Here is a 72,089-nt window from a genome sequence, read left to right as displayed (position 1 = left end):
TTCCCTAAAAATGGTTACATATGAACCTCGCACAACCAAATACTAACTATTTTCCTAGATCTTTGGAAAAATAAACATGAATTTACATACAAAAATATTAGTTGATTATGGTAAATCTCTTTATGAACGTACGAATATAACTATTGTGGAAATGAATAATAATATTTATGCATAGAGCTATTAAATGTTATATTAACTTCATTTTGAAAAAAGAGTATGTATTTGTTTACATGAAAATAATAAACAATGTAAACATTGAAACGGGAACTCTAGCCAAAAAACCCCAAAAAAACATGAAAAACAGTGCTAAAAATGAAAAGTGTGTATATTGGAACAATGGTTTTTTTTTAGGGTCAATTTTCAACATTTTTGAAAAATGCCAATAAAACCAAATTTTTATGTGCAAAAAACCAAGTGTTTTTGAGGAAAAAAACACACTAATGTTTTTGCTAGAATAAAATTTTTCTTTCCTAAGTATAATTTCAAGAGGTTTTAGTAATGAAAATAAAGATAAAATAATGGGATCTGAAACACATTAAAATTCTATTAGTTTCCATCCATGTTGTTAAACGTATAATAACATGACACTAAAGATCACTGAAATTCTAATTGTTTTCAACCATAACATTAAAGATACATGAAAATTTGGAAAATTTTCAACAATTAAATTAAAAAACCATGACATTATGAACAAATTACATGACTAAATTAATCAAAATGTCATTATTTGTAGATTGAATGAAACATACATTATATCTCCAATTTATTGTTACATTGTAGATATTCTAAATAATAAAATTCATCATAATTAAAACATATAATCCAACAACATAAAAATGACTCATAACTTCTGATTTAACACCATGTGGAAATCAATTATTTCAAGATACGATGCAAACATCATTTATATAAACTATCGTAGACAATTGTTCAAAGCCACTCATGTTTTCTTGCACACCATCAAAATTCACATCCTGAGATGAATGACTGGATGCAGACAAAGATGTTCCATATTCTTCTCTTTCATCAACTAGTGCCCCATCTGAGTCCACAAGCATGCCCACCATTTTAGGTTTCAAAATTCTTTTGGATCTATGACTGGTTTTAGCAGACTCCCATCTTAACATTGTTCCTTCTAGTAACAACCTTTTCAGAATATCTATCGTCTTGAAGTGAAGAGTTCCTATCTTTGTTAAATTTAAATCATAAACAAGTATGCCAACATGCTCTAATTTTAAGAGGTCAGTGTGACGACGATTTATATTTGTACCCTTTCTTTTTCTCTTTTCGATAATTTTTTTATTAGCTACCATCTTTGGCTTATACACACCATTGAATGGGTGTGTATTTGTGGCATACCAATGTACTTCAAGATGGACAATTTGTTGGTGGACAAAGATCAGTGGATCGCGGTAGATCCAGGTACTAAACCAATAGGAGTATTTGATGAAGAATGGAAGAAGTTGGATCGGAAGGCAAAGTGAACAATATGATTGTGTGTCTCATATTCAGTATTTTTGAATGTATCTGGAGAGGCTATGGCAAAGGATTTGTCGGATAAGTTAGGGACTTTGTACCAATCTAAGTGACCAGTCAATAAATTGTTCCTACAAAAAAAGTTGTATAACCTGAGAATGAAATATGGAGACTTGGTAACAAAGAATTTGAATGCATTTAATACTGTGGTAAGTCAGTTATTATCTGTTGATACTAAAATTTCAGATGAATATAAGTGCGTCAGTTTTTTGTGTTCTCTACCAGATTCATTGGATAGTCTAGTTATTGCAATAGGTAGCAATGCAACTGCCTTGTAGTTTGATGAAATAGTCTCATCCTTGTTGACGGAGGATATGAGACAAAAAAATATGGAGGGCCAGAATGGTGATTCCTTGTCTGTACGAGGATGGTCCTAGAATAGAAACAAAAATTAATCATCGAGTGGTAGATCTAAATCTAGAGGGAGATCTAAATCTCCAGGAAAACTTGTAAAGGTGGTGTGCTGGAAATGTTTAAAGGAAGGGCACCACAAAAGGGACTGTAAATCTAAATCTCCCAAGAAAGGAAAGGGATTTGATGATGCTCCTTTTGCAAGGGCGAAAATGACCTCAGATGAAGGTGGGGATGTGTACTTGGCTTCTTCAAGTATGCATGTAGATCATGAGGCATGGTTGATTGACTCAGGTGCATCCTTTCACTTCACTCCTCATAGAGAGTGGTTCTGCAAGTATACTAAATATGATGGTGGTTATGTCTTCTTGGGGGCTGATAGGAAGGCTAGAATTGTTGGTCGCGGAAAAGTAAAGTTGAAATTACAAGGTGGAAGGGTTAGAACACTTCCAGGTGTTCTGCATATTCCTGCATTGGCCTGGAATTTGGTTTTTGTAAGCAAGTTAGTTGATGTAGGTGTAAAAACAGTGTTCGAGAAAGATACCAGCAAGATGGTTCGGGGAGCACTAGTATTCATGCGGGGAGTTCAGATTGGAACTCTGTAAAAGTTGCAAGGTGTCACTATTATTGATGGGTGAAACAGTTCTATGGTTCCTAAAAGTGGAGCAGAAAATCTAGTGGTCTCTGGAGAAAAGACCATGCTATGGCATCAAAGGCTCGAACATATTGGAGAGAAGGGCCTTCAAATATTTCATGGTAAAGGTATGGTAGAAGGTATAACTAATAGCTCTTTGGATTTTTATTTCTATGAAAATTGTGTATATGGGAAGCAGAATCGAGTGAGTTTCCCCTCTGGTGGTAAGATGGCGAAACAGATATTAGAGCTTGTGCACAGTGATGTGTTTGCACCTGTGAAGGTTCCATCACTGGGTAAGTCTATGTACTATTTATCCTTTATAGATGACTTCTCAAGGAACACATGGATATATTTCCTTAAGAAGAAATCTGAAGTCTTTGATAGGTTTAAAGAATTTAAGGCTTTGGTGGAAAACTAGATAGAGAAGTAGATAAAGTTGTTGAGGATAGATAATGGTGGAGAGTTTTCCAGTAAGGAATTTGAAGAATTTTGTAAGAAGTGTGGTATAGCATGGCAGAAGACTACTCCATACACACCTGAGAAAAATGTTGTTGTAGAAAGAATGAAAAGGACGTTGATGGAAAGGACAAGAAGTGTGCCTAGTGGTGTCGGGTTAGGACAGGAATTGTGGGTAGAGGCGGTGGAGATAACATGTTACCTGGTCAACAGATCACCTTCATCGGCATTGGAGGATAAGACTCCATAAGAGGTATGGACTGTTAAGAAACCCTCTCTTTCACATCTAAGGGTATTTGGATGTGATGCATATGTGCATGTTCCAAAGGAGAAAAGAACCAACTTGGATAGTAAATATGAAAAGTGCATCTTTATTGGGTATAAGGATCGTTTAAAGGGTTATAATCTCTGGAACCCAGTAACAAGGAAGGTTGTGTACAACCGAGATGTGGTGTTCAGAGAGATAAAAGATGTTATTAAACATGAAGTCCAACCAAGAGAACCTTAGAAGATAGAGTTTGAGATTAAGGAGGGAGAATCGGACTCTACAGTAGAGGAGGAATCAGAAGATGAAGAGACACAAACTTCTAGTGTGAGAAGTTCAATTCAAGAAAGAAGGTAGCCATAAAGGTATACTCCATCTTCTTTCTATTCAAATTTTGATTTATCTATTACTGAAGATGATCCCAGAACTGTGAAGAAAGCAGTAGATTCAAAGGATGGAAAACTCTGGAAAGAGGCCATGGTTGATGAAATGGCATCTTTGCACAAAAATGAGGCTTGGGATCTGGTGGAGTTGCCGGGTGGAAGAAAACCCATTGGCATCAAAGGGGTGTTCAAGAAGAAGACAAATTCAGAAGGAAAGGTGGAGAAATACAAAGCTCGGTTGGTAGAAAAAGGTTATTCCCAGGTGTCAGGAATTGATTTTGGTGATCTTTTTTCTCCTGTTGCCAAGCTAACTTCTATTAGATTAATTTTATCTATTGCTGCTACTTTTGATTTTGAGGTAGAATAGATGGATATGAAGACATCATTTATTCATAGCGATCTAGAAGAGGAGGTCTACATGAAGCAACCTTAAGGCTTTACGGTGAAGGGTAAGAAAGAACTGGTATGCAAGTTAAAGAAGTCTCTGTATGGGTTAAAACAGTCAACAACAATGTGGTAACATAAATTTGATACATTTATATGGGGACTTGGTTTCACCAGAAGCAAAGTAGATCACTGTATGTATTTTAAATTAATTGGTGACCGTGTTATTTATTTGGTATTGTATGTGAATGATATGTTGTTGGTTGGAAATGACAAAGAAATTATTCAGGATTTGAACACCCAATTGTCCTCCACATTTGACATGAAAGATATTGGTGATGCAAACTGTATTTTGGGCATGGAAACTAAAAGAGATCGAGAAAAGAGGGAGCTCTAGTTAAATTAGAGGAAGTATGTTGAGACAATACTGCAGAGGTTTAATATGCAGGATAGTAAATCGGCGAAGGTTCCTATTCCTGTAGGTGTGAAGTTATCCACTGAATAGTGTCCCAAGACACAAGAAGAGGAGGAGGACATGTCCCGTGTTCCATATGCAAGTGCAATGGGTAGCCTAATGTATGCAATGGTTTGTACTAGACTAGACATTCCACATACAGTGGGAGTATTGAGCAGGTTTATGTCAAAACCAAGGAAGGAGCACTAGACAATAGTGAAGCGGGTTTTTAGGTATTTGTGTGACACTAGTGATTATGGATTGTGTTACCAAGGAAGACCAGGATTGAACAAAGTGTTGGATATTCATGGTTTTGTGGATGCAGACTGAGCTGGAGATCTGGATAAGAGAAGATCTACAAGTGGGTATGTGTTTAACCTATTTGGAGGTGCAGTCAGGTGGATGAGTAAGAAACAATTTGTAGTGGAACTATTAACTACAGACGTAGAATATATGGCAACCACTCATGCAAGCAACAAAGAAGTTTGGTTGCAGAGATTGTGTTCAAGTATGGGGTTAGTTGACAGAGCTATAAGGATAGATTGTGACAGCCAAAGTGGAATTTTCTTGGCAAAGAACACAACTTACCATTCAAAGACAAAGCACATTGATGTTTAGTATCACTTTGTGAGGGATATGATACAAGAAAAAAAGGTGTTGGTGGTAAAGGTGGACACTTTGAAGAATACTACAGATGCATTGAAAAAATCTGTGAGCTCTGAGAAGTTCTCTTGGTTTAGAGAAACAATGGGCATTGGAGTGCTGGACAAATGACTAAGCTCACCTATGGCCCCCTATGGAAAGAAAACAACAAGTGGGAGAATGTTGGGTTGTGTTATATTCTTTCCACGACTAGCCGACGTAGTGAACTAGGGGTGTCGAGGGGGGGCGGAGCCCCCCCTTCGTTGAATCGATTGTGTAGCATGGGGTTTGAGGGGGGCTGGTAGCTACCCTCTATACAGTCCGGGGCAGTGCCCCAAAAAAAAAATAATTGGCCCTATGTTAAGTTGGAAGGACCTACCTATGGTTTTGTGGATGATTTTTACACATGGTTTTGGACGCGATGGTTTTTGGTCCATGGTATTGGATGCTTCAGCATGTATAAATATGTATTGTAACATTGAAAGGAACATAATGAATAATCAAGCTGGTAGTCCCAGTTTTGGGATCCAGGGGAAAATCTTTGTGTATATGTGTTTTATGTGTTATACTCTCTCATTTTTTATTTTCTTTGTTTTAGAATCCATATGCAGGTAATTTCTATACGGGGTTAAAACCTAGAATTAGGACTAAATGGACATTGTGACACTCCAAACTTTTGGAAATCTTCATCATGCTCTTCATCGCTTCTATTGGCATAGTCCATAGGATTAGGACTAAGTGGACACCGTGACACTCCATTCTTTCTAAATTCTTCATCATGCTCTTTGTCACTGCTACTCTCATAGTCCGTAGGATTATTACTAAGTGGACACTGTGGCACTTCGTTCTTTTGAAATTCGTCATCATGCTCTTTGTCACTGTTGTTCTCATAGTCCATAGGAGTAGGACTAAGTTGACATCGTGACACTCCATTCTTTTGAAATTCTTCATGATGCTCTTCATCAGTGCTACTCTCAAAGTCCTTAGGACTAGCACTAAGTGGAATAATTGACTCTCTATTCAAAGTGGAGTAATTTATTTTATATTCATCAATATGAATAGTGTTGTTACGTGACGAAGATGTTGATGCTTCAAAAAGTGAAACTTCACTATCAGAAGAATGCATGCCTTTCAAATAGAAGAGTTTGAATGATACAAATGTGGACTCTCCTAATCATAATATATAGCTTAAAAAATGAAAAATTCCCTTCAAAAATTTCATTTCATGTATTTCCCTCCATAATTTTCTTCTACCATTTATTGAAACATTTTAACTAAAAATTTATTATGAAATAAATCTTTTAAATTAAAATTGTAAACTAAATCTTTTACCTAAATTAATTTATTCCTTAAACTACATAATATTCAATAGATAGTTGATTTTTATTTTATTTTTATTATACTCTTTAAAACAAATTAATCCCACATTCACCGTGCTCTAAAACAATTCTATAATGTTCGCTTTATCATAGTTCCCTATTTTTCCATAACAAAATTTACATCTTAAAATTTATGAAAACAAATTAATCCCACATTAACCACACGGTAAAACAATTCCATAATTTCCGCCATATAATAAATCTCATTATGACTATTCTTCACATGACATCAAGTTTTTTTCAAGGTTCGTTAAAATACTTGGAGCAAATTTGTGGAGGAGCTACATTGCTATCAACAACATATTCAACGGAGGATTATCAAATTTGAAAGGTTAGTTTCTTTTTTTGTTGTGTGCAAATTTTAAAATTAAATAAGTTTAATATATTTTATTTTTTTTAGAAATTATAAATTTCAGTGATACAGAGTTACCCACTACGTCTGAAGTGGGTGTGGTGGGCCCGATTATTCTCTCGACAACCAAATGGGCCTATGGGGGAGGGGCAAGGGGGTGGCTGCCCAGCGCCCGCCACACCCCGACGGCCCAATGACCCGTTGGGACAGCGGGTTGTTCGGCCACTGAGGTGGGGTGGGGGGTTAGGCACCAACCCCCCCACCCCACACCAGTGGCCCAATGGCCCGCCAGGATGGCGGGTTAGTTCTCAGAATCGGCATGCCACCCCTCCGACCCAACCTACCACCAGGGTGGGGCTAGGGTGATGGGGATGCGGAGCGGGGGTGATCATTGTATCACCACGATGGGGTAGGGGGATTGGTGTCTGGCCCCTCGGACTACCCCGATAGGCTGATTTCCAGGGTGGGGCGGCAAGGGGCTGTATTTTTTAAATTTCTTATTTAGTTTTTTTTTTTAAATTGTTATGTTTTAAAAAATTAATTATCATTTATCGTTTGGTTTGTTAATTTAAGCTATTTTTTTTTGTAGTTTACTGATTTATATATGTGTGTTTTTTTGTAGGAAAATGGCATCAAAGAATATTTATTTGAATCTTTCTGGACCAAAGACATTTAAAGGTGGATCCTCAAAAAACATTGTTGAATGAACCAAACCTGAGCTGATAGCTATAAATATTTCAACTGCCTGAAACAATAAGAAGATGATTTCATACTAGAAGAAATCCAAAGAAGTGAAACTTTTAGAAAATGCATGGTATGTGAAATAAAGAGAAAGAAAAGATGTGCAGATATATCTATATGTTGATATACCTAATGATAGTAGAATTTATGAGGTGTTGGGAAAGATCATAGACATGTGTTTGGTACCGGACAGTGAAGTTGTTTATATAATTACAAAACCACCCAAGTCACATGAAAGAATCAAGTATCAGTTGTTATATTCATTGTATGACATGAGAGAGGTATATTAATTGTATGACACAAGAGATGACACAAAATACCATAAGTATTTTTATTTATATTTGTATTTTGTGTTATTGTAACTGTCTCATTATATTTTTATAACTTAGTTTTTATTGACATGTGATATTTTATTTGACAAGATTTTGTTGAGAGTGTTTCAATTATGTTGGGAGGCGTTCATTTCATAGAGCATGATGTTAGGAATGTTTTCAACAGTTTCTACTCAGTGTCAGAAGAAGATATGGCAAACAAGCAAAAGGTAGTAAATCATGATGCTACAAAACTACATCTAAGGGATCAGAAAAAAATGCCTCTAGTAGATAAATCTATCAAAGGTAGACGGGTTAATTTTGAAGATGATGAAGTTGAAACTGACACTAAAGAATATGTTGTCGTTACTGACGATGACATTGGAACTGATGTTAGAAAGGAGAATAGTCGTAAAAGACCAAAAGTAACAATCCCCAAGAATAAATGTGTTCTAGTTAATGATGAGAATGTTATGAGGAAGAAAAGTAAAGTTGAACATTCTCATGTAGTCATTACCAACTGTGAAGATCCTAGTGAAAATTCCAAAGAAATCAAATAAATCATTACACCAAAATCCGATTTAGCAGATGGCATTATTAAAACGAAACAAAATGCCATTCAACAGATCTTGACAAAGAACAACTTAATTGGGGGTAGTCGTACATTTCAGCCTAATCTGAGACAAATCTATAAGGCAATTGAAGGACAATGTAAATATCAAATCAGAAAGCCACACCACCTACATGTTCACAACTTGAAGTAATTGATGAGGTACAATCCATATGCTCATGTCTTTAATTATGTTCTTGTTATTGATCCAGCTCAAGTTTCCAACAAAGAATCATTTGATAAGTCAAAATGTTTTGAAAACAATTATTTTGTGATTGGGGGGAACCATTCTGTAGAAGCTCAAAGGCTATTGATGGAGGATTATCCCAATAACCCGTGTCTTGAAACAACGAAATGTATCATTTATGCTGGTTTATCAGACACAGAAGCAAAGTTAGTGGCATGGGATCATAATTCATATAATAAATATAAGATGTCTATGAATTTCATTGAAAAGGTTAGATTTATTCATAGTGATTTTGAAGAAAAATGTGGTGCGGATAAGATAAATGTTATTGTAGATTTCCAAAAGGAATGTTGTATGGAAATCGACTACCAAATTGGGGAGAAAATCAAATCAAAAGGTGACAGAGTAAATACTGATTTATTCAGAGGTATTGATAAGCTTTTCGAGTTGGCATTTAGAACTATAGAGATATGGGAATTGATCAATGAGAATTTTAGCATGTCGGAGAACATTGACATTAAAAACCAGAAGACCAAAAGATCTAAACCATTGATATGTAGCAGCAGTAAATTAGGTCCTGAAATGAAGCAACTTTCAAAAGATATGACTATCACACCTCAGAGAGCATTGCAAGGAGTGAAGGATGAAAAACTTGTCAAAGCAATATTATCTGGTGTGAGGTCAGGGGATTATCATTGGAGGATATGTCTAAGGAATTTCAAAAGTAAGCTTGTTGAATTATTTTTACTTATTTCTAGATTATAATTTTATTTTAAATATAAGATATTGTTCTTGGTAGTATTTGTTATACATATAATTATATTAACCTTTTTTACTTTATCTATGCAGTCAAAAAGTTTACATGAAAATACAAGAACAAATGGTTAAATGGTTGAATGAAGATAGTTGGGATGATGTTGTACGCAACTATCCAGATTCAAGTTCTACATCAACACTAAAAAAACTTATCTTACATTTAAAAAGGTATGTTGATTTATACATTCATTTTTATTCATATGTATACTATTTTTATTTTATAACTTATACATATATTTGTTTATTTTATTAAATATGAGGAAGGATGCAAATGGAGCACCAGATAGTTTCAGAACCTTTATTGAAAAAATTAAGATCAAAAGACTGAAGAAGCAATGCCTTAGGAATGTTGAACTTAATCCAACTTTTACACATTTCATTTGGAATGGGCTTGACACTACACAAAATCAAGTAATACAAGGCGACTGTGAAGACATTGTTAAACTCATACCTAAAAGGGATTATGCCCTAGCTATTGCAGATATTTCCCATGGTTTCAATATCCCAAACATTGACTATGATAGTGACCCTTATACTTATCAAGCTCTTAGTAAAGTGGTTACGAGATTTCTTGAAGTCACATCATCACCATTATGGAGATTTGTGACATTTTGTTCAAACACACAATTGGCAATGTTATTGTCAAGCTTCAAGGGGTAAACAAACTCAATGATGCAGCTTACATGGTAAGACATTGAAAATGTATATTTCATTAATGTTAAAAAATTCATTTATGTCAAGTTAATTGCACTTTTACAATTTAATGTTACAGGGAAAATTCAAATCTTCTTAACCGTGAAGATCAACCATTTATAAATGATTGTGAGTTCATCCATATTGATAGTTGGGCAAAACATGATAGCTATATGTCTATGATTTTTAATCAGGTAGATGGAAAGAGTCATAACCAAGTAGTGGCTTATGATGTTGTTGTGAAAAAGCTAACATACAAAGACAAATATGAAAAAGGAGAGATAGTTAACATTTATAAAGAACCACGGTTATTCGTTAACTACCTCATAGACATATTCTCAAATGAAGGAGACTGGGTTCTGGATTTATTTTATGGATCAGGTAAGTTTTATTATATGGAATTGAATTTCAATATATTCTTTGTTAATTTATATGTCATTGTACTAATTTACTTCATTATTTCTTTGTGCTCGATAAGTAGGTACAAAACTAGCATGTTGCCTTCAAAAAGGAAGAAATTCCATTGACATTGAAAATATCCAGTACTATGCAATTTTATTTAGCAAATAATTAATTCTCTTGAATTTCTTCCAAACGTAATGCAAGAAATTGGATTGAAGAAAGGGGACTTTAGTGAATCACGTGTGGCAAAAAAGGCAAAGGAACCTTAACCACAATTATATGGAATGATTGGAAAGGCATACATTGGGATATTCGCAGACATCAAAGATCCATTAAAAGAGGAAAATGAGCAAAATGAAGTAGAAAATATTGTGGAAGAAGACAATCATGAAACTTTAGAGGATGAAGTGTTTGGATTACATGATATTATTGATTAAATTTAAGTTATGCTTGCAAATCAAGATCATTTTTTGTAACTAGTAATTAGTTATACTTGTAAATTTTTGACTTTGACATTTTATGATAAGAATAAGCATTCAATTAATGTTGTTATGTGTTAAATATTTGTATTAGGTGATTTTCGCATTAATTTTTATGTTAATCATTATTTTTTGAAAAAAACAAGTATTATTATTATTCTTTTGACATGAAATTCATAAAAAAAACTATTATTTAACTATTTTTAGTTAAAATTTACCTATGAAAATTGTGATTTTGACATGTCATTTCTAATGGTTATTTTTATGTCAATTGTTAAAAATTATTGTTTTTTAGAGACAATTATTTCATTTGCATTGAAAAATTAATTAGTGATGTATAAATATGTAGAATATCAAAACTTCAAAATATCAACCTTCTTCTTTAAATATGAAAACCAATAAAAACCTCACTACAAAAAAAAAAAAATTAAAATAAAAACAAGAAAACGTGAAGAAGAAGACCACTTCAAAAATTGTTAAATTTAGAAAATAATTATTTACATTTCATACATTAGAAAATTAAAGTTAAAAAATAGGTCTTTAAAAAAAAGGCCTGATGCAGAATGACCACTTTTTGAAATCAGCATGCAAATCACTAGCATTCTAAATATAATGTACATAAAAAAAAATTAAAGTGTCAAAAACTATGCTCTAAAAAAAATATGTGTGTTATGCATTTCCCTTTTCCAAAATCGGGTCACTTTTTTCTGTCTTTATGAAACAGGTAATTGTATCAGTTTCCGTTTCAAAGTTTACATTGTTAATAGCCAATGATAGTAGAATTGTATAGAAAGAAATATGATGGAGGAGCATTTAGCTCAAGAAAATCATTGTATTTTAGTATACATAGGTGGGTCTTGTGTTTTGAGGAAGTTGGTTTCCTAAGTGTTGAATTAATGTAATTATTAAGGTTTTGAGTGATTTTAATGTGAGAAGCTAGAATACGGATTTAATTAAGTATTGAGAGGAATATTTGTAAATGTTCTCGAATGTGGGAGAACATGAGAGGTTTAGGATGGTTGAAAGATTTCAGAATTAATTGTAAAACTTAGATTAGGAGTTAGTTCATGATTTTGTGGATTAAAGAGGATCCTTAGAGATAAGGAAGAGATTTTAGGATTTTTTTGAGAAGGTTATGGATCTAAACCATGAATTGGTCATAAAATCATTTTCTATAAATGTAAGCCAAAAAGGAAGAGAAAGAGTTAGTCAAGTCAAGTAGTCAAGTTAGTAGTTAGAGGTGTGAGGTAGAGGTTTCATTGTAAGCCTACGAGCAAGTAGGAAAACAGAGGACACTGATATCTAAGATCAGGCCACAGAGAGAGAGAAAGAGAGAGTTTCTTATGTAAATACTTGTTGATTAATACAAATAACTCGATTTTGAGTTCATGTCTGTGTATTGAGTAATTGAGATATAGATCATGTGTGATCTTGAGTTATTCTGTGTAATAGAGGTTGCAGGTGCAGAATCAAGAGGTGAAATACAAAGAAGAGTAACAGAGAAGTGTTGCGGTCTTTACGCACATTGATAGTGCAGGAGGAACCCTTTTAAAGTTTTAGTGAAGGTGAAGGAAACATAAAGGCAGAGCGGAGTTAAGCTCAGGAGAAGTTGTGTGGAAGAACAATTAAAGAACTGAAACCCTGAAGAAACCCGAACCAGAGAAAAATCTTGAAGAAATGACATAAAAATGAAGTAAAGAGAAGAAACAAAAGAGAGTGTAGCGATGCATAGAAGTTGTTGGATCTTGGAGATCAATGGATGAAATTGTTGGTGATAAGTGGCTATGATTAAGTTGCACAACATAAAGTCAAAGAAATGAATGACGAAGATCAAAAATAAGAGTTAGCAGAAGAGGAAACCGGAGGAGTCGTCACAACCGTCGATGGTAGAAGATTTACGGTCATTGGGCACTAAAGAGCTCAAATGTTAATCAAAGAAGAAAGGTGGATTTAGGAGTGAAAGCTAGTTATTGGACGGAGAAAAGGTAGTAAGTGGTAATGGAGGGTAGTCACCTGATTCCATTAAGCAACTGACACGTAGCACATAAGAGGAGAGAGGAATCCACTTTATTGGGAGAGTAATCCTCGTGTAAGTTGTCTGGTCGATATCACTGTGGATTGACGGATTAAATTGGGTTTGATCTATGATGGAGGATCGGTGAGAAATTCTATTTATTGGGTGTAACATCAACCGTCAGACCGCAGGGTAAGATCTATGGCGTAGGTTGAAGTCGATAAGGCTTGAGGAAAAGTGGACCCGAAAGTTATCAATGTGAGTTTAAAGTTATTTGAGTTTCGGAGGGTGAACGAAAGACGACGCAACAGCCATTGATCTGATGGCATGAAATCAACAGTGGAGGATTGATCCGATAAAAATAAACGTCGGTAAATGTGCAAAGGCCGAGGAAAAGTAAAAAGGTAATTTTATGTGTGTTTGTGGTGTATTTCTATTATATAGGAATTATAATAGAAATAAAGCAGATAAAGGTATTTTTGGTTTAAGTCGGGTTTTAACCAATGTCGGAGACCATGATATGGGTTTGGTTATCATGGGTGGGATAAATGAATTAAAATGTTAAGACAAGTGGATTATAGATTAATCAATGTTTAAATGAAGGTGGAGTTATAAAGTCTTAATAGAAAGATTAATTAAAGTTTATACTTTGGGTTAGTCAATTAAAATGTTTTGGCATGAGATTAAGTGAATGGGCCTTAAACCTTAATCTATGAAGGTTTGACTAGGCAGGGTAATTGAAATTCCCGGGGCAAATGAGATTATGCATTTTATATCCATACTGTGGGTAAGGTCGGCTTAGTCTAGCATCATTTTAGTATCAGATATGAATTGTGGTTGAAACAATTGATATTAGAACAGAATTATGTTTTAGGATGTGTATGCAGGCAAGAGGAGATCAAATTTTAATATGACAAGCAGTAGGCACACAGGGATAATGTGTAGTAGAATTTGCAGATGCAAGAGACAAAGGACAATCCATTTAAAGTGCAGGTGAATGGTAGAACAAGATCATCCAGAGATATTGAAGGTGAGATGATATGTTTGATTTGAAGATTGGAGAATTTATGGTCTTGATATTGATGCACAGGTGGCGGCATAAGAAGCGGATAAGGTTGCAGCAATCTAGAACAAGGGGTGTTCAATTAGTTCCAGAGGAAAGAACCAGAGAATTGCTAACAGGCTGAGCTCAGAGGATAGAATCTTAGTGATGCATATGTAGCAAGAAGGAGACTTGTTACTGCAGAGGTATTGTTGCAGTTCACATAGGCAATTCCATAAAGGATGTGGGTAGAATTTCTAAGTAGTGGAAGAAGTTGGTAAGAGTTTCTAAGTGAAAGAAGAGGTGGTCAGAACCTAGTATTTCATTGTGATTGAAATACAGGAGGATAGTTGTGTTCTTAGAAGATGCAGATGAGTTGAAGCCTAGAAGGAGAAAAGAGAATTTCTCAAAGAGAGGTTCCAGAGATAGAGAACCAAGTGCTTTCCAAAAGACCAAGTACAAAGGAAATCATGGTGAGTTAAGTGGCAACACGGAGGACTTTCTGTTGCAGAGGCTTTAATGAAGCACATAGTATGTGAGTGAGGAGCTCAGGAAGATAGAGAAGGAGAAGATGACTACCGATAGTCATAGCAGTGGTTCTAAGGAAAACCACAACAAAATAAAAGTGAAAAAGGAGGATGCCAAGGAAAATGGAAAGAGAATGAGTCAAGACGAGCTTCATAAGGAAATTGCGGAGTTAAAATAATAACTCGATGCATTAAGGAGGATACTTAAGGAAAACCAAAGAGTAGGTTGGGTCTTGAAGAAGAAGCCAGTGAAGTGGTCTAAGTTACAGAGGAGGCTACAACAGAAGCAAGTAAAGTGGCTGACGGAGAAACTTAGGGAAGTTGAGTTGGAAATGGAGGTTTCTATTTGTGAACTAGAGAAGGGTGAAGTTTTGGGTGAAGATGAATGAATTATTGATGATTTTATAAACTGTTGGAAAAATGCAGACCAACAGGAGAATGCAAAACCTTATATTGTTGAATCTAATAATTTTGATGTGATTACAGGTTTTACAGAGGATGAGAAATCTTTTGAAGCTGTCAGAAGTATGGAGGAGTATCTTTTAGAAGATAAAAACTCTAAAGTAAAGAATAATGGGGAATGTCTCTTGAATTAGAAAACACGTGAATTATTGTAGTAGAAAGAATTTAGTAGTACATTGATGTATGAAGCTGTGACAACACAGGAAATGTTTCTTGTGAAAGGACATGAAATACAGTCAAAAGAAGTGATATGTGAAGCGATAGTTGAGACTGTTGAACCTTGTAATTTTCAAACTGATAATTTGTGTATAAATGGAGGAGTCATAAGTAATGATGAAGTACTTATGAACTGTCATAGAGAAATTGAATTGCAGGAGCATTTGATGGGAAATTCAGAGTATGAGAGTGTGATTGCAGAGGAAGAAGTTCATTACAGTGGACAAGAGAAGAAAGACATCATTAGAACAGATGATGTGGAAGGGAAACTAACTGATAGTATTAAGAGTACATTAGATAATTCGTTATAGAGGTTGAATCATCATACTGATGTGCTGGTGGAAGAGGAGAAATCAGAGTAGCATACTGAAGTGTTGCCAAAGGAAGAAGAAGCACTGAGGCCTTATGTTTTTTATTTTAGTAAGTGTTTTGTGAGTGCAAGTTTAGTTGCAGATGCTGAAGGAAATTTGGCACAGATGAGTAGTAAACTAAAGACAATAGAAGAGGATTATGTGTAAGAATTTAATCCATGGAACATAGATGTTCACTTGCTAGAGAGAATGTTGGAGAGTTAGGATTCAATGCAGAAAAAGATAATCATGAAAGAGGGTAAGGATGAAAGGGAGGTTGTAAGAATAAGCGAAGGAAAAGTAAGAGTAAGAGAAAGCATTCAATAGCTTCAAAGAGAAGAACAATAGTTTGAAGAGTTAGTGGACAACAACAACAACCTAAAACAAAGAGAAGGAGGTAACAGTAAGTGGCAGAGTATGGACCAATCCAAGGATGGGATAGAAATGGAGATTGAAGAATTATGGCTATTAATGATGAAACAATCCATATGGAGGAGAATGAAAGCAGGAAGGATGATCAATCAGAACTTCAACCTGATTGACAAGGAGAGGAAGATGAAACAAAAGACAATAGACATACATCAACAACAAAGGTGTAGAGCATTGAGACAGTTAAATACTAAATTTTGGGACCATGGAGGTTTTCTATCAACATATGAAGACACGTGATCAGGAGATCATGAATATTTTATACTTTGGGAGTCTGATGCAAGAGCATTTAGCTCAAGAAAATCATTGTATTTTAGTAGACATAGGGGGCTCTTGTGTTTTGAGGAATTTGGTTTCCTAAGTGTTGAATTAATGTTATTATTAAGGTTTTGAGTGATTTTAATGTGAGAAGCTAGAATAGGGATTTAATTAAGTATTGAGATGCATATTTGTAAATGTTCTAGAATGTGGGAGAACTTGAGAGATTTAGGATAGTTGAAAGATTTGAGAATTAATTGTAAAACTTAGATTAGGAGTTAGTTCATGATTTTGTGGATTAAAGAGGATCCTTAGAGGTAAGGAAGAGATTTTAGGATTTTGTTGAGAAGGTTATGGATTTAAACCAGGAACTGGTTATAGAATCCTTTGTATAAATGTAAGCTAAAAAGGCAAAGAAAGAGTTAGTCAAGTCAAGTAGTCAAGTTAGTAATTAGAGGTGTGAGGTAGAGGTTTCATTGTAAGGATATGGGAAGGTAGGAAAATAGAGGCCACTAATACAGAAGATCTGGCTAGAGAGAGAGAGAGAGAGATTCTTATGTAAATACTTGTTAATTAATACAAAAAACTTGATTTTGAGTTCATCTGTGTGTATTGAGTAATGGAGATATAGATCATGTGTGATATTAAGTTATTTTGCGTAACAGAGCTTGTAGGTGCAGAATCAGGATGTCAAATAGAGAGAAGAGTAATAGAGAAGTGTTACGGGCTTTGTACACATTGACAGTGCAGGAAGAAGCCTTTTAAAGCTTCAATGAAGGTGAACGAAACATAAAGGTAGAGCGGAGTTAAGCTCAGGAGAAGTTGTGTGGAAGAACAATTAAAGAACTTAAACCCTAAAGAAACCTGAACCACATAAAAAAACTGGAGAGATGGTGTAAAAACGAAGTAAAGAGAAGAAACAGAAGAGCGTGTAGCGATGCATAGAAGCCATTGGATCTTGGAGATCAATGGATGAGATTGTCGCGATAAGCGGCCAGGATTAAGTCACATAGCATAAAGTAAAACAAATGAATGGTGAAGATCAATTTAAGAGTTAGTGGAAGAGGAATCTGGAGGAGCTGTCGCGGCCGTTGATGGTAGAAGATCTACAGTTGTTGGGTGCTAATAAGCTCGGGTTTTAATCAAAGAAGAAAGGCAGAATTAGAAGCAAAATTGGGTTATCGGACAGAGAAAATGTGGTAAGTGGTAATTGACGAGATTCATCTAATTCCATTAAGCAACTGACACATAGCACATCAGAGGAGAGAGGAAACTGCTTTATCGGGTGGGTAATGCTTTATGGGGTTTTTATCTACGGTGGAGGATCGGTGAGCAATTCTATTGATCGGGTGTAACGTCAACCGTCGGATCATAGGGGAAGATCTACGGTGGAGGTTGAGGCCGACAAGGCTTGAGGAAAGGTGGATCCAAAAGTTATCAACATGAGTTTAAATTTATTTGAGTTTCGAAGGGTGAATGAAAGATGACATGACAGTTGTTGATTAGATGGCGTGAAACCAATGGTGGAGGATTGATCCAATAAAGGTAAACATCGGTAAATGTGCGAAGGCCAAGGAAAGGTAAAAAGGTAAGTTTATGTGTGTTTGTGGTGTATTTATATTATTTAGGAATTATAATAGAAATAAACCGGATAAAGGTATTTTGGGTTTAAGTCAGGTTTTAACTGATGTCGGAGACCATGGTATGGGTTTGGTTATCATGCATGGGATAAATGAAATAAAAGTTTAAGACAAGTAGATTATAGATTAATCAAAGTTTAAATGAAGGTGGAGTTTTGAAGTCTTGATGGAAAGGTTAATTAAGGTTTAGACTTTGGGTTAGTCAATTAAAATGTTTCCGCATGAGATTAAGTGAAGGGGTCTTAAACCTTAATTTATGAAGATTTGACTAGGCAAGGTAATTGAAATTCCTGGGGCAAATGAGATTATGCATTTTATATGCATATTGTGGGTAAGGTCGGCTTAGACTAGCATCAAAATATGTGTTGCGTACATTAAAGAAGGGTTATTATGGTAAGCTCTTTCATGCACAAAAAACAGTCATTGTGTTATAGATATATGCTCTTTACGTTGATAGAGTAACTATTGAGCTATATTTCTTTAGGAAAAATTATATGTGATTATTTTTATGCTATCATAACTATTAAGTTAGTTTATTTTGGAATAAGATCATGTATATGCATGCAATATTTATATTTGATTTTACATTTGCATCGGGGAAATGATAGCATGTGTTGTTAGCCTACATTAAAAAATATTCTTTGGGAAAGAAGATAAATTTACATGCAAAAGAACCATAGTAATGTGCAGGTTTCCTTGGAATATATATATTGGTAATGTTGGTATAATTTTTAGAAAATAAGACATGTATTTGTATGCTTTATTGCATTAGTTTTATGGAAAAGAAAACATGTTTTTCCATGCCCTATTGTGCCAGATTTTCTCAAAAAGGAAACATGTATTTGCATTCTCTATTGTGTTAGGCTTTATTTTGGGAAGATTCCTCTAGAGATTATATGAATTTTCATGCATAGGATAATCCACTGATAGGAATAACCAAACCCTCAAGACACAATGGTCAAGGGTTTGTGGGCAAATTATTTCATGATGATTGTAATATCTTACAATGAGTATGTCTTTTTTTAGATGATAGTCTTTGTAATATTTTATAATAGTGACGAAGGGATGGAATCCCTTATCTCCATTAAGTGATCGTCAAACACCCTCATGAGCGTTTAATAATAAAATTAATTACTTGTTGGTTTTCACCCTACGAAGTTTTGAGAGTATATCAGTGTCCAATGATGTGACTACATATGGTTCTATTTGTATGATGTTGATTCCTTACATGACATGACATTTGAATTATTAAGTATGTGATTAACTAATCTAATATAGTTAAATGAACCATGAAAATAATGCAAGGTTGCATCAAAAGTTTATGTTAATATGCTACAATAGTAGTTGTTAATGGTTATGTAACTTATTATTCCTTTAATAAATTTACTTTATGTAATGATGAAGATTATATTTAATTGTTAATGAGGAATTTGGAATAGTAATTTAGAAAGTTACATCTATGGTAATTCTACGAAAATTTTCTAACTACATGCATTTTCATGTGAGGTTACGGGGGAATGTTACACCCTAATTCAAATTTGATGTAGATAATTTCGTCTATATGATATAGACTCGCTAAAAATTATGGCACCTAACGGGTATCGACTTCCATGTAGTGAATACCTACCTAGTCCCAAAACTAGGTATCATCTAGCTTGAATGGAATACATTAATACGTCGAAGACAAAACTATCAAAGACGAATTTGTGCAACATATAAAATGATGGCTACTCATGCTTTTACAGTTTACCATGTAAATGTGGAGTATTTCTTATAAGAACAACTACATTATATTTCCGTTGGTTTTATTGGTTTTTTATCTATATTATATTATTTGTTTTATTTTATCTAGATTATATTCTTCGTGTTATATGTATGTATCATTAGCGCATATACATTTCAATTTGGAATTGAAATGGATTTATATTATTATTTGTGTATATGTCATGTATCAATTTTATTAAGTTGAAGGACACATACTCCAATGCATTATGAGGAGTCGAGGAGCACATTCTACAACCTATTATGACGATTATGTGCAATTCTATCCATGCCCAACATGGAGTTGATATATGTTCCTTTTAAAATAATGGAAATAAAATACTTTCTAATTAAACAAACAATGTATGCTATAACAAAAAGGTAAAAATGGATATACATATTTGCTTAGTATTAATTAAAAAAGTTACAAAACATCAATATTCACATTCTCACTCTCGTCATTCCATTTTTTATATTAAAACCAAGTTTAAAAGATATATGTGAAATAACATAATTTTATATTAATTTTTAATATATTAATTTTATGTGTGAAATTTTATATTTTTACTTTTAAAAATATTTCAATACAATATTTAGATAAATTATTTAAATATACATGTTAATTAAATTATTTGAATAGCCCCTGATGGGGCTGAGATCCTAGGACCATGTGGCTCCTCGTGTCCCATGTCAATAGTCATGAAATAAGTGGAAGGGAGATTGGCCCCTCATTTCACTCACTTCACTAAGTTATCAAAGGTGAGTAATGTCGAGCATGTGAAACAACCCAACACCTAGTCAACTGTGGGAGGAGATGTTCTAAGGTGATGAACTAGTAATTTGGATGACATTCATGTTGAGGTGATGGTTCATCTTCATGCATCTGAGTGGTTTTATGAACAACAACGAAGGCAGAGGAGTTTGGCCTTTTGGTTTTTAAGGAATTGGAAGTGTCTTCTCTCCAGGTTCAAGTGAGGTTGTCTAGTCCTGTGCATGTCCCTCGAAGGGTTCCCTGAGATTTTCTAGTCTGGCACAGTGCCCACCACCTCCTCTAGAAAGTGGGTCCTCTAGGAACAACCCTGGATAACCCAAATTCCATCACTTCTGATGAATAACATGATCGTAGGTGCCCTCTTCGTATTACTTGTGTTTTAGAGTCACTAGTCCTCTTGGGCTGGAAGTATGTCTCTAGCATATTTTTTGTATTTCTATCACCTCTTGCATATGTTGGCAAATAAACTTGGTCGAGGTGAGACCACCTGTTTTTTGAAACTTCACATATATATCTTTTATGTCAGTTGAATAGAATATTGATTTTAATATATATATATATATATATATATATATATATATATATATACAAACAATGTAAACAAATATTTTAATACCTAGAAAGTAAAAGGCGTAAAAATAATAGGAAACATATTTACAATTCATTGAATTCTTAATATAAAATTAATATTTGTCATTTAAATAATAATAATAATAATAAATAGAAATTCAATTGAATAGAATATTGATTTAAAAAAATAAAAATAAATTATATATATATAGACACACCCACACACAATAATCAAATATTTTAATACCGAGAAAGTAAAAAGCATAAAAATAATAGGAAACATATTTACAATATTCATTGAGTTCTTAATATAGAATTAATATTTGTCATTTAAAAAATGATAATAATAATATATAGAAATTCAACATGGATCATAAATAAAATATTTTAATATATAACTCTGAGTAATATTGAAATTTATTTAGAAATATTAATAAAAAAACATAAATGAAATATGACAACGTCAAGAGATTAAAAAACATAAAGTCCTATGGTTTAAACATTTAAAATAGTTAACCTAATTTATATTTTGGTCATGTTTTGTGTTTACAACACCAATATAGATAGTTATAAAGCTTTTTCATATTTTTCATTGAAAAAAGTTTCTACCTCAAGAGATCTAATCTCACTTATCCATGATTAAGATGGATCTATACTAGTATTAAATAAAAGTAAACACTAAGAGGAATCAAATCTCTCAAGATGCAAAGATCTTTTTGAATGCAAAACTTGAGATAATGTTTGCACCTCTAAATATTTCATTCCTCTCATTGCTTAGTACATCCTTAGTTAAAATTAATGTATGTTGATTCTTAATAATATTATTTATCTACTGTTATAATTATTTGGGAATTGGGATTTCAAAATTTTAGTTTAATTATCAATAATTACTAGGTGGATCATAAATGTTTGACCTAGTTTAAAATATTTCTATTAATGTTCACAAATCAAAAGTTGAAATTTATAAACAAAGTAATTATGTCATTTCTATCTTTTTAGTTAAATTGATTAATTAAAAAAATTGTCATATAAACAAGTGTCATATGAAGCCAACTGTGATTTTTTGGACCTATCGTTTGATAAATAATAGTATTATAATAAAGCCTACTATAGATTAAGAATCTTCATAGTAAAATAGAATATATATAACTCATATACTAATTTTTTTATAATTAATTATTAATAATAAGAATTTAAAATAAATGTATAGTTTTTATTTTTTAATATTAATAATTTAAAATTTATTATAAAATAAATATTTTGGTGATTATGATAAATTAAAATTTAGTGTATATAATTAAACTAAATTATTTTATACAAACATTAAAATATTTTTTAATATTTTTTTTAATACACAAATTAACTCAACATCTTCTTTTCGTATTAGGAGTTTTCTTATATTAATTAATATTTTTTAAAATTATATTTATGGCTTAAAATAACGGTTCGGGGAAACTTGAGTATTGAGTTTGTGCTTGAGCCTTGAAGGATCCCCATATCCCTTCCAGTAGTTTATAAGAATTTTTAACTTAAAATATTCATAAAATTAAGTATAATATATATAAAATACTAATTTTCTAAATAATTATATACAAATAAATAAATGAATGAATAAATGAATGGATGGCATTTTATTATTATTATAAATTAATAATAATAGGCATATAAATAATAATATATTATAATGGTTAACAATGAAAAGATATTTTAAAATGACACTTTTCCTTTATCATAATTATTAATATTAAATTAAAATTTTTATTTTTTTTCAAATAGTTTTTTTTAATTGATATTAAAATTGTATTTTTTAATGTTAATATTATATTTAATATTAAATAAAGAATAGTTCGAAATAAATAAAGTTAACGTTAATATTTTGTTTTGTTTTATTTGTAATTAATAAATTTTTTGGTATTATATTTTATTTATAATAGAAATTTAATAACAATATCATATTAATTTAAAATCTATAATTTAAGATTATAAAGTATATATATATATATATATAAATTTATTTTTTAATTTGTGGATGTTTCTCAATAAATTGTGGAATGATAATTAAATGATTATAGTTATATTTTTTTTTTTTTTTTATTTTTATTTTTTTTTTTTTTATTTTTTTTTTTACCGTGTGGTTCACGGGGCACCGGAGGTGGGCCGCTACGTCCACGTAGAGAAGCACGGCCATCAGGCCTAACCCCGAGGGCGTCGAGGAGATTTGACCCCGTGACCTCCCAATTCGGGAGAGTACTATCAACGGGAACTCGACCATTTGAGCTATCCCTCGGGGCTTGATTATAGTTATATTATGATTCTACCATTTTTAGTTTATTTAAAAGTATTAATATATAAAAATATGAATTGGATATTTACACTATCAAAATTTTCTCTTTCAGACTTAACATAAAATTTTAATGACTAAGTTAAAAAATGAATGAATTATTATTTATTAGTATGTAACTTTTTCTTAGATGGGGTGTTTTCAAGGTAAAAGGGTAGCCACTAACCCTCCTGTCCCAGTGGCGGGGGACATGGCAGCATTCCCTGACAAGGGAATAAATGTTCATCAAACCATTACTACTTTTCATGAAGTGAATAGTATATCAGATCCATGATCCAAAGACTATGCATCATAGATTCCTTATGGAGAAGTTTCTTTGTCAGGATGATCTCATCTTTGTGTGGGAAATGAACAAAATTTGTTTGATTATGAATCTTTCCCATCTTCTAGTGCAATCTTGCCTACAGTCTAACACCAAACAATTCACCTTGTGGTAAATTATCCGATGTTCTTCTATGATCTCTCTCTGTGGGTGGCTTTGCATGACTTACCTTACTGAAGCCATATTAGGCCTTGTCACAAATTACATCCTCATTCATGGTAGCTATAATTTTAGTCACTTTATTGGGCACTCTTGGCACAATAGGAACACTTTCCCGCTACCCATTTGGTTGGAAAGTCAAGGCCTATTGTTTTTGTTTCTGAATTGACTTTTCTGCATGCATGTTGTAATGCTAAGTTGGGTGTAGGTGATAGCAACAAGTTCGACTCTGACTTACATGGAAATAGAACTTCTACAATATTCCCTGGTCTTACAAATTCAAGTTTGCGCAAAATTTGTCTCTTAATTTTCTTCTTTCTGTTTAGTAATGCAACCCATTGATTCTTAGATAGCTTGTTATTCATCGTTTTTCTCATTGGAATCTCTTCTCTCTTCAATTTATATTACCCTTTCCACCTTCGCAAATGTTCTAGCATTACCCTTTGCTCCATAATTCATAGGAACTTTCTTCTTGGTGCCAGTCTCCCTTATTGGCTCATCGTTTGTTTGCATCCATATATGTGTCCATTCTACTTCCTCGCAGTTGGTTGGTGGCTTTTCTTTTACCCCCCTTGTAACCTACCCAATCATCTTGCTTACATAACTCCCCTTCCTTTCATGTCTCTCTCCTTTGAATTCAACGCCCTCCTCTTTCCTTTCCTTCATGTCCTCTTCTGTTTTAGGGTTCAATTCAAAATTATGCCTTGTCAACGAGCACATGTCCACTGAGGGGCCACCTATTATGATTGATGGGCCTATGATGGACACACATATGCACATCATAGGATTAAGTAATATGTCAACTGGTTTAAGGACCTCACCTTGGGACCCATCGAGGAGGAACTTGCTCAACTGGAAAGGGAAGGGGCTTCACATTGGTAGAAGCTTTTAAACGTAGAAATTTTGGTGGATCTGGTGATTTGAGTGCCTAATGGTAGGAACACCCATGGAAGGTTTAATAAATCTATGCATACCATTTATTTGTGTTAGCATTTGAAGTTCCTACTAGGAAAAATATTGTTAGATCCCTTCGAGTATAGGGATGACATCCTACACTCCATGGAGCTTATCTACTGGCATCTTTGGGACATCGACTAGAATAGGAGGTGGATTGAACATCATCTTTACATTCCCCTAGTAGCCAACAACACCCCCAATAACACAGAAGAATCAATTGAGGTGGTTCTTACAAATTCTAATTCATATACCTGGTTTTCTATCCTCACGAACATTTAATTTTATTAGGCTATTCTATCGTTTGGCATTTCTAACCAATTTTTTAATACATATAATTTTTTCCCATTTTTGTAAGTATGATCACACTTGCCTCTCTATGGTATGCACTTTTTCCTATGGTCTAGACTTCCTAATTAAACTTTAACTTACCATTATTAGAATATCCATATAGACCTCAATTTAAATGAAAATACAATATTTATTTTCAAATATATTTATATATGTGTGTATTTTTCCATAGATATAAAGTAAGTTTTTTAATAAAATGTTTAATTAAAAATCTTTGAAAGAAAAGATCATTAATTCAAAAAATTATAAATAAAAATCCAATCATAAATATAGATGGATATAACTAGAAAAAAAATAGAATCTTAAATAATATTTATAATTTAAGTACTCATAAATTATAGTTTATCAAACCAAACCACACCAATGAGGCTCATCCGAATAAAACTTGACTTTGGAATCAACCAAAATATCAATTTGTAATAATATCTGGAAATCCACTTATCAGCGTTTAAGTATCATAATGCCATCCTATCATTTTTCCTTTTATTTGTGAAAAAGTACCATAATGCCATCTTATCATTTTTCCTTTTATGTGTGAAATATTACAACTTACTGAAGGTGTGTGCTTAGACGAGAGGCTATTTCGAAAATGTAAACGTGTTCTTACAACTTACAGAAGGTGTGTGGTTAGACGAGAGCTATTCCGAAAATGTAAACATGCTTTTTAAATTTTACAATAATATAAGGCAATATTTTGTGCAATTTTATAAATATTAAAGTTAGAATGAAAATTAAAATTAAGGAAACAATAAAATGAAGTGGAAATAAAAAATTATGTTAGATATTTGAATCTCAATTTCGATAAGATAGGTTAAATATTAGACTAACCTCCACGGACCAATGCTAAAGAGCATATATATAGAGGCCATACAAGCATGTCATATCTCAAGTTTATAATATTTTGTGTCCAAAGTGAATCACTAAACGATAACTATATGCATAATTGAAATTTAAGAAAGTCAAGTTAGTTTAAATTGTCATAACAAAATAGATAAGGAAAGGTAGAGAATTTATTTATTTTTCCATGTGACAAATAATAACCTCACAGTGTTAATCAATTGAGAAAAATAGATATATGATCACACCTTATAACCATCACAGGTTGGTGTGGACTGGGGATCAATTTTAGTAGCTGCAAACCTTTCTCTTACCCACAGATCCCACTCCAACTCCTCAATTTGTACTCCTGCATACAACGACAGACAAACAAGGAACAGGTTTTCCATTGCAGAGGAAAATTTATATTGCACTACAAAACGTTATAGAAAATAAATTGTAGTCTCACACATGAAAAAGAGAAGGAAATAAATCTATAATTAATATAATAGAAAAGTACATAAGGAATTGCGTACTCACTAAATGCTCCCCTAGACCAGAAGGATGTATATGGACACCTAGGGCCAAGTTAAATTAGGAAGTTTCTACAATTATTGACCCTTAGCCAACACACAACAAGATAGGTTGAGCTAATATCCATGGTAAGGACCACTTATAGAATTTTCACATCCATTCCTCCTAGGAAGAATTTAAGTTGTATTTTAGGTGACATGATGTATACACTCAAGGAATGATGGGTATATAATATTCTAGTTTTGTGGGAGAGATGGGCTACTAACTAGGCTCAATCAATGAGGAAAAGTGCTACATCCATGCCAATAACTAAAGGAGGTTGACATGTTGTTTCTCCCACTAACATAGTGTGGAAAATAGTGCTATAACACATTGATGTGTAGTTTCTATTCCATTATTATGATCTCCCCCATTCCACTTCTTTTCCCCTCCTCAAAAGCTTCCGAGTGCTCTTTCTTCTTGCAACTAATTGGTTACCCTTTCTTGTGGCATATGTTTTCCAAGTACGATTGTACACATTATTTTCGATTATATTTTTCTTCATTCATAAACAAAACTTTATCCCACATAAGACTATTTTAACACCCCAAATACTTGAGGAGTTGATGATTATTAGGAGAGATACCTTGCATAATGAACATCTTTCTAAACTTCTTCATGTACTCTTGTACACTTTACCCCTACCTCTACCTAAAGTAGTACCACTAGATCCATTGGTCCTCGACATACAGAATAGGATAGAATTTGGTGTGAATGAGGCTTTTGATGTTCTCCCATATAGGTACTATGAATCGCCCTCTAGCTTAAGACTTTCTATGTGGATTTCCCACTAGGATAAATCATGGAATAATTTTGTCTTAAAACATGTGATGAATGTTGAAGTAAAATTATAATTACTACAACCAATCACTTAATTTTATTGTATTTACATCACCTTGGTATGCCTTATGTCTACTTTTGATTCCATCATGGACAGAGATTATGAAATGTTAGCGACACCGAAACTATGTTTCTCCTTCTCAACCACTTTCTATGAATCCTTTGATGGGACTTCGCGGTCACTCAACTTCCCATCCACTCTAATCTCTGAGTTAGAGTTTTAACATGCCTCAAAAATTCTTATCATCGACCTTATATTGTGATAAAAAAAATTTATGTGTATATAGATAAATAAAATTTTGATTACAGGAAGTATTTGTTATTTGTGGTCTTTCATAACTTTTCTCTTGTTTCATAGAATTTATACACTAAATATATAACAAAAAAATATTCTAATAAACATTTTCTAACGCCTCTTCCTGATGCTGCCAAATTTCTATTTATTTAGGTTAAATATTTTCATATATTCATGTGTATAAGTTCCGCTACAAAAGTGAAAGTTGTGAAAGAATATAAATTACAACGAAATGCACATATAAACATTTAATTTATGTATATATATAAGAAAAAGGAAGTTGGCATAATATAAGGTTAATCATAAGAAATTTTGGTGTATATTATATATAGTATTAAAGCGGTAGGTTGCAACACAATGACATATAATCCCAACCATAGCTAAAATCAAATATAGAGACTGTTTCTTACATGATGAGGAACAAAGAATTTTTTTTATGTTAAACAACAAAGGCATAGATAAGTAAAAGAGTTATGTACTATGATTAATTGATGTAATTTTATTATGTGAATTAAGTTTGTAAAAATACTAGTTGATTGTGGTTGAAATACATTTATCTATAGGAATATGTATGTTGGGTGCCTAGGAGTGCAAACAACTTTATGAAATTGAGTATTAATATGTGATAACTAATGAACTCTATTCCATGATTGTTTGAATATGAAGATGAAGAAAATCAAAATTTATGAAATAGATAGAGCACTTACATAACAAAGCCAAGAAATGCACATATCAGCATTTAATTTATGTATATACAATGAAAAAATTGCTTCAATCATAATATAAGGTTAATGATAAGAAATTTTGAGATATGTTAAAAGAGCCTCCATCTTATCTAAATGGTTCAATGTTTATTTCTAGAGATGACATGAGGAGGTTCATATTGTAATTGATGTTGGGGACTTATGCTTTCAGCATAACAAATCCCTTTTCCATAAAATCATCGGGGTTATTATAAGAACATCAATTAGCCCTTGAAACAATGATGTGAATTTCTTCTTAATCTGATTCCTCGACCCTACAACTGCCCACAAAACACCTTAAATAAATTTTCTCTAATACCAATATTGATTATAAATTACCATGGATATTACACTAGAATAATTCATCACAACATATATGATAAAATAACTGAAATCTATACTATGCAAGTCAATCTTCCTTTAGATCTTAGATTATGTAATAGTTTATTATCTTCTTGATTCAATGAAATATTTGAAATGTGGTAAATGGAGAACATCAATAAATAAACACACAATTCTTACCTTGGGAATCCCTTATGGGATAAAACTGATTTAGAAGGTGAAATTTCTTTAGTCTTTCTTTCTTTTATAGAAATATACATGTACAAATGAAGAGGTACTCTCTATGTAGTTACCCAAGACTTGCGGCATGCAAGATTGCTACAAAACCTTAACCCCCTCCGCTCCTCTCTCTAACTACTCACACCTATTTACTCTAATCAACTCGAAAATAAAATAAAATAACATAAAATCGAATCCTTACTCCTCCTAGTGGCCCCATATTTAACATTTCTCAATATCCAACTAGGGGTATATTTTCACTCCCTCAAACCTCAACTAAAGTTATTTTTTTGTATATTCTAAGGTATTCTTGAAAATACACACTTGGCTAGCCACATTTTCATGAGTAATATGGGTTGATGTGACATCCGCTCCTACCATGGTGATCAAGACAATATACAAATTTGTGGGAGACATAAATATTGCATATGAATTCTGATTGACATGATTCTTACACTATTGGAAATGTCTTTGAGTATAGATTAATGTCCTAGGTTTGTATGCTAAACAAAAAATTCCACCATTAAAAAACAATATGGTGCCTCAAAATGATTATGGAAGGTTTTAGACCCAATTTCTTTAAATTGGGACACCATTTCTTCAAATTGGGACCCCATTAATATCACAGTGCAAGTTCGATTATCTGATTTTTTTTTCTAAAAATATATGACAGATAATATAATCATCCAATCTAAATTTTGTAATCCTAAACTTTACATCTATATGAGATCATAAGACTAGAAAAGATCCTTCTCTTTTTTTAATGCTAAAATGAGCTTTATTTTTTTAACATTATAGCTTCAATTTAACTTGTCATAAAAATAAATTCGAAATTACTATAAAATATAAAATTCTTATAAATTATGAGTATTATTTTCATTTCAAAATACTTATCTTTATTTTATCTTCTTTATTTTATATTTGTTACTCTTTTATTTTTGTTTATAACACCTTTTAAATTCCTTTAATTAAATAATTTAGTTTTTCATAAATAAAAGAATTTTTATTTCTTACTCACATAATAACTAGCCCAATTATATAAATGAAATGGCTAGTTGTGTCAAGCATCCTAATATGGAAGAGATGTTGTGCCTTGTCCTATTATGATATGCAAACATTTTTACTTGGTCAAATTACATAAAAATGAAAATCAAATCAAATTAAAAAGATAAAATAAAATACAAAAATAAATAACCAAAATAAAATTAAGGTGAAAGAGTGACGTTTAACTATAAAACCTACCTATGTCCATCTCAACTCCAATCTACAAAGCACCTAAAGGGATCAAATCTCTTCAGGTGAAAACCCTTTTAAGAGTAAAAATAGTTTAGATCTCTATCTATGATAAATGTTGAGAGGCATCAATCTAGGATAAACATCAAAACAAACACTTATGATACACCTCACATTAATAAAATTAAAAAGAAAATCATAAAAAATGACTATGTTCTAAATTTATCATTATTAATATTATTTTATTATTATTAATTATAAAAAGAATTATTATATAATCTAAACATGTATACATTTAAAAAAACGTTTAATAAAATTCATAACCATAGAGATTCACCTCCACTTTACTACATTTATAAATAGGCTGTGTGACAATACTATGGACCAATATTGTGTCTTATAAATACCACATGTCCAAAAGAGGCAATACCTCATTTCATAAGACACTTGTTTATATGTCAATTTCTCTAATTAGTTAATTAATTAAAAAACTAAAAATGGCATAACTACCGTGGAGATAAATATAAATATTTGATTTGTGCACACTACTAAGAATATTCTCAAATATTTTATGGAGGTTAAATTCATACGATGCATCTAATAATAATTGATAATTAAATTAAAATTCTAAAATCTATTTTCCAAAACAAAAACATTTATAAACATAATTAATTTATTACACATAAGCACACATACACAATAAAATATCATTGGGTAGGATATAATATATATAATTATATTAAAATATCATTACCACATGCCCAAGAAAAGCAGTAACTCATTTAAAATTAAACTTATTTATATCACATTTTCCTAAATTAATCAATTTAATTAAAATGATAAAACTGACATAAGTATTTTGTAGATAAATATCAAGCTTTAATTTGTCAATACTATTAAGATTATTCTAAAATATAATGTGGAAGTTAAATATCCACCATTTATCTAATAATTATTGATAATTAAATTAAAATTATAAAAATGCTATTCTGAAATAAGAGTTGCATGCAACAAATGTCCCTCGGATTTACATCATAAATATATATAAAAAAGAAATAAGTTTTCATTTTGTATGATGATTTGGACAGTGCTATGAGTATTCATTTTTCTAGAAAAACCCACATTAATATAGCTCAAATATTAGTGAATCTAGTAGTGAGTTTTTACACAGATTGTTTGGGAAGAAATTTAATTTCTAAAACTTGGCAAGTTCACAACGTTTGCACAAAGTTGGTTTGATCTATCATCTGTCTGTATCATTGTTTTGGCCTATAGGTAGTGTCTAGCTTCTAGTATCAATTTTGTTGTATATAGCTTGCTGTACATTTAGTTTGTGCTATAATTGGAAAAATCCTTCCAATCTAGTCTCACCAAACATGTAATGTTGTATGTAACAATTTGCATGTTGATATCTAGTTGTTAAGAATAATTTGAATTAAAGGGACATGTAATTCCATCCATGCGAGGGCATTCCAACGACTGGGTTGAATTCTTATCCCGAGAATTTTTCAACATGGTTTCAAAACTAAATGTTCAGGTTGATTTGTAGTGGTTAATTATAGTGGCTGGGAAACCTGAGTGAAAATGTAGTTTGACAATGGGTGTTTGAAGTAGTAATCAAGTGGATAATTGCAATGGCTAGGAAGCTTGAGTCAAAGTGTAGATTGAGAATGGGTTTTTGAAATATTTATCAAGATATCAATATCAAACAAGTAAGATCCCCTATATTGAAAAATGTAAAACCTGTCTCAAAGATGTCGAGACAACATTTTTTGAAATAAAATTATATCAATCAACCATACATTTAGGATAGAATCCAAGCCTCTCTTTAACTATTTCCATACTAAGAAATAACATAAACAATTAATATACAATAAATTCTTTGTCCACACAAGATAAAAATAATGAGAAAAACCATAGATTGTACAACAAAAAAATATTATATTGAAAACCACAAAGAATTGAATTAAAAACCAAGTTTTGTACATCATTCAAGAATTTTTTACTAAGCTATCTCTATTAAAAACAAGTGGATATATTCAAACCTATGATGTCGTACCCATGATATGTAATAGGTATTTTTATTAATATATTTCCCTTCTTCTTCATAGAGTTGAAAGTAGTGTAGTCTATTATGACTGACACATGTTAATTGCTTCATTCAAACCTAACAAGACATATGTCATTTTAAACTTCCCAACATACAATAAATTACATTTGGAAAGCCAAAGTTCATAGACACTCTAAAATTTTCATTTCAATAGGTTGCAAGAAAATTTAATATAAGAATTGAATTCTTGTTTGATTATAGTGGAAATATGCAAATCTGCAACTCAGTTGATGATTCAAGTCAAGCTCATTTCAGTAGCTAGTCATATTGTTGTGGCTCGGGATTGATTGTAGTTCTGGAGCACAGTAGTGAGAGCAATGAAAAGAAAGTTGATACAAATATGGATAAAGAATGGAAGTCAAAGTAACATAGACAAGATGGGGAAGACATGCCTGGAGAGAATTGTTTCATTTTCAGTGATGAAGAAGAACTAGTAATAGGGAAGAAATATGCATCCTTGGTCTATCTATATCTTTTTTCATGATGATGAATCACATACCACATTCAAGCATTTTTGTTTTTAAATAGTGAATCCTGAACAACAAACAACTCTATAATTAACTGACATGGAAACCTCAAATCCATTTAAATACTCTTAAAAATATTCAAGAGAATATAATAAAATAAGAAAATAAATTTTGAATTGTTAAAATGTTGTGTGCACATTAAAAAATTGCTAATAATATAACATGTGAACGGAAATGAAGTACATCATAGTACTTTGTAGAGACTATACCCTGGAGATTAATGCTTATGTTGTGGGTTAACTCGAGATTCACCAGCATCAACTTGGCATTGTATTCAAAGTATAATGTACATCAAGGTAAAAGGACATTTGAATTGTGCTTAAAGTTCTAAACAAGTGTGTTGATACAACTAGCATAGTGGGCTTTACTCTCTTTAAACAAAATCTCTAACAAGTGAAATCCTACCCATTTCCTTTAGTGAGGCTCTTGTACTCAAAAGATGTCACATCACTAGGTCATATCCATTTTTTTTTTACCTTCTATTATTTTTCCATCTTCGTAACATCTGCATACATGGATTATAATCCTATTCTGCATGACCCAGACCAGGTGACTAGATATCGTAGTAAAAGGCATGATATTATGAAGAGAAACCATTATTCACTGAAGAATGGAGAAACAAAGCACAAGCGAAAAACAAAAGATACAAATGGTTTAAATAACAAAGAAGTTAGTTCTTCTCTCAACTACATTTTTAAAAGGTTTATAGACATTAGAAATGCTTATGTACATGGAGAAAATAAAAATATGAGTTAAAGAGATAACTTGAAGCTCGGTCGACCGTCTAGTTTTTTAATGTTCAAATAACATACTACAAGAATCAATATTTAAATACACCTATGAAAAAGTGGCAACCCCGCAAAGAAGGAAAACTGAAGCTGCAAAATTATGGCATATACTACTTGACAAAACTTTCCAACCAAAAAAGGCTTCCAGACGGGAAACTTCCCGATAATAATTTCCTATGAAAGAAAACAATATTTCTAAGAGTTTGAACACATTATGTATTTGAATCTTGGACAAGCTAGTGGGATAACACATCTTTAATGTACTAGTCGAGACAGAGCAACAACAATTTCTAAGACCAAGACTTCCAAAGATCTTAATAGGTTGTATATAAAACTCACTTGTCCATGAAATGAAATAACATATTCAAGAATTACATGCTACATTACTCCTTAGCCACAATGAAAAAGAACATATAACCTAAAGTAATAAAAAGTTTGTGCTACTATTTTTCGAATGATTTAAATCTATAGCAGAGATGATACTATTCTTTTTTTCTTAAAAAGGAATTGTTCACAAGAAATTATTTTATAAGATACCATCTGGGTCCAACAAAAGCAAGTTAAATGCATGATTAGAAAACTAATTATTTAATCCCACTAAGGCTCCCAAATCTAATACTTATATGATATTCAAAGCTAGTTTCTCAATACTCTAACCTTTTTGTCTAACGTAAAATACCGAGAAAGATTAAGTGGAGAGTTCACCCTTGTAACACCATCAACAACAGACAATTCCTCATTATCACTAGTGGAAATATACTCAATAATTTTTCACTGGGATGTCATTCTCTCTGGGCACTCTGGTTCGTTGGAGCTCTTGCCTCTATTTAATGGTTTGATATGGAGAGAAACAAATAATATTAATAGTTTTATTGGGATTAATGTGTGTAATTTAGCTTTGGAAATCATGTCATATAGATAGAAGAAAGGAGTGTCGATAACTTCATTGAGTTTGATGTGTGTGATTTGAGTTGTCTCAGCTACAAATGTAACTCCATGATTATTGGGCATTTGTGTTCTCACTGTGATCCTGCATATCAAATTTGATATGCATTGTTGCAAACTATTCTTTTAGACATTGTACATGTGTTGGCAACTTATTAAGCAAAAGTCACCGCATAGTGTTAATAAATAAATTGAGTATTTGATAGTTTGTGTTTTAGATTCTACTATGGTTGGTCATCATGCAATTTAGAATGTGCATTTCACATCATATTTATATCTATAACAAGGGAAGCTGCGAGGCAGCGAGTCCCTGCATGAAGTTAATATTTAAGGTCTAAGCCAGTTCGTGCTTGTTTGTACTCTGAAGGATTCTAGTTAGCATTCAAGCAAGGAGCACTAGGAACATAGGCCATATATATATGCTTCGATTGCAGTTGCAAATATCCCTTATCATGCAGATCATCTAGTTTACCGAGATCCAGCAATAACAGTTACGGAAGGCAGAGGAATTACGAAAGGCAGAGGAATTAGTTGGGTCGAGTGCTCCGAGGGTCGACCTGGGCAACTCACATACTATGGTGAATTTCTATAGAATCTCTTGCAGGACAGACATAACGTACATTGCGCACCAGTTTCAGTAATACATAAATCACACAATTGCAATAGAAATAGTCACATGAGCAAGTTTCAGTAATACATAAATCACAATTCAAGATACACCAGTTTATGTTGCTAGCCCAAAATCACACAACTGCAATAGAAATAGTGACATGAGCACTATATACAATCATCATCAATTCAAGACACGAGTAACACGAGTAACATGAAAACCGCCGTGAAGCTTACATTTGACCTTGAAAATAAGCATTTCTTATGACAGACTGTAACATGTGAAGAATACAAGACAAGCACGAATGCTAACAATTAGGACATTAGTGCCGCAGTCGAGCAGAGACGATAGAAGCAGTCTGGCAGAGACGATAGAAGCATAAAAAATGCGAGTTGCAACACCATGGCGGACCCAAATGCATATTTGAAGCATTCGTCGTACACCTGTAACAGAGAAGGAAGCGGGGAAATAAGACAATCGCCGTGAAGCTTACATTTGACCTTGAAAATAAGCATTTCTTATGACAGACTGTAACATGTGAAGAATACAAGACAAGCACGAATGCTAACAATTAGGACATTAGTGCCGCAGTCGAGCAGAGACGATAGAAGCATAAAAAATGCGAGTTGCAGCACCATGGCGGACCCAAATGCATATTTGAAGCATTCGTCGTACACCTGTAACAGAGAAGGAAGCGGGGAAATAAGACAATGCGTAAGATAATGCAAAAGAGATGTTATTGTTTTTTTGGTTTCTTTTTTCTTTGTCTTTCGAATTTTACGATGTCAATAATCAGAAGAGTCATGAGAATAAGTGCTAAGAGAAACAATGTTGCGAGTTCAGTAAGTTGGCTTATGCTAATGGATTCCATGTTATGTGAAGTGGGGAGGTGTGAGTTCAGTAAGTTGGCTTATGCTAATGGATTCCATGTTATGTGAAGCGGGGAGGTGTATGTGAATATCCAGGTGCAGAAGAGGCCAATTTATACAAAAGTTCAACGTGTTTGTAAGGTGGTTTTAAGTGTGAATGGAGCTAAAATACTTGAGGCTCGGATGGAGCAGGGCAGAATTTTATGCAATTAAGTGGTCGATATGACATGGGGAGCAAATGGCATATGGAATGATGTATGTGGCGGCAGAAGTAAATGCGAAATTAGGTTATGTATCTGACATCGGGCAATCTTCGTGGTAGATTGGGTCTGATAGGAGATCAATGTCAATATCTAGGTGCAGAAATCTTGAAGATCAGATTGGAGCAGGCCAGTATTTAATGATGGGCATAAAACGAAGACCTTACGTTAAGTGAGCGATCGGTGCAATTAGGTGATCGATCTGACATGGGGAGCAAATGGCATATGGAATGATGGATGTGGCGGCAGTAGTAAATGTGAAATTAGGTGCCCCTTTGAGTCTGTGGCGGTAGATTAAATATGCTACTGTTTTTCTAAATTGTGGTGCAATGGCTTGGAATAATGAAGTTGAATCAATTAAGCAAGTAAGCTTAACCTTGTTGAAACTTATGACTAGAGATTGGTGTATTCAATGGGTTTAGTTCAATATGCTTATACCTAGTATACTCATTAAGCAACAGGTTTCATGTCCTTGTTGCTTACTCTATACTGGAAGCTATTACTCTGGGAAAGAAAAGTAAAATTATTGATCAAATACCTCCAAGTGCTGTCGTACATCTCCACCACCATTATAGGTGTAAGTATGCACTATGTGCTTTGAATAGGCAACCCTTGTTGACATCAAGGGATAATAAAAGTAACACAAATCAATTTAACTGCATGTGCAAAAACAATGTAAAGCTGGAAAAGACACAATGCTTGTGCAACAGCTTTCAACATGTAACTTCTTACCAAACAAATTGCCATCTGGACTCCACACAACACGGTTGACAGATACACCCGGTTCCTTAACAAGTGCTGCCTGCAGCCCCAGTGCAAAAGATTAAACTGATTGCATCACACATACAGTGCAAGTTAAACAAAAAATCCAAACTAAAACTCTCATATGGACAGCACAAATTATGTTTATAGCTGTATCTTCCTAATAAATACATGATATGAGTTCTATTCGCATTCAGTAAGCTTGATACAGATAGATAAGCATGACACAGAAGCTTAACCCTACTACAGCTAGTTACATGTCACTATGAATGCCATTGATTAACTTATACGACATACAGGATAAGGTCACAGTAGTGTAAATGAATATGATAGCTTAACCAAGTGACTTGATTCACGTAATTAGATATGGTTACATGAGAAGAGATGATACAGGAGCTATATCCATTGATTTAATTAGACAATAATCGTGACAAGATAGGATAGCACTGGTTATAAGCTCATATTGGACATTCATTACTTATGATGCATTATGATTATGGATTCCTTATAGGTGATAGGTAGAAACATGCAGCAAGCAGCACATACCTTCTTGGAATAATGAAGTTGAATCAATTAGGCAAGTAAGCTTAACCTTGTTGAGGAAGCTATTACTCTGGGAAAGAAAAGTAAAATTATTGATCAAATACCTCCAAGTGCTGTCGTACATCTTCACCACCATTATAGGTGTAAGTATGCACTATGTGCTTTGAATAGGCAACCCTTGTTGACATCAAGGGATAATAAAAGTAACACAAATCAATTTAACTGCATGTGCAAAAACAATGTAAAGCTGGAAAAGACACAATGCTTGTGCAACAGCTTTCAACATGTAACTTCTTACCAAACAAATTGCCATCTGGACTCCACACAACACGGTTGACAGATACACCCGGTTCCTTAACAAGTGCTGCCTGCAGCCCCAGTGCAAAAGATTAAACTGATTGCATCACACATACAGTGCAAGTTGAACAAAAAATCCAAACTAAAACTCTCATATGGACAGCACAAATTATGTTTATAGCTGTATCTTCCTAATAAATACATGATATGAGTTCTATTCGCATTCAGTAAGCTTGATACGGATAGATAAGCATGATACAGAAGCTTAACCCTACTACAGCTAGTTACATGTCACTATGAATGCCATTGATTAACTTATACGACATACAGGATAAGGTCACAGTAATGTAAATGAATATGATAGCTTAACCAAGTGACTTGATTCACGTAATTAGATATGGTTACATGAGAAGAGATGATACAGGAGCTATATCCATTGATTTAATTAGACAATAATCGTGACAAGATAGGATAGCACTGGTTATAAGCTCATATTGGACATTCATTACTTATGATGCATTATGATTATGGATTCCTTATAGGTGATAGGTAGAAACAGGCAGCAAGCAGCACATACCTTAATGACACATAGCTATATAGCTATGAACAGGGAGGTATAACAAGAGATTTTCTAGCTTACCTCACCTCCGTGGGCTATGGCTGGTTCAAGATACTAGTATGTTTCAACCAAACTCATTGCTCATATAAAACACGTATTCTCCATATAGAGATGATATCATGACATAACAGCTACTATTCCACCTTTCTCTGGCTCCAACCTAGACAAGTAAGCCAGTTGAGCATCTGCTTCATAAGGTGCAACAACAAACTCAACTCCTTCTGTCTTAAGGATCTGAATCAGGGAAGAGTTCAAAATGTCAATCAGCACAAAGCTTTTAAGAGAAAAAAAATCAAAAATACAAATGATAGATAAAGTATCAGAAAATAACAAATAATGGACTAAATAAGTTAAGGATTTATTTTGAGCTGAGGTTAAGGCATGATAGCCTGAAGCTTTGAACAGAAAATTAATAACATACTAAAAAACAAAGAAAGTTTAACAACTTCATGGCAATAGCCAACAAATTTTGTAGTCGGCCTCAGAATATCCAGATGGAAAGCATTTGTGGTAATAATTTGATAGTTGAATAGAATAAAAGACAACATATATTTGATGCAATAATACCACACCTAAGAGTACAGTGGGCTGCAGAGGGTGAAAATCCATGCTCATTATGGAAGAAGATGATTTGTCCCATGATAGATAACCTGCAACAAGTTTATTAATAAATTAACTACGAATGTTGAAAACAATACAGCCAAGCACTCATATTTGCGTCAAAGATACCAATCAGTTTAAATTAACTCTTCTGAGTGCAAAAATTGACAAATTAAACATGGGACAACAAAAGCTAAACTCTCAATTTGAAGAATGAGACAAAGTTCAAACAAAAATAATACTATTCAAATATCTCCTCGCCTGGCTGACCAACTGGCCTTGATGTTTTCAAGAGATGTTCAGAATCTGCAGACTGGTAATCTACTGGTGGGGTGTTGACTGGAGGGGTCCTCGGACGCTTCACCATAGCAGCTAAAAAATGATTTTTACAAGAGTTTTACTAAGGTTCTATGGTCAAGAATGAAATATGTCTACAGACTATTTAATCACTACATATCAAAGTATTTGCAAAACTCTGAGGAAAAAGACTAAAAAACATATATCACTATCTATACAAACATGCCATTGCTATAAAATCGAAGAAATGAGATTGCATCCCAGCCAGAGGCAGAGACAACTTACCTGGACTTGTTGCCGAACTAAGCAGACTGAGGTGGGATGACGCCTGTATTGGGTCATACACAGTACTTCTCTGGAGATGTAGTTTTCACCTGTCATAATAGAATGCAGCAATAACCTCTGGTCATCTTGTTAAAACAAGTCTCTGAAAAGTGGTCCCACCCATCAGGCAGAAAATCTAGAGTTGTATCACAAGGCATAGAATAAATAGAAAATACGGCAATCTCAAGTGACTTCACCCTAGACATCGATGCCTTTCATGTGTGCAGAACTGTAATACCTCCATGGAAATTGAAATTAGAGAAATGAGCAGAATATCTACAAAAGAAAAACAAAAGGAAATATGGCTACCTTAAATGCAACATCGAAGTCCATGTTGTTGACTAGCTGAAGAGAGCATGAACTTTGCTTCTTCAATTCAACTGATCACCATTGATACAAAATCAGATATCCATTAGACTACCAAAATGTTGGCAATAAAACATAACTATCAAATGCTGAATATAATTTTGTTTAATATCCTTCCTTGTACAATAAGGCAAACATTTTTGTTTAATACCCTTCCTTGTACAATAAGGCAAACATAAAAATCATACATAAGATGCTCATACAATGGTGCACTATAAATAGTATATACTATTGTCAAACGAAAATCACTTTGTATTTATGCATTCTACAGTTCTATCAAAACCAAATTATGAAAATGAAACACAAAAAAAAAGGAGTGTTATATATTAACTACAAAGGACACCAATTAAAAAGTTTCAAAACCTTCTTGCGTCCGCAAATTGACTAACTTTGTGGTGAGCAAAGTGTAGGAATTTACAGGGTAAGTTCCTCAGAAAGAATACCAAGAGGACACCGCTCACAACCAGATCTCAAATCAATACACCAGTATTTTTGACGTGGTTAAAACCCTCAGAGTGCAAGGAGGGAAACAGTCCACGGCCTGTCCCAACGTGGGTACAGACAATTTATTAATCAAAGAATGAAAATTTACATAAGCTTCTCTCATGCACGGATTTCCCGAACAATGACCCTCCATGCGCTTTAAATAGAACTCATGGACCAATCGGGTGTCAAGCCACGGATCAAGTGTCGGTAATACCGAGGTGAGAGTGAACCGTCGGATCACTACATATCGTGACCGTCGGATTGTAAGTTACAAAATGTACAACGGTAAAGAAACACACTTTACCTAACTCTAACCTAACTCTATACTAGACCAAGTTGAACTTAACTATATCCTATGTGTCGGAATATCCTAACATCCCCCCTTAAGAACAACTTGGGATAGGATTGAAGGATTTACAAATATGACACAATAGGAGAAGGAAGGAGGCACTAGAGCCTATCCCCCCTTAGTGACAACTTCCTGAACTCCAAGCATATATCGAAGTTTAGTGAACTTCGCCTCTGTGAGAGCCTTTGTGAAGATGTCTGCAACCTGATCATCTGTTGGACAATATTGCACTTCAAGAACATGGTCATGAATGAGCTTTCTGATGAAGTGCATGTGTAGTTCAATGTGTTTGCTGCGCTGATGCTGGACTGGATCTTTGCATAGCTGAATGGCACTTTGATTATCACACCAAAGTGTGGTTGGATGCTGCTGCTCAAAGCCAAACTCTGATAGGATCTGACGAAGCCACAAGGCTTCCTTACTAGCTTCCACGGCACCACGATACTCTGCTTCTGCTGATGAAAGAGAAATGGCAGCCTGTTTCTTACAAGCCCATGTAATAGGTCCTGAACCAAGAGTGAAGACATAACCGGCAGTAGACTTCCGATCATCAAGGTCACCAGCCCAATCAGAATCAGTGAAACCAACTAACAGAGGAGCTGCTTTGGCACTGTAATGAATCCCAAACTGTATTGTACCTCGAACATAACGAAGTATTCTTTTAGCTGCTTTCCAATGACTTTCACGGGGGTTTTGCATAAAACGAGCAACAAGGCCAACAGCAAAGGAAAGATCAGGACGAGTATGGGTTAAATACAAGAGTTTTCCGACAAGTTGACGGTATAAGGTAGCATCAACTTCAGGAGAAGTACAAGAGACTGAAAGTTTGACTCCAGACTGAAAGGGAGAAGTGGCTGGCTTACAGTCTTCCATGTGAAAATGACGAAGAATATCACAAGCATACTTGGACTGGGAAAGAAAATACCCTCTTGGGATTGCAAGACTTGAAGACCGAGAAAATAGTGTAAGTGTCCTAAGTCTGTCATTTCAAATTTCTTTTTAAGGCTGGACTTCACATGGTTTATAAGGTTGGGATCACTACCAGTAAGAATAAGATCATCAACATAAAGAACAAGGATGATGAGAGAGTTGCCCACTTTCTTGGTGTAGACAGTATTGTCAGAATGACACCTAGAAAAGCCAGATTCTAAAAGAAAGCTATCCATTTTGGCATACCAAGCTCGAGGAGCTTGCTTGAGGCCATAAAGGGATTTCTTAAGTCGACAAACGAGGCTGGAGTCTGTTTGTATGAAGCCAATGGGTTGTTCCATATAGATTTCTTCCTGCAAGTCCCCATGCAAGAAGGCAGATTTAACATCCATTTGATGGACTTCCCATTTTAAAGAGGCAGCAAGGGAAAGAACAAGGCGGATAGAGTTCATTTTGGCAACTGGAGAGAAGGTTTCAGTGTAGTCAATGCCTTCAACCTGTGAAAAGCCCTTAGCAACTAGACGAGCTTTATGTTTATCAACTTTCCCATCTGGTCCATACTTGGTTCTGTAAACCCATTTGCATCTAACAAGTTTGCGTCCCTTTGGTAGAGGAACAAGATCCCATGTATCATTTGTCATCAATGAATGATATTCTTCATTCATAGCTGTTTCCCAATGTGGATGGCCTGAAGCTTCTGCAAAAGTGTCAGGATCATGATTTACTGGAGCTTGAGCCAGTAAAGAAGAGGCTCTTTCAAACTGAGAACGTGTACGTCGCTGATCTGTAGGATCACCGGCAAGATCACCTGCTGCATCCCGAGTAGCACGGACCCATCTTGGAAGTTGAGGATCCTGAGAAGGTGGGGAAGGATTATCATCCTCGCTTTCATCATCAGAAGAAGAAATGTTTTCAAAGATAGAAGAGATAGGAAGAGGTGGCACATCCGCCGGACTAGGCTCGCAGGCCGATTTATTTTCATCAAATTTTACATCTCTTCTAATGATAACATTTTTGGACTTAAATGGAATAAGTCTATAGCCTTTTACATCTTCAGAATATCCAACAAAAGTACATTTCTCACTCTTAGGTTCTAAGGCTTTATGCTTTTCATCTGGAATATGGGCCCATGCTTCACTTCCAAACACACGAAAGTGACTTACATCTGGTTTAATGGAACTCCAAGCTTCTTCTGGAGTGATATTCTCTAGAACCTTAGTAGGAGTGCGATTGATTATATAATTTGCACAATTAATTGCTTCGGCCCAAAAACTAAGACTGAGTCCTTTAGATTGCAGCATACAATTAGCCATTTCCTTTAAGGTGCGATTTTTCCTTTCAGCTACACCATTTTGTTGTGGAGTGTATGGAACAGTATGTTGCATTTGAATTCCATTTTCGGTGCAAAAGTTGATGAATGCATTTTTAACATATTCTCCACCATTATCAGTTCTTAGCTTAAGAATTTGATGTCCAGATTGTTTTTCAACGAATGCTTTGAAGGCCAAAAAGGTGGTAAATACTTCGCTCTTGAGTTTTAAGAAGTATACCCAAGTGCGTCTGGAGAAATCATCAATGAAAGTTAAGAAGTACTTGCAGCCAGAGAATGAAGCAACAGGAAGAGGACCACATAAATCACTGTGCACAAGCTGTAAAGGGGCTGAGGCGTGCCAAGAGGCACGTTTGTCAAAACTGTCCCGATGATGTTTTCCGAGTACACATCCGGAACAAACACCATCTTTGCAAGATACCATAGGAAGACCTGTCACCATGTTTTCTTTACATAGATGCTGAAGGGAGCGATAGTTTAAGTGACCATACCGCTCATGCCAAAGTTTGCTCACTTCATCATTATGAGCAACAAATACTGAGGGAAGATGGGATGACCCAAAGTTGTGAAACTTATACAACCTTTTGGAATCATCAGCAAGACCAGTAGCTAGAATCTGTTTAGGATCTTTTAGATCCTTGATTACAACATCATGAGGTGAAAATTCAACAATTTTACCTTCACCTGAATGAGTTATCTGATAGACAGATAGAAGGTTGCAGGATAAGTTTGGAACACATAATACATCATTGAACTGACCATTGTCTAGATGAACAGTTCCAGTCCCTACAACATTAAGAGATCTATCATCACCAACATATATATTTTTGGTGTTACAATCATTTAAAGAAGAAAACATGGCTTGGTTTTTGGCCATGTGACAAGAGGCTCCAGAATCAATGAGCCACTCATGAGAATGAGAAGAAGAAGAAGATACATTTAATGCATAACCAGACTGAGATGATTGACGATGACATGCAGAAAATGCCGTTCCGGAAGTTGAAGTTGAAGTAGGCTCCAGATGGATGTTATGTTTCTTCATTGCGGCTTCCAAGGCTTCCATCTTCTTAAAGCATTTAGATTCTAAGTGGCCATCTCGATTACAAAAGTTACAATGTCTGTCAGTCTTCTTCCATTTGTTTTTATTGGTCTTGTCATATTGCTGAAATGATCTTTCATCTTGAGGCTGAGTTGGTTTAGGACCATTCCTTTGAGGATAAGACTTCTTAGGATTCTTTGAATTTGGTTGCTGCTGGGCGGCTAACGCTTTCGAGGAAGAGTTTCCAAGATTAAGAAGACCAAGGTGTAAGAGTTTTTCTTGTTCTCTTATTAAGGAATCACAAAAGGAGTCAAAGGAAGGGGGCTTGTAGTCTTTGCCTTGACAAATGAAAGCTTCCCTGGTAGAATGGAAAGTGGAAACAAATACAGAGTAGGCTGGTCCCAACTTAGTAAGGATGGAATAAATAAGGTTACCATCTTCTTTCTTAACTTTAACACCTTCCAAGAGATATCTAAGGGTCTTGAATTTGGACAAGAAATCTTCAATGCAAGAAAAATTATTAGGATCCAAAGTAAGCAACTCATTCTCAAGTTGATGGGCTCTAATTTCATTTTTAATCCCAAAAACTTTAGCAAGTTTTTCTAATGCTTCATGAGGAGTTTCAATTTCTGCAATGTGGAATCTAAGATCAGGAGAAACAGACATTCCTATCAAACCACGTGCTTGATCTTGTCGATTTTCCCATTTTTCGGCCTTGTCTTCATCTTTGGGTTTCTTCTCTTGGTCTGTGGCTATTCTGAAGAGACCTTTACTTCTAAGTAAATCTCCCATGTAGGCTACCCATTGGAAGTAGTTAGTGCTGTCAAGAATGACTTGGCATGGACTTTCCATTTTTTGAAAAACAACTGAAGCTGAAGATGCTGAAAGTAAGTGGTCCAATGGATAGATCTCGAAAAAATAGGCGGTTTTAAAAAAAACGGCTCTGAAAAAGGCTTCCGGATGAAGAAGTTATGGCTTTTTGAAAAAAAATTGTTGACGTTGCCGGCAAAGTGCGCGAATGTGCGGGAATGAAAAAATCCGCCCCCACAAAATGGAGACTTGAACCCAAGACCTCTACTCTCTTAAAAGGTCTTTGAACCAATTGATCTATACAAAATATTTGAGAGAGAGAGAGAGAGAGAGAGAGAGAGAGAGAGAGAGAGGGGGGGGGGGGGGGGGGGCTCGATTTGCGTGCTTGCCTTGGGAAGACTCTTTTCCCCTACAAAACACAAAACACAAAACCCAACACGAATATCCAAAGAAAAACGAACCTTACGGCTCGAAGTTAGCTTTAGCCAAAAAACTAGAAATTTAAAAAAAATCTCAAAGTTAGCTTTTAGCCGAAAAACTAAATATTTTTCTCAATGTTTCTGATTTTCCGAGATCACACTAAGGTGCAGGGAAAAGAGCATACGCATGAGAAAAATCCTTTCTTTCTGTTTCTGATTTGCCCAGATCGCACAGAGTCGCAGGGCAAAGAGCATACGCAGAAATGAAAGGTATAGATCCGGAAAAAAAAAGGCTAAATAAACCGAAACCGAAATAAGCAGAGAGAAAATGACAGTAAACTGCAAAAAAAAACACTGTATACCTCCCGATCTGAAAAATGACGCAGCTAGGGCTACCGGAAACCTTTTCGCGTGAAACGAAAGGGGTTCCTCACTGAAACAGATGCTCCGAACGCAACAGAGCAGTCCTCTCGGCCCGAAAGCAGTCAGAAACAGCAGATCTAGGAAACGACAGCCGCATGCAGTTCTACCGGCTTCAGATTTGGATCACCAACGGACGCGGCCCTCAAATAGCTCTGATACCATGTAGGAATTTACAGGGTAAGTTCCTCAGAAAGAATACCAAGAGGACACCGCTCACAACCAGATCTCAAATCAATACACCAGTATTTTTGACGTGGTTAAAACCCTCAGAGTGCAAGGAGGGAAACAGTCCACGGCCTGTCCCAACGTGGGTACAGACAATTTATTAATCAAAGAATGAAAATTTACATAAGCTTCTCTCATGCACGGATTTCCCGAACAATGACCCTCCATGCGCTTTAAATAGAACTCATGGACCAATCGGGTGTCAAGCCACGGATCAAGTGTCGGTAATACCGAGGTGAGAGTGAACCGTCGGATCACTACATATCGTGACCGTCGGATTGTAAGTTACAAAATGTACAACGGTAAAGAAACACACTTTACCTAACTCTAACCTAACTCTATACTAGACCAAGTTGAACTTAACTATATCCTATGTGTCGGAATATCCTAACACAAAGTCCCCAAGATTTTTTGGGCATTTGTCACTACCCTGGACAGCAGATGAAAAAACAAAAAATGCAAAACATGCATAGACTGACATTCGAACTAAAAATTGCAACAGCTTCCCATGCCAAACGCATTTGTTGTAGATCATATTTCCTGTGCTTTTTATGATGTCTATGATATTATTTAATTCAATAACTCCGTTCTCAAAGAACATCTTTTTTCTTGGAATGGACAAGAAAATCTATGTACACAACACAATTATAGTTAATTTCAGACAAATAAGCAGAGAAAATTGAAGCCTATATCATAATATTATGACAAATGAACCAAAGCACATTAAAAGGAATTAGTATTATGAAGCTATTCACTTACAGAGAAACGTAAGTTCTCCCGACTGAATTGTGACAATTTCGTTAGTCATGACTAGTTTTATGCCAGGTAACCTGTATCCTTGAAGTTGGCCACTGACAATATAAATAATATCGAGTTCACAGAATGATCAATTCACACACCTACAATCCAAGCCACAAGAAACAATCAGTTATAATCTAGCTCACAAAAGCCTGAGTTTGCACAGAATTCATTGTGTGCTATTAAGAGACAGATCAATGATGGTGCACTATAAATAGTATATACTATTGTCAAACGAAAATCACTTTGTATTTATGCATTCTACAGTTCTATCAAAACCAAATTATGAAAATGAAACACAAAAAAAAAAAGAGTGTTATATATTAACTACAAAGGACACCAATTAAAAAGTTTCAAAACCTTCTTGCGTCCGCAAATTGACTAACTTTGTGGTGAGCAAAGTCCCCAAGATTTTTTGGGCATTTGTCACTACCCTGGACAGCAGATGAAAAAACACAAAATGCAAAACATGCATAGACTGACATTCGAACTAAAAATTGCAACAACTTCCCATGCCAAACGCATTTGTTGTAGATCATATTCCCTGTGCCTTTTATGATGTCTATGATATTATTTAATTCAATAACTCCGTTCTCAAAGATCATCTTTTTTCTTGGAATGGACAAGAAAATCTATGTACACAACACAATTATAGTTAATTTCAGACAAATAGGCAAAGAAAATTGAAGCCTATATCATAATATTATGACAAATGAACCAAAGCACATTAAAAGGAATTAGTATTATGAAGCTATTCACTTACAGAGAAACGTAAGTTCTCCCGGCTGAATTGTGACAATTTCGTTAGTCATGACTAGTTTTATGCCAGGTAACCTGTATCCTTGAAGTTGGCCACTGACAATATAAATAATATCGAGCTCACAGAATGATCAATTCACACACCTACAATCCAAGCCACAAGAAACAATCAGTTATAAAGAAAAATAATCTAGCTCACAAAAGCCTGAGTTTGCACAGAATTCATTGTGTGCTATTAAGAGATAGATCAATGATCTCATGTGCTAAAAGTGAATTCCTCCCCGGTGATCCGACAATATTTGGACAATCCATCCAAACACGGTAATTGCATGCATTCAAAAGAAAGATTTTACCCTTGACCAAGGAGGAGGGAGATTCTGCCAATAACCAAAGTTTAATCAACGATCCAAATAAAGCCTGGAAGCAAAATCAAGAACTGACCGACAGTATACTCCTTCGCCTGCCCAAAGAAGAAAATAAAAGATTCACATCAATGCCAAAAATTTCAACACAGAAATCGAAAATACATAAATTCATCTGCAAAAACCCTGCTAATTTCAGAGGGCGAGGCAATAAACTATGTGAATTTGCAGTTCTATTATCTTCAAACAAATTTAGCAATTTCAGAACAAACACGGAAATCAGACAAATACCTATATCTGTGGGGGTAGGAAAACGCAGATTTTTCGGAAAAACTGAGTGTAAATGCTTTGAATTTGCAGCTCGGAAAGAAAATATACTTACATGTATCTCAATATTATGGCCGGATCCTCCTCCGCTTGTCCGCCCCTTCACAGATTTATAACATGCCAACAAAAGTAAGATCTCAACTGTACCAGCTCTCAACTAAGAAACGACAATGCAACATGAAATTTCAAATTTAAATAAAAATAAGAAAATCAACCGATGGACCCTACATGATGGCCATGTGCCTAACACCTATCTCCCTAGCATAACACATGCAAGCTCTACAGCAGGCCACCTAAGGTCGCATCAGGTTAACAGCTGTGATCAGGGAGATTGAAACCTGAAACCCGAGCAACAAGATTGAAACTAGTCTAACATCTGTAATCAGGCTAACATCTGTGATCAGGGATAAATAGCATTACTCAATAGCCGGGTGGTGATTTCATGTATATAGCCTAAGGATACGTCTCATCTTCGTCTACGAATGGTATTTTCAAATGGGAAAGAATGGTTTAGTAAACTAACTAGTATGCTCCGCGATGAGCCGCCTCACTAACCTCGAATACGGCTGAACACCCATGTAGCAGCAGATTCTGCTTTCGGTTCTTACAGCAGCTTTATAAGATATATATTAGTATACCCTGTAGAGTCAGAAACAAGGGTAGTGAGAGCAGATCCTACAAAGGCAAAGCAAGAAGCTAAGGCAGACAAGCCAGCAACATCCCTTTCAACTTCTTTACCAGCACTAGTTGCAGTACCAGCAGAGTAAGCATATGAGCCAGTTCCGGGTCCTATTGAAGCAACACCACCAGCCACTATATTCGGCCCCCCACTCAATTAGGTAACTGAACGATCGGAGGTTGAAAGCTCCGTGAAATTATTCCTGTTAATCGGAATTAGTCCATCCGGTGATTGCATTAGTGCCATCCATTTCAGGTATTCCATTCGCAGGTATTAGTGAGTCAGTCCATCCGTCGCAGCTATGAGTCTTTTAGTAATCCCTGCTCTTCCCAGCTCTACCTACGTCTTCCTGGCGAAAGTATTCCCCTGAACCCTTCTTCAGAAAATAGGGCTCGCATGTGCAACCCCCCGCTGCCACCAATCCTCCTATCTCAGGTCATATTCCTGTTTATCAGTAGCAGGACTCGGACGAGTAGAACTAGAAGTTGCTGCATCAGACAGCTCCGAAACCCCCTTTGCAATTCATACCCGACAGAGAAGCAATACCCCTGAGCAAACAAGCTCAAGAAGCCCGCCCGCACTGTCAATCCAGCACCAAAAGCCCGAGGCGGCAAGAACATAGGCGATAGGCGGTGGTTCATGACACCTCCCGCCATGCACGGACACCTGCACACCTGCAGGTATTCCATTCGCAGGTATTAGTGAGTCAGTCCATCCGTCGCAGCTATGAGTCGTTTAGTAATCCCTGCTCTTCCCAGCTCTACCTACGTCTTCCTGGCGAAAGTATTCCCCTGAATAAGGGTTTGTAAAAGGATCCCCCCACCCTTCTTCAGAAAATAGCGCTCGCATGTGCAACCCCCCGCTGCCACCAATCCTCCTATCTCGGGTCATATTCCTGTTTATCAGTAGCAGGACCGGGATGAGCAGAACCAGAAGTTGTTGCATCAGACAGCTCCGAAACCCCCTTTGCAATTCATACCGGACAGAGAAGCCATACCCCTGAGCAAACAAGCTCAAGAAGCCCGTCCGCACTGTCGATCCAGCACCAAAAGCCCGAGGCGGCAAGAAGATAGGCGGTAGGCGGTGGTTCATGACACCTCCCGCCGTGCACGGACACCTGCACACCTGCAGCACCAACACCCGTTAACATCAAACCTTAGCATACCCTGCAAACAAAACACCCGTTAGCATACCCTACAAACAAATTAATGTTAACATTAACATGGGCGGAAGTAATGCTAACATTAAAACCAGACACCCGTGACGGTTAGCGAAAATGCACCGCGCTTATAGCTTTTAAGCTATTGTCGAGCCTCTTCCGCCTCGGGAAGAGGCCAAATAAGATGGCCAAGCTAGGGTGCGAATGAAACTTAGGCATATCCCCGCTCTAACCGCCGTATAACAGAGAAGGAAAGCGCTGAACTAATGCTAAGTCGGGACATAACGATTACTATAGTCCCTGTCGGATGCCAGATGGCAGGGACTAATAAGAATTCACATCAAGCCTAGCATGAATATTGTAAATCACATCAGCGATTTTGGTCATCATTTGCAATCAATATCCAAGATTAATGCCATCAGTCGTGATGAATATTATGACCAATCTATCGAAATATGTAGATAAATTCAACTATATCACTTCAGACTAGGAAAACCAAGAAGGGTTTATCTTTTACTAAAAAAAGATGCCATATGTTTGTAGATTGGATTATTATATGCGTTATCTCACTTAGGGGACTTGTTCTGATGTATAATTGTTTCAAAATTTTAAATGATATCATCCATCAATAATTCAATTCAATTCAACCCTGTAGAAAATTATTTTTTTAGTTCTCACTACCTATGCTAAAAAATAGTTTTCTATTTTTAATTCATCACAATTAATATCATTGAAGATAGAGGCATAAATTCGAAAATATAAAACAATAAATTGATATTTGTAGCAGTGCGAGTGATTATGAGAAGTACAAAAACCAAAAGAATTTTTCTCCTCTCTGCAGTTAGAGTGAAGAATATTATCCTTATATTTTCCTATCTCGTTCTTATGCTTCTCAGGTTTGGTCTTTAGCTTTGGGTCCTTTGTATCATTTCTTGCAGTTTCATTCAAAACTCTTCGTTTTTATTTCCAATTGCTACAAAGGGTATGGGGGCTCCTTCTTCAGGTTGCCCATTCTTAAATGGATTTGGAACTCCTTCCTAAAGTACATTTGTTGGAATATTTGGCTATCTTGCAACAATTCTATATTCAATAGTGTTTCTATTCCTCCTCGAGTCACTTCCCTCAAAGCTCTTTCCTTTTGTGCAGAGTAAAATAGAACAAAATCAGGAGATCGTGATACACTCCTAGACCATGAAGAAAAATAGTCGATAGATTCTCTGATTAATCCGTTTCTAATATCCCTTCATTATTGTATTATCGTTTTTGGTTAGACTTAGTTACGTTATTTCTAACGGCAGAAAATCCAAGAAGAATATTGGAATAATTATGTAATTGAATATTTATTAATAAATAAATAAATGGAATAAATGTTCTTAGGAATGAGATATTTAGAAATGATATTCTTTCCAAACAAAGAAAAACATAAATAAAATCTCATTAGTAAATGAGATTAGATAATTATTTAATGATAAGAATTCTTGATGAAGTTCTAGATAAGCTTAATTCATGGGAGAGAAAAATCCATTGAGTTCCTTAGTTGAGAAAAGCTTCTAAGCTTGTATAAGCATAAAGAATCGTGGGAGAAGAAGCGAGATTTTAAGGAAAAGGCTAGGCAATTGGTTGTGGAAGAACACAAAAGTGGGACGCCACCAAGGGAAACATATATCATGAAAGAAAGGTATGAAATACCTAGGAAGGGACTGAATATAGGTTGTTGATGCTGGAGAAAGTACTCTCAGCTGGGGTGAAATGGAGGAAATCAGTTCTAGATTCGATGGAGAAAGTGTAAGATTCCTCAAGTTTGCTTGTTTAGAATGACTATTCCAATTTATTTATCTAATGCATAAAATTATACGTGAGTATTGTAATTTTATGGTTTCCTAGGGGTTGGGTATTATGGATTTGGTGTAAAAATTATTACTAAAATAGTGTAAATAGATACACGTAACCAATTAATAATGGTTATGCATGCAAAGATTGAAAGGAAATTCAGGGACACATATAATACCCGCTTTCATAATTGAATGTTAATTATTCTATACAGGTAATCTTGTGTGGGTAAATACCACCAATTATGTAGCTTAATCTTGTAATTTAAACTATACATAGATTCGTGTCTTCAATCATATGGTTGTAGGTTATAACGGAATGGTAACCATTACTAGATTGATCTTACTCATAACAAACATGGGCTTTGGATTAATATATCTAATAAATATTAAATGGCGTTCACAGTAAAGATATGGGTATGGTATAGTCTGAAATAAGACTTCCACTTGAAAGTAGAGTTCATGTCTTATTTAAATGCATTTGTACCACCCTGGTAGTTATTGATAAGTAAACTGGAAACTGAGGATATAACGCATATAGATTGTTAGGGATAATTATGGTTACTTTAATACTAATTAGAATGTAAAAGGTGAAGTTTAGAGGATAGGGTAACAAACATAAACTCCAATCGGAGAGCAAAAATAAAATTCGTCGATTCAATCATAAATAAGTATTGAAATCAAAGATACACATATAATTTATAGATCGAGTAGTTTTACTTTATTTTTCGAAGAGAAATAATTTCTGTAACTTATAGTTAGCGAGACACTATATGTGTTAAAAATTCAAGCGCAAAGAGCAAAGTGGAATTAACAAAAGATATTGTTGAAGAATACAGTAACAATCACATTAAAATGTTCCAGTAAATATAATCTAAAGTTATGTATGGTTATATTTCCAGTAGGAATAAGAAGGCATCGGTAGGGAAGTTATTAAATCATTATTATACTCGAACACCAAACAAGAATTAATATAGCATATGATTTTAAATGTATAGAAAGGACTAGTTGAATTACAACAATGATACGTTGAAATAAAGTAAGAGAAAAGACAAAACATAGTTGTAAAAATTCTGCCATTGAAACAAATAAGATTATGGATCATGTATAGAATAGAATCCTATTACATTGAGCAGGATATGCACCTGAAAATAGTAGTTAATTAAATAAAAGTCCCATAACACAAAGGAAGAAATACTCAAAGGTGAATATGGAAGTGATTTACATCACACGGATGATGAGAATCAAGTTTAGTTAAACAAATATTTGTGAGTCTCCATGGTATGGATAATTTTCCACTCAAATACCATTGAACATTAAAAAAGAAATTTCACTTATAGTGGGCCGAATTGCCAAGCTGTCCCTAGACAAAAATTTGGAAGAACAAAATAGAGAGACAACATATTTGCTCCTTCTAAGGCTCTCAGCTATATGGAACCAGTTATTTACACAGAGATAGTGCAATAACAAGGAGAAACTGTCATGCTCCAATCTTGGAAAACAACAATAAATGAAAATTGTAACTGGCATAAACTAAGCCACTACAGAATTTACACAACAATGTAGACATAGAAGTACTCTAAGAATAAAATAACATCATTGTTTAGAAACTGTATAAAGATTCCAAAAGATTCAAACCCTCATCCAAAAAATTGAACTAACCTAGAAATTAGAAAGAGGGCATATCAAGGTTGACTGTTAATAGTTGATTTATTGTCAATGAAACTTCAGTGAAGGGTTATGTACACCTGCAAATAGGAGATAAACCCTTAGCCATGTATTCACTACATAATTTTATTGCAAACACTTATAGAAAGTTAAGAAACAAAACTAATTAAAGACCTTATCTTTGAATGGAGGGTCGACCCCTGTAAGTTAGAGTGCACTCCTTTGAATGTCCCTCCGGAACAGGACCTACCCACTCTATCCATAGAGAGTGAGGGGGAAAGGTGCCAGATTAAGATGATAAATAACCCAAGTTAAATGACCATTTTAGGGTTCTCTTCACCCAAAATCGAAGTAAAAATATATAAACCATGAGATATGAATGCCATACATTACCTTATTTTCCAAAAAAAATTGAACATGATAAATTACCTAATAGTGGAAGAAGAATCATTAGAAACCATAAAAAACTGTGGGAACTCAGAAGGAACCCATAAAAAAAAGTTACACCAAAGCAGGGTTCCATCTTGGAGTAGTGACCGAGCAAATGTTAAGTAAACCTGGAAAAGCATCCACACGGGGAGTTATAAAAGAAAGTAACAATTCATTACATGAAAAACATTACAAAATGGAAATTAAGCTAATCAAAGAAAGTAGAACAAATATACCTAGAGGAATGCTAAACAAATCACATGAGATGAGTAAGATGAGAATCCCATGGCCTACATGTGACGGAGGTAGATTTGGTGATACCTTGTTGGATGGTTAAACTCCAAGGAAAAGTGGTACCATCAAAGGTATAACTTATTCATAACCTTAATAAATAGCAGAGGTACAATCATCAAGGAAGGTGGCATAAAGGTCGTAAATAACACCTAAATCATTGTACACAGAATATTAATATCATTTTGTATCGATAGAGAACATGAAAATTAAATAACCATGGTTAATGTGACCATGTAGCCAAACATAACATGTGTATCTACCATTAACACATTAACAAATGAAAGAAAATAAAAAGCAAAATTGACTCCAAGCTCTTCATGAATATCCCTTGGACACTTACTTGTAGCAGTAAAATGCATAATAGTTCTAGACACCATGCTAGGTTAACGCATGGAAAGCATTGGAATTATGTTTCCATAACCTATACACCGGCTTACTCATTTGAATTGGCAATGGAGTGCACTATACTAGTTGGTACAATCCATATATCAAGTACGTACATTCATACGATGAGAATGTTATAACATTAGTCATAAGTTTAGGGGAATCGATATTCAAGCCATGCATATATTCCACTTTAATGACAGGAAATATGGGAGAATAAACATCATTATTACAATGCGTAAATGAATAAATTTAATCATTTGTTTATGTGGAAGAGTTGTACTGGTTGTGTGAAATAAATTTAATCTATTAATGCATCAATCAATGTCATTAAATCAAGACAACATTATAGTTGAGCTAGATCTGTAGGTATGATAATATACACTGGAAGGTGGACACACCCATAGATAACACTAATAAATGTATAGTGGGTAAATAAAACTCCATGTGTAGAAATTGAAAACCCAATTTCATGGTGGTAGGTAAAAGTTCCTATAATAAAAACAAGCATAATTATAAACATATGCCAGCACTAAGTTTTCAAGATATATGTATTTCCATTGACAAAAGTATGTTACGGGCGAGCAATCACAATTATCATCTCATAGGTCTCGTCCAAACATTATGAAGATATCATTTTATTGTTTATAAGAGCCTACGAAGGGACTATTAAATACAAACATTAGGAATTATTGCTCTCACGTTGGAATGGTGGAACACTTGATTTGCAATAGGTTATTACATAGCTATGGTAATGAAAAATGTATTTTTACTATATATTCACGTGAAAAAAAGTATGGGGAAATTAGGTTTGTTATATATGGTATCAGAGTTGTACGTGAAATACTAAAGCCTGTGGATAACCTCAAACTACAAGATAGAAATTATTAATAGCTAGATCAAAGTTGAGTGAAAAAAATTTCAATGGTAACAAACTAGCGTATCTAATGAGGAAATGATTAAGGACCATTGTGATATACACATTTTTCTTTTAACAAATTTCTATATATGACATAAAAGGGAAATACACAATTGTTTTAGATATATACATAATATTACCATAGAATTTAAATATGTCATGGATATCAAGACAATATAATCACTGATTCAAATTTTTAGTTGTGGTTGTTGAGAACTTAAAACGTGTTACTCAATCTATTTTATGACACTCGGAATAAAAGAATGTCAGATTTTTATTCAAATAATCATGAGTGTGGGGGAGCCGCTTTATCATGTAACTTCTCAAGAAGAAAATAAGTCATTCTAAAAGTATTGGATTTCACTATTCTGCTTACATCCAGAATGGCCATTTTTCAAAAAGGCATAGATATTGCTTTTGTCTTGGTGTGCCATCTCCCCTTTATGTCTTGGAGTTTCCCATGTCTTTCATACAGTGTTTTCTTATATAACTCATGATGAATCTAAATATTGATTTTGATGTAACATAACATGTACTATTGTCTTACCCCAACATGGTTGAGCTAGTTATAGATGTGGATATGTTACCTACCAGATTAGTGGCTCTCCTATTTGTAATGCTCTAAAGTCTTCTTGGGAGATTGAAGTTGAAAATGTGAAATTGTCATTAACTATGTATATTTTATCGTTAAAAGTGAATATCAAACTAGATAATGACAATTTTCAAACCACACTTTTCATCTCTATAGTATCAATTTCATTTTCCTTATGCTAACATGGTTGCAAATACATTCAAATGACAAGGCCCAATTTGGTAGATATTACTACTAAGGAAAAAAGGTTGAAATCCTTTCCATCAAAGCCTAGTTTAGGGTACTCTCAAAATTTTTACAGAGTATTGAACTCTTTACTACCAATTGGTTGTTACATTTTAGTATTAGGAGAAAAGGGCAACTAAGATGCAAGAGATATTCTGGGCAATAAGTTGGTTTTTATCTTAATAGTTTGATGAAGTCCTATAGATAGAATATTTGAGGAGGTTCGCAGAGATAAATTCAAAATTATATGAATTTAATTACAATAAAAAATAGAGATACATGTTGGACTTGAGAGGAAGCAGAATCAAACATGTACCAAATTATAGAAGTGGTTGGGGATTGTTGCACATGCAACTTATTGCTTTCTTACATAAAAGCCAAAGTTGACAACCATTATTCTTTCTGTGCAACTAAGGTTTTGTTTAATCTGAAGATACAATCTACCTTTATGTGAGTAAAGGTTGATCTCGGTGATGGTTGAGGCATCATTATCATTGTACTAGGGCTAAGAAGAATGTAGTATCCCTTTGTTGCTCTAATATTATTTTTGGTTAGACTGAGTTACGTCATAAAGAATGGTGGAAAATCCATGAATAATATTGGAATAATTACGTAAATGAGTATTTATTAATAAATAAATAAATGGAATGTATGTGATTAGGAATGAGACACCTAGAAAAGAGATTATTGCCAAAGAAAGAAAAACAAAAAAAAAATTTCATTGGTAAATGAGATTGGATAATTCTTTCATGATATGAATTCTAGTTGAGATAGTTGATAAGCTTAATGGATGGGAGTCAAGAATCCATTAAGCTGCTTAGGTTGGGAAAGATGCTAAGCTTGGATAGGCATAAAGAATCGTTTGAGATAAGAGTAGGATTTTAAGGAAAAGCATACGCAAGTGGTTGTGGAGGACCACAAAAGCAGGACACCACTAAGGGAAACATTTATGATGAAACAAATGTATGAAATACCTAGGAAGAGACTCAACAGAGGTTGTTGATTACAGGGCAAGTACTCTAAGCTTGGGGGTGAACTAGAGGAAATCAATTCTATGTTGGGTGGAGAAAGTGTTAGATTTTGAAATTTTTCTCATTTATAGCGACTCTGGTTAGGTTGTTTGCTATTCCAATTTATTTCTGTAATGCATAAAATTATGTGTGAGTATTTTAATAATTATGGTTTCCTAGGTGTTTATTATTATGGATTTGGTGTAAAAGGTTTTACTAGAATAGTGCAATTAGATACGCCTAACCAATTACTGATTGTTATGCATGCAGTCTATGAAAGGAAATTCAGGGACACATATAATACTCAGTTGTAAAACTGAATGTTAATTTTCCTATATAGGTAATCCTATGTCAGTCACTATCACTAATTATGTAGCTTAATCTCGTAATTTAAACTATAATAGATTTGTGTCTACAATCATATGGTTGGAGGTTATAATTGAATGATAACTATTATTAGATTAATCATACACATAACAAACATGGGTTTTGGATTAATAGATTTAACTACTAGGAAATGACAATCATGGTAAAGATAAGGGCATGTTATAGTGTGAAATACGACTTCCACCTAAAAGTAGAATTCATTGCTTATTTAAATGCATGTGTCCCACCTCAGTAGTTTTCGATAAGTAAAGTGGAAATCAAGGATTAACACATATAGATTGTTAGTGGTAATTCTGGTTACCTTAACACCAATTAGGATTTCAAAGGTGAAGTTGAGATGATAGGGTAATAAACAAAATCTATAATCAAAGACCAAAAGTAAAACTAGTCGATTCAGTCATAAAATAAGTATCCAAATCATAGATATGCATATATCTTCTTGATCAAGTATTTTTACTTTATTTTTCAAAGAAAAATAATTTTAGTAACTTATAGTTAACCAAACACTATATGTGTTAAAAATTCAATCATAGAGAATAGAGTGGAATTAACAAAAGGCATTGTTCAATAATACAATGGAAATCACATTCATCCATGACTTACATATTAAAATGTTCCAGTGAATATATTCTAGAGTTATTTATGCTTGTATTTCCAGTAGGAATAATATGGCATTGGTAGGGAAGTTAGTAAATCATTTTTATACTTGAACACCAAACAAGAATTAATATAACATGTGAAACAATGTCAACTTTAAAATGGGAACTATAAACTCAAAACAAGAACTCCAACCAGAAAACCCCAAAAAGCATGAAAAACAATGCTAAAAATGAAAAGTGTGTATACTATAATGATGGTTTTTCTTAAGGGTCAATTTCAACATGTTTTATTTATTTCTTTGCTGAAGCAAGAGACTATCCTTCTATTCCAATAAAGCAAAAGTAATGTTACAATATATACAAAAACCTGGATTTGTCATGGACTATGGAAATATCAAGGGCATACTGCCATAGATATGACCCTCTATTCTAACTAAAGGACAAGCTAACCTCTCAAATGGTACCCTCGGTTAATCGTTAACCCTAAGTCGAACTCCCCAATCCCTTCCATCATTAACTCGCATAGCTTGATAATACTAGCGGCCCCAAAGAATTGCACAACCAAATCTGACCATCGAATCCCTCTACAACAATGAATGGCTTGGAGAAAAATCGGATACCCAAGATGCTCGAGCCTTAAGGTGCGATGGAGGATGGTATTTTGTACCCCACCCTTGCCACATGTTGAGAGCCTAGTGGAATCGCTCTCAAAAATCCAATACCACTTACCGTTCAAAAGCCTCGCGATCACCTGGAAACCGCTTAAAGCCTGGTTTTCCGTTCTATAAGAGGATTGCAGGAGAATTTCCATCACTGGACAGATCCAGCTGTCCATCCCATGAAAGCTTACTTTGAAACTCACAATAGATACAGTCGCTGACTGTAAATTAAACCCGGTATTGCAATTCGAAGGAAAAAGAAGACTGGTTACCTTACACCAAAGGATGATGTAACCGCTCTGGGTTTGCCCTTCTTCAAGGCGCTAACCGAAGTACTATGTTTGAACTTACATATAAAGGTTCATTCTGTGCCTTTCCCTCTCGCCCAATATTTAAAAATTTCCCTATCCTCTACTGCTTGATCATTGCAAAGAGTTTTTAACCTGCTCTGAGGCATCTCCTGCCACTTAATCTCAATCCTGCATTCTGAATTAATTACTCCTTGGTTGGCCAGCAAATCTGCTAGTTTATTGGCTTTCTATTGAACATGATTGAAGCTAATTGTTTGAAGACTCAGGAGATGTTTTTGAATTCTTTGGTACACTTGTGTTAGTCTCTAGTGTTTTGAGACCCTTTCTAGCACTGTTCCACAACTGATTTTCTTAACCGCGTTTATAGAGATCTCTGAGTCTGCTTCGATAATGACATTTGAGCTGTGATTTAGTTTAAGAAGCTCTAGACATTGTTCCAATACCATTAATTCAGCCATGTTGTTGGTGGATATGCCTAAATGACAGTGGAAGGTAAAGATTATTTTTCCTTCTTCATCTCTTAACACCCCTCCATAACCTGTTGTTCCAGGGTTGCTTTTTGAAGCCCCATCAATATTGCATTTCAAATAACCTTTCGATGGTGGATGCCAAAACTCCTTTTCCGTTTCCAAAACTCTTTCCTTTCTGCTAAGACCATGGTGAATGATCTCTTGCATTCCCACATGCCTGAGAGTTCTCAATTCAATCGCTGTGGGAGGATTCTTGGGATAACTATGCACAGTGGTGGAAACTGTCTCCTTAATCTATTTCAAGATCAGATCCATCAGGCGAAAAGGAGTAGCTTTTTCTTCCTTGAAAATTCTTTTATTCCTTTCTTTCCAAACATTCCAGATAATGAAGCTTAGCGTAAAGGTCTAGGCCAAATTAAGGATCTCATACTCCAAAATGTTTTTTCTCCACTTGTTCAGGGTATTAATGATACTACCCTTATCTCTGCCCGTCTGTTGAAAAATGGTGTCAAAAGAATCCCATAGCTAGGTGGTGTACGTGCAGCTATTGAGAATATGCTCCATTGTCTCTTCTTGAGCTTCACATAAGTGACATCTAGAAGGCCCCATAACCCCCCTCTTCTGAATATTGTCCCAAGTTAATATTTTCTTGTGATGAACTATCCACATGAAAAGCTTGATCTTCATCCACCCTTGGTGGCTCCAAAGTTGTTGCCAGGATTTCACCAAATCATAGGGATCTAGGTTCAAGATAATTCTTTTTGCTTCCTTAATATTAAAGATACCTTCTTTATTGTGGCCTCATATTAACTGATCCTGCTCATCTGTTACCAAGATCTTCCTTTCTTTTAACATGCTCATGAGTTCCTCTGTTTTTGCTTTTATGGGGCTGTCCTCTCTGCAGTCTATTTTTCTCTAGTTTCTCGACTTTCCAGAGTCATGAGGAAGATTCTAGAAATCTTTAACTTCTATTAATCCTTGGGAATCTGTTTCATGCTTAAGGCTCATAAAGTCCTCTCTTAACAGTGTTGGTTCTTGTTGCCATTTGTCTTCCCAGAAGAGAGCTAGATCTCATGCTCCAATTTCCCAGAAACTATTGTTTTGTACTAGGCTTCTGTTTTCCCAGTCTTTATTCCAAAAGTAAAAGCCTTTTATGTTTCCAGACATTCTTATAATATCACTTGTTTTCTAGGAGCTTGCATACTTTTCTTTCCAGGTTTTAGCCCATTGAGCTCCTGGTTCTTTAACCCATCTCCACCAGAGCTTGGCTCCTAAAACGTTACTCAGAATCTCTTGATCATCTAAGCCTAGACCTTCGTGACTTTTGGGTTTACAGATTTTATCCCAAGAAACAAAGGCCCATTTCTTCCTTCTTTCCTCCTTGCCCAAAAGGAAGTTTCTCTGGATATTCCTAAATTGTTGTAAGACCCCTTTAGGAGTTGGAGGGGCTGATAAAAAGAAAACATGGATAGATTGCAGAACGCCCTTTGTCAGAATCAAACTACCAGGAAGGTTCAACGATCTGAAAGTCCACTTTTTGACCTTGTCTTGCATCTTGTTGAGCACCGGTTCCCAAGTACTTTTGTGCAATGTTCTAACTGTAAGGGGAATTCCCAAATACTTTGAAGGGAGGGAATCCCTTTGAAAGCCCAGAAATTTTGGAGATATTCCTCTGAATTGCAATGTTAGTATTTAAGAAAAAGAGAAATTATTTGGAGTGATTAACTTCCATACCTGTAGCCAGGGCAAAGTCATTTAGGATTTGTTTGTACGTTGAAGCTTCCTTGACTGTGGGGATACATTGCAGCATGGTGTCATCCACAAATTGTTGATGATTCATTGCTTGACCATTCTTCGTTAATTGGAGGCACTTGATCTTTCCAAAGGCTCTGGCTTGTTTAATGCATCGGTCTAATCCTTCCATCATGAGGATAAAGAGAAAGGGAGAGAGTGGTGTAGAGCTATAAAAAGGGTGTCTTTCAACTCTAATTACCTCACATTAATATGTCAATCTGGGAGCGTTTTGTTATTTCAAAGAGTGTCTCAGTTTGAGGCTATCATTTGCCAGAGTAATGATAGTAGTACAGTGTTCAGAAATACAAGAGTAAATGGATGCTTGTCTACAGATTAACTTCTTCAAAAGAGTGAATCACACATTCAAACAACTAAGCAACTTATCAGTCAAGGTTTCAGTAGCAATAACCCATCCCTTTGGAAACTGATGGAAAAGGAAATCAGAGAACAGATCGTGGATCTGGGAGCCAGATAGTAAATGCCAATGCTCACTACAGCCTTAGATCATCTCCCACACCAAAATAACAAATGACAGGAAATGGAACAACAAATAAGAAATCAAACAGCAAGTATGTAATGGAACAACAATTCTGGAATAGGACAGCGGCTAAGAAATAGAATAGCAACTAAGGCTCACAAGTAGTAACAATCTTAATCTATCAAATCAAATGCATTAATCATAATCGAACGACAATCTTTCACTCTTAATGGCAGATCGAACAACACACACCAATGGAACAACACTGATTACTGATAAACTATGGAACAACGCTTGAAATCCATATACGCACACATCACACTTAAATAGTAATCTGATCCAAGTATCAATCTCAGTTAGAAGGAATATGATTGCGTTTCAAAATAGAACAACATTGTTCATAAATCCAACAATCGTAAAGAACATAACTCCCAACATGTGAATGAACACGTGCACAGCACAAAAGCTTTGTAATGGAATAGTAACAGTATTCTGTTAAGACTAGCAATATTAGATCAACTCTTAAAAGAACAGTAATATAATGCAGAGTCAATACAATAGTTCTGTTTGTGGAAACCTTAATGAATTAAACATAACAGAGCATGTGGTGTAAACTTATAAAACACATCAGATTACCAAATAACGACGATAGGCAAACCACGCATAAACCAACATAATAATACAGGAGCAAGTGTCCTCCAGGGTCGGGCCCTTAGCCTCTTGGGGTACACCGCTTGAAGTTAATCTAGACTCTGAGATGAAGTAATCACCAAGTTTGTATTAATGCATAAAGCAGAATTACAATAAACCAGTTCTTAGCGAGACTCGATGATCAAAGTTTTGATCTTAAAAGAAATTACATAAAAGCATAAGCATGTCTAACCCTCTCCCGAGCTAACAGTGTTGTCCCTTTTATAAGGGTGACGGCGGAGGTGTCTAAGTTCAAAAATAGAGAAAACAATGATCGCTCAGGATCAAGGATCCTGAGGGATTCGCCGAACCGTTAGTCCTCAGTCATTTCTTTTCACTCATGCGCCAAGCTGATATCTCCACCTCCTTTTCTGGGCTGATTCGCTTTGATTTGCTTTGCCTTGTTTGCATTCGGTCTCTCGTCAAAGGAAAAGCGGTTAACCCGTCCTTGTCCTTTCCTTTGGAACGACAACTTCTCGTTTTCACTCCTCCCTGCATAAGGAAATGACAATTGTTAGTCAAACAAATGGCCTGTCTGACCCTCGGGCATCTCATATAGGGCTTGGTATCCGGGTGCAGGGTGCCAAATAATTGGACTCCGGAAACTATATCCTAACCAGGATGGCCCTGCCCTCAAAATGATTTCGCCGTCGAGGTGCAAGCGGTTGGCAACTAATTTAAAATTCTCATACTTAAACGGTTCCCTGAGCTGGATATTCAGATTAGAGATTTGATACCGAAATTTAGATGCATCAACGGCAAGGTCTTTGATAGAAAGAAAGTATTCTAATCCCTGTCGAATGAGTGCCTCATGCATGGGTCCTAATGTTTCAATTACACTCGGAGTCTTCATGAGGTTTCTATGTGCTTTTCACAACTGTACTAGGTTCCTAGGCTCATCCCTTACCCACAAATCTAAGTCATTTTCTTGCCTCTGGAAAGTATTATAGGCTTTAAGCCATTTAATTTGATTAACCCCAAATGAGATGAACGCCTGCAATTGGATGTCTCCAACAAAAGGGCCAGGGTTCAGCTCGGTTTTCTGGTCTAATACAAGGTTATGTAAATAGAACTCACACAGCAGTCTCTGGACTTTTACCCCGTAGTGCTTACAATAGTCTATAAAATCATTGACAGTGTTAATTTGTATGGGAGCACCTGCTTTAACAACTTTTATTTTTAATTGCAAATACCGTTCCAGTAGAAACATGGCATAATTCTTGGCGGGGTCTCTACATGCTAAGACGTCATTCTATAAACAACACAAGGTATCCATCTACTTGATAACGATATCTAGCCTACGAGTTACCTTTGCGACTTTCTCTTGTTCCTTCCGCCAACCTTCAAAAGCCCAGCTTTCGGATTGATTGACGTTTGTAAGCTGCTGCTATAGCTCTTCATACTTTTCGCGAGGGACCATTTGCTCTCTAAGATTTTCTGCTTCTTTCTGAGCTTGCTTCAACCCCTTTCGCATGGTTACTGTTTTTGGATCTCTTCTCCATGCAGCAGTGGAGGCTGGGAGTTTTACCTGAACTTTCCTATTGCGTTGCTTTGAGTTCAGAACCCTTATCACTCCTAAAAGTGGTGCCTCCGTCTGAACTTCCTTATCACAGGTCATCATTTCATCCATTTCTATTTTAACGTGAATATCAGTCTGTTTTTGTTCCTTTTCAATTGGAACAACAGTCTGTTCCTCAGCATCATTTGGAACAGCAGCCTGGTTCTCGACAGGGTTTTGAATAGTAGGATGAATTTTGGTCCTCTGCCCCTTTGCCTTGCGGGGTTTTTTTGGAGTGGTCACCTTTTTCCTTCCTAAAGTCCTTTTTACCCTTTTCCTTGCTTTTAGGATCCTAATCTGCTGGTGGAGTTGGACTATTATATTCAATAATCTCTGCTGTTCCTTTCGCAATTATTTAATCTCCAAAATTTCTTTAGAAGGAATAGCAGGCTGTTCACTGCGGCCTGGACTCTGACTAGTTCCCAGATTTTCCTTCTGGGGTGTTTCTTCACTGTTTTGCTCTGGTTGTTCTGGGGCAGGAACCTTAACTGGTTCTGTCATTTCTTGGGTGAATTCTCTTTCTGCCCCTGCTTCCTTCGAAATTTCTTCCAGTGTCTTCTGGTTAGGAACAGATTGTTCCTATTCAGTATCTCCTATCATCTCTTCATCATGAACAAGCAGATTCTCTTCTTCTACCTCCTTTGCATGTGATTATTCAGGTGCATTTTCCTCCTGGGGTTTCTTTTCGTCATGGAGGTCTGATGGACTGGAAGGCTGGCCATATTCGCCCATATTGGCCAAGACTTCGGCCACTTCATCTTCTCGCACTGGGTCCTATAATGGGCTGCCTTCCTGCTGTTCCATTTCCTCCTCCTGCTCAGATTTCTCGGCTTCTTCTTCAGAATGCTCAACTCCTTCTTCATTTTCTTCTTCTTCTTCAGATTGCTCAGCCTCTTCTTCTTCTTCTTCTTCAAATTGCTCGGCCTCCCCTTTTGGCCGTGAGGGTTGTTCATCTTCAATTTCTACCGGCCGGCTGGTGTTTTCCTGGAGCTTCTCCAGCCTCCCTTGTATCCGTGCTAGCCGGACCGATTTCCTGCATTTTTTTGGCCGTTCGGGTGTACCGGTGGTATGTTTACGCTTTTCCAATTCCTTGCATTTTTTTGGACGCTCGGATGTACTAGTGGCATGTTTCTGTTTTGCTAATTCCCTGTGTTTTTCTGGACGCTCTGGTGTACTAGTGGCATGTTTACATTTTGGGGATGGTGCGGTCAATCCCCCATTTATCATGGAAATTAGCTCTTCCCAGCTGCTCTGTTGCTGGGTGAGGCTATGGCTGACAATTAACTGAATCAACCCATGATGACTAATAACTGAATCTACATGCTGTGCCATTTTTATGCTCCGTGCAATGTCATGAAGTAACGAATTCAAAAATGCAGGTAAATTTACAGAGCATTTCTGCTTTAGTACAGCTAAGAGTTTAAGATGTCATGGTCTTACCACGTCTTTTCTGCCTTCACAGGTGATGTAGCTTTGAACGGTCCTTGCCAATTCTGCCCAGGGCTCTCCTAGCGTTGCTGGCAGAACTCCCTTTCCTATAATTGCCAGGCTCTGGCCTTCGTCCCAGAAGATTTCTATAATCTTCTGCGATCTCTCCTTTTTAACATCCATAGAAGTCCGGTGGCTGGTAGTCCCGAGACTTCTGTGATTATGTCATCGATGACTGCTATATGTCTTCCCCTCACTGTGGAGTAATCCTCTTGCAAATTCAACAGGAATTCAATTGCCACCGTCTCATTAGACTCCTGCAAGCGGTTGAGATAAGTCAGCCACCCTGCTCTTGCCAGGATTTCCTGGGCAGTAGCGGAGACTGTTAACACCTGCGGTTCCCTCTGAATCGATCTTCCTCCCATGGTTTCACTGTAAACTCTCAATGGAACATCAACTGTTCATGCTGTTGAAACATAGATGCAAAACTTGTTCAAAAAACAGAGTATACAATAGAAATGGCTTATGAACAGCAATTCGTGCAGAAAAAATAAAAATAGTATTTCGTTGAGCCGTGCCATACCCTAGTACACAACTTTCCCGAATAGTGAGCTGACATGTAATCCAGGGAATAATGAGGTTAACCTCCCCCCTCGCAATGTGATAGGCTATCCCAGCCTTCAAATAAAGGAGCAGCACCCACTCTGAAACAGAGTCATAAAGGAACAACGTATGGTAATATGCCATGTTTACAAAAACATCGAATTACCGAAATCGAGGCGTAGAGTTAGATCGCTTATTACATAAGAGGCTGTCGTGATATGATGCAAGGCTAGGAGGATAGGACATCTATCGTACTTTCCAAATCTCATGCGGTCATTGTCAATTACTCTGCCGTAATTGGTGATAATAAATTTACATGCGCTATATAATTTGGGAAATGATATATGATTAATTACTAAGGTATAAGAAACAGAAGGGTATTAGTAACTTACCTATTGGTGTAAATAATGTGACTTCAATACCATTAACAGTGCTCTGCTGCCGACAGGTGTCCATAACCTTGGCTGAGTTGTTTATTTCACACATGGAACCATGATCCTTTGTGTATACTTAGGGAATGTTGTGTGATGTTAAAATGTAGGCCATTATGCTGGCTTGGTGACCATTTGAAAATAATGCCATTCACGAGGAAGGAGCGAAAAGTGGGCAGGCTGGCTCGTGACGAGACCTCCTGTTCCAAGGGTTGTTTATTTGATATACCTTTTGGACCATATCCCTAGTGTGGTGGCCATAGTGGGAATGCCACTTCGCTTTTATCCTCATGATCATGGTAGGCTGGCTCTTGATGAGACCCCCTATCCTTCATTTGACAACTTATAAGTCATGTTTACTTTTTTCTTTCTTTTTCATAAAGTACTTTCCCTTATTTATACACAAGGGGTGGTTCAACACTCCTTAAGAGTAGGAATGGTGGAAGAAGTCTTAACATCTCAATAGGAAGATATAAACCCTTTGCTCTTATTCCTAAATAATAATCAAAGAGGATTAAAAAGGGGTCATCATGATAAATATGAACAATCATAGCAGAATTAGTAGAACAATGACAGAAAAAGATAAGTGTGTCCTTCCTTCTGACCTTTTACCAATGCAGAGCCTTATAAAAATAGCGAATTATGATTGGCTGATTTCAGTATGTTGTGATTTTGTATCCATTGCGTAAGTGCATAGTTGTATTCTAAAAGACTTGAAAGAATAGGAGCAATAACATCCTTAATTTAGGACAGCAAAAGGAACAAGCTGTTTCACAAGGAGAGTAAAAGCATGCAAGAAGTGTTTCTTTTGGAAAAAGGGCCAACAAGAGACCTCAAATAGCAGAAAATGCAAATGTCGTTCCTTTGAAAAAGGAACAGCAAAGATAGAAAATGTTGTTTCTTTGGAAAAAGGTACAATAGAACACACAGATGTCGTTCCTTTGGAAAAGGAAGAACAGAACATACCAATGTTGTTCCTTTAAAAAAGGAACAACAAAAATAAAAAATGTTGTTACTTTGGAAAAGGAACAGCAAACACACAGAAATGAAAAAAATGTCATTCCTTTGGAGAAGGAACAACAGTAACCAAAAATGTTGTTCCTTTGAAAAAGGAACAGCAAAAGACGCAAAAGTACCGTTCCTTTGGAAAAGGAACTGCAGAAATAAAAAATGTTGTTCCTTTGGAAACGAAACAGCAAAAATAAAAAATGTTGTTCCTTTGGAAAAGGAACAGCAAAAACACACAAATGCCATTCCCTTGGAAAAGGAACAGTAAAAACACGCAGAAATGCAAAAAAATGCCGTTCCTTTGGAAAAGGAACAGCAGAATCAAAAATGTTGTTCTTCTGTAAAAGGAACAGCAAAACACACAAAAAGAAAGAAAAAGAACCAAATTGCAACAAGATGACGGCTGATCCAAAGGGGGTTGCTCTTTTGAAAAAGGAACAGCCAGAAGAAAATGTTGTTCTTTTGAAAAAAAGAAAGGAACAACAAAAATATGTACAACAAAAATATGTACAAAAATGATTCCAGAAAAGAACTATGTACAAACTATAGAAAGAAATGAATTCCTTAATGAATTACAGGTGAGGAAGACTTCTCTTCCTCCCCCAAAATCTCCATATCAGAGTCTCGACGTAGCTGTTGGCAGAAGGACTCCCGAGTGAGTGGTTTGCGATAGAGACGAACTCGGTGGCCATTTGCCTTTAAGGCATATCCAGAACCATCAATAGTGATTAGAGTAAGGGTCCCATTGTCATGTACCTTCTGGATTTCGAATGGTCCCAACCAACGAGTCTGGAGTTTCCTAGGGAAGTCCTGAAACCTGGAGTCGTACAACAGAGCCCAGTCTCCCTTGTGGAAGACTTTATTTTTAATGAGAGCATCATGCCATTTAGCTCGTTGCTGTTGGATCAGGGCAATGTTTTGAAGTGCAGAGAGCCTGATTTCGTCCAGCTCATTGATCTGTTGTAATCGATTAATCTGTGCCTCGGTTAGATCTAAGCCAACATCCTGTGCTGTTCGTAATGTTTGGATTTCGAATTCTATGGGGAAAATGGGTTGTTTTCCAAACACTAATTGATAAGGTGAGTAACCAGTGGTGCTTCTCAATGTTTTTCTGTAAGCCCACAGTGCTTCAGGTAGTCTAGCAGCCCAATCTCGTCTATGTGACGCAATGGTTTTCATTAGAATTGTTTCTATTATTTTTTTGCTGCATTCTACCTGTCCATTCACCTATGGGTGGTATGGAGTAGTGATTTTATGCTGGACATGATAGTTGTTGAGTGTTGCAGCTATTATGTTCCCAGCAAACTATGGTCCATCGTCTCTAATTATTTCTCTTGGAAGGCCATAACGTACAAATAGATGGAACAAGAACTATATGATAGAGTCCTCTGTAGCTCTAGGCAATGCTTCTGCTTCAACCCACTTGGTGACATATTCTGTTGCCACCAAAATATATGTTTTCTGGTTTGATGATGGGTTAATTGGTCCAACGAAATCAAGAGCCCGTCGCTTGAATGGTTCAATGACTAACTGTGGTTTCAGAGGCATCTCATCAGACTGACCAGGGCGTCCTGCTCACTGGAAATTGTCATAGGCTTGGAAAAATTTCTTTGCATCTTTGAAAATTGTGGGGCAATAATACCCTGTCTGCAGCACTTTATGTCCAGTTCAGCAATCGGCGAAATGTCCACCACATTGTCCGTCATGGGAGGCTTTTAAAATGTCAAAGATTTCATCTTCTTGAACGCATCTCCTGATGTGCATGTCTGCCCCTGTGTGAAACAAATAGCCCCCAATCCACGAAAATCGAGCACTCCACTAAACAATCTGTTTCCGCTCATTAGGGGTTAGATGCTTTGGTAATTTACCTACTGCTAGGTAATTGGAAACATCAGCATACCAGTGTGTTTGAACAGCCACAACAAACAGATGCTCATCCGTAAATTGGTCTTCAACTGCTGCTGCATCGATTGGCTTTGAATTCTTGAGAGAAAACCGGCTACAGGATTTTCTTTGCCCAGTTGATCCTTGATTGCAATATTAAATTCCTGTAATAAAATCAGCCATCTAGTTATTCTGTCATTTGTGATAGGCTTGTTTGCTAAATATTTTATGGCAGAATGATCTGTGTACAAGATAACAAGATGTCTAGTAATGTAATCTCTAAAGTTATTGATAGCATATATTACAGCTAGAAACTCTTTTTTAGTAACAGTGTAGTTTAATTCAGCAGGGGATAATTTTTTGCTAATGTAATAAATTGCATATGGCTTTTTATCCTCTTCCTACCCAAGGACCGCTCTAATGGCTGTATCTGAGGCATCAAATGATATATGGAATGGCAAATCCCAATTTGGTCCTCGAAGGACTGGGGCTGTGGATACGAGCTTCTTCAGATCCTTGAAAGCACGTTCACATTTTTCTGTCCAAATAAAATCAACGTTACCAGTTAGTGCATATAGAGGTGCAGCAATGTGCAAATAATGTTCTATAAATCGCCTATAATAACCAGAAAATCCAAGAAAACTGCATACCTCTGTTTGAGTGGTAGGAGTGGGAATAAGCAAAAGTATTTGAATTTTGGCTGGGTCTACCTGAATCCCAGCTGCTGAAATATAGTGTCCTAGGATAAGTCCTTCGGTCATCATCATATAACATTTTTCGTGGCTTAAACAAATCCTAGTAGCAATGCAGCGTTGTAGGACTTTTTCTAGGGTATCCAATGCTGGATCGAAATCATCTCCATATGGTGTAAAGTCATCCATGTATACTTCAAGTCCGTCATTTATTAAATCTGCAAAAATGCTAAGGATAGCCCTTTGGAATGTGGCAGGAGCATTGCATAAGCCAAAAGGTAAAACTCGGTAGGCAAATGTTCCCCAAGGACAAGTAAAAGTAGTTTTGTCTTCGTCTTCAGGGGCAATCTGAATCTGGTTGTATCCACTGAAGCCATCCAGGAAAGAAAATAATTTCTTTCCTGCTAAAGTATCTAATACTTGGTCGATGAATGGGAGAGGAAAGTGGTCTTTTTGTGTTGCTTTATTTAGTGCCCTGTACTCCACACAGATTCTCCATTTCCCATTCTTTTTTGGTACCACCACAAGCAGAGAGACCCATTTACTATTAGAGATAGGATAGATAAAATTGACATCTAAAAGTTTTTGAAGTTCAGCTTTTACCACATCTTTTAGATGAGGATTAAGTCTCCTTTGAGGTTGACGAATAGGTATGGCATCCTTTTCTATATAAATGTGGTGTGTACATAATTGGGGGTCAATTCCTTTCATATCAGGGTAATCCCATGCAAATTTTTCTTTATATTTCCTTAACAAATGGATGAGCTTCATTTCTTGTTCAGGTGTGAGGTTGGCATTAATATTTAAGGTTTTTCCCGGTTCAATTTCCATAATTTTACTATTTGCAACAGAGGTAACAGATATTGTTTGATCATGTGTATCTTTCAGAGGATCTTCTTCTAATTCATTATCAAATGTTGCTTCTATCATGTGACACTGTGTACAGGATCTAGATTCAGTTTCACTAATGAAATTATTAATGGCATCATCTTCTGTTTGGTCTTTGAAATCAAGTGCCTCTTCTATAGTTAATGGAGATCTAATGTTATCAGTAAGGTATGGTACAGGGTGCTTATTAGTTTTGATTATTGTGACACTTGGCTACGTTGGAGAATATAGAACTAAATTCTTGATATTTGGTCCTTTGGTTATGGTCATATTTCCTTGCCGACAACCAATACAAGCATCAGCAGTGGCAAGCCAGGGTCTACCTAAAATCAGTGGGTGTCCATCAAGTCGGGTTTTGGGATTTATTTTCAAGAAATCGGTTGGATATTCCCAGGAATCAACATAGACCATGACATCATGTAGAGTACCCTTCGGCCTAACCACGGACCGGTCAGCCAATTCTAGCAAGGTAGAGGTGGGTTCTACAGATGTAATGCCTAGCTTTTGGCAAGTAGTGGTTGTTAAGATATTAATTGCAGC

The 72,089-nt window shown here is 35.3% G+C and overlaps 2 long non-coding RNA genes across 2 annotated transcripts; both read right to left on the bottom strand.

Annotated features, from left to right (window-relative positions):
• Nucleotides 1-35,771: 35,771 nt before the first annotated feature.
• On the bottom strand, nt 35,772-37,229 carry LOC149177221 (uncharacterized). The gene is made up of 2 exons (XR_016258751.1): nt 36,955-37,229; nt 35,772-35,964 (listed from the first exon to the last, which is right to left on the bottom strand). It is a non-coding gene; the product is annotated as an uncharacterized LOC149177221 (long non-coding RNA).
• Nucleotides 37,230-39,848: 2,619 nt separating this feature from the next.
• Nucleotides 39,849-48,611, bottom strand: LOC149177220 (uncharacterized). Its single transcript, XR_016258750.1, has 5 exons — nt 48,537-48,611; nt 48,146-48,252; nt 47,797-47,936; nt 40,168-40,238; nt 39,849-39,908 (listed from the first exon to the last, which is right to left on the bottom strand). It is a non-coding gene; the product is annotated as an uncharacterized LOC149177220 (long non-coding RNA).
• Nucleotides 48,612-72,089: the final 23,478 nt, after the last annotated feature.

The sequence above is a fragment of the Pinus tabuliformis genome, chromosome 4_1 (genome assembly GCF_031772625.1).
Source record: "Pinus tabuliformis cultivar Carrire ecotype Pingquan chromosome 4_1, CPIR1, whole genome shotgun sequence".
Taxonomy (NCBI): Eukaryota; Viridiplantae; Streptophyta; class Pinopsida; order Pinales; family Pinaceae; genus Pinus; species Pinus tabuliformis.
This window is presented reverse-complemented; position numbering and strand designations above follow the sequence as displayed.